Source organism: Phyllobates terribilis, unplaced genomic scaffold (genome assembly GCF_046119375.1).
Source record: "Phyllobates terribilis strain yellow unplaced genomic scaffold, ASM4611937v1 Scaffold_15__1_contigs__length_34870131, whole genome shotgun sequence".
Taxonomy (NCBI): Eukaryota; Metazoa; Chordata; class Amphibia; order Anura; family Dendrobatidae; genus Phyllobates; species Phyllobates terribilis.
In genome coordinates, this window is record NW_027362775.1 from 22,864,703 (window position 1) to 22,936,791 (window position 72,089).

A 72,089-nucleotide genomic window follows, 5' to 3' on the forward strand; every position below is an offset into this window, starting at 1 on the left:
TCCTATGCTTTATTAAATTGTGTTTATGTTGTTTCGTCATATGCTTTATTAAATTGTATTTATGTTGTTTTATCCTATGCTTTATTAAATTGTGTTTATGTTGTTTTATCCTATGCTTTATTAAATTGTATTTATCTTGTTTTAACCCATGCTTTATTAAATTGTATTTATGTTGCTTTATCCTATGCTTTATTAAATTGTATTTATGTTGTTTTAACCTATGCTTTATTAAATTGTATTTATGTTGTTTTATCCTATGCTTTATTAAATTGTATTTATGTTGTTTTAACCTATGCTTTATTAAATTGTATTTATGTTGTTTTATCCTATGCTTTAATAAATTGTATTTATGTTGTTTTATCCTATGCTTTATTAAATTGTATTTATGTTTTTTATCCTATGCTTTATTAAATTGTATTTATGTTGTTTTATCTTATGCTTTATTAAATTGTATTTATGTTGTTTCGTCCTATGCTTTATTAAATTGTATTTATGTTGTTTTAACCCATGCTTTATTAAATTGTATTTATGTTGTTTTATCCTATGCTTTATTAAATTGTATTTATGTTGTTTTATCCTATGCTTTAATAAATTGTATTTATGTTGTTTTATCCTATGCTTTATTAAATTGTATTTATGTTGCTTTATCGTATGCTTTATTAAATTGTATTTATGTTGTTTTATCCTATGCTTTATTAAATTGTATTTATGTTTTATCCTATGCTTTATTAAATTGTATTCATGTAGTTTTATCCTATGCTTTATTAAATTGTATTTATGTTGTTTTATCGTATGCTTTATTAAACTGCATTTATGTTGCTTTATCCTATGCTTTATTAAATTGTATTTATGTTGTTTTATCCTATGCTTCATTAAATTTTATTTATGTTGTTTTATCCTATGCTTTATTAAATTGTATTTATGTTGTTTTATCCTATACTTTATTAAATTGTATTTATGTTGTTTTAACCTATGCTTTATTAATTTGTATTTATGTTGTTTTATCCTATGCTTTATTAAATTGTATTTATGTTGTTTTAACCTATGCTTTATTAAATTGTATTTATGTTGATTTATCCTATGCTTTATTAAATTGTATTTATGTGGTTTTATCCTATGCTTTATTAAATTGTATTTATGTTGTTTTAACCTATGCTTCATTAAATTGTATTTATGTTGTTTTATCCTATGCTTTATTAAATTGTATTTATGTTGTTTTAACCTATGCTTTATTAAATTGCATTTATGTTGTTTTATCCTATGCTTTAATAAATTTTATTTTTGTTGTTTTATCCTATGCTTTATTAAATTGTATTTATGTTGTTTTATCCTATGCTTTAATAAATTGTATTTATGTTGTTTTATCCTATGCTTTATTAAATTGTATTTACGTTGTTTTATCGTATGCTTTATTAAATTGTATTTATGTTGTTTTAACCTATGATTTATTAAATTGTATTTGTGTTGTTTTAACCCATGCTTTATTAAATTGTATTTATGTTGTTTTATCCTATGCTTTATTAAATTTTATTGATGTTGTTTTATCCCATGCTTCATTAAATTGTATTTATGTTGTTTTAACCTATGATTTATTAAATTGTATTTATGTTGTTTTGTACTATGCTTTATTAAATTGTATTTATGTTGTTTTAACCCATGCTTAATTAAATTGTATTTATGTTGTTTTATCCTATGCTTTATTAAATTGTATTTATTTTGTTTTGTCTTATGCTTTATTAAATTGTATTTATGTTGTTTTAACCTATGATTTATTAAATTGTATTTATGTTGTTTTATCCTATGCTTTATTAAATTGTATTTATGTTGTTTTAACCTAAGATTTATTGAACTGTATTTATGTTGTTTTATCCTATGCTTTATTAAATTGTATTTATGTTGTTTTAACCTATGATTTATTAAATTGTATTTACGTTGAATTATCCTATGCTTTATTAAATTTTGTTTATGTTGTTTTTTCCCATGCTTTACTAAATTGTATTTATGTTGTTTTAACCTATGATTTATTAAATTGTATTTATGTTGTTTTGTACTATGCTTTATTAAATTGTATTTATGTTGTTTTAACCCATGCTTTATTAAATTGTATTTATGTTGTTTTATCCTATGCTTTATTAAATTGTATTTATTTTGTTTTGTCTTATGCTTTATTAAATTGTATTTATGTTGTTTTAACCTATGATTTATTAAATTGTATTTATGTTGTTTTATCCTATGCTTTATTAAATTGTATTTATGTTGTTTTAACCTAAGATTTATTAAACTGTATTTATGTTGTTTTATCCTATGCTTTATTAAATTGTATTTATGTTGTTTTAACCTATGATTTATTAAATTGTATTTATGTTGTTTTATCCTATGCTTTATTAAATTTTGTTTATGTTGTTTTATCCCATGCTTTATTAAATTGTATTTATGTTGTTTTATCCTATGCTTTATTAAATTGTATTAATGTTGCTTTCTCCTATGCTTTATTAAATTGTATTTATGTTGTTTTTTCCTATGCTTTATAAAATTGTATTTATGTTGTTTTTACCCATGCTTTATTAAATTGTATTTATATTGCTTTATCCTATGCTTTATTAAATTGTATTTATGTTGTTTTATCCTATGCTTTATTAAATTGTATGTATGTTGTTTTGTACTATGCTTTATTAAATTGTATTTTTTTTTTTTTACCCATGCTTTATTAAATTGTATTTATGTTGTTTTATCCTATGCTTTATTAAATTGTATTTATTTTGTTTTGTCCTATGCTTTATTAAATTGTATTTATGTTGTTTTAACCTATGCTTTATTAAATTGTATTTGTGTTGTTTTAACCCATGCTTTATTAAATTGTATTTATGTTGTTTTATCCTATGCTTTATTAAATTGTATTTATGTTGTTTTATCCTATGCTTTATTAAATTGTATTTATGTTGTTTTATCCTATGCTTTATTAAATTGTATTTATGTTGTTTTATCCTATGCTTTATTAAATTGTATTTATGTTGTTTTATCCTATGCTTTATTAAATTGTATTTATGTTGTTTTAACCTATGCTTTATTAAATTGTATTTATGTTGTTTTATCCTATGCTTTATTAAATTGTATTTATGTTGTTTTAACCTATGCTTTATTAAATTGTATTTATGTTGTTTTATCCTATGCTTTAATAAATTGTATTTATGTTGTTTTATCCTATACTTTATTAAATTGTATTTATGTTTTTTATCCTATGCTTTATTAAATTGTATTTATGTTGTTTTATCTTATGCTTTATTAAATTGTATTTATGTTGTTTCGTCCTATGCTTTATTAAATTGTATTTATGTTGTTTTAACCCATGCTTTATTAAATTGTATTTATGTTGTTTTATCCTATGCTTTATTAAATTGTATTTATGTTGTTTTATCCTATGCTTTAATAAATTGTATTTATGTTGTTTTATCCTATGCTTTATTAAATTGTATTTATGTTGCTTTATCGTATGCTTTATTAAATTGTATTTATGTTGTTTTATCCTATGCTTTATTAAATTGTATTTATGTTTTATCCTATGCTTTATTAAATTGTATTCATGTTGTTTTATCCTATGCTTTATTAAATTGTATTTATGTTGTTTTATCCTATGCTTTAATAAATTGTATTTATGTTGTTTTATCCTATGCTTTATTAAATTGTATTTATGTTGCTTTATCGTATGCTTTATTAAATTGTATTTATGTTGTTTTATCCTATGCTTTATTAAACTGCATTTATGTTGTTTTATCCTATGCTTTATTAAATTGTATTTATGTTGTTTTATCCTATGCTTTATTAAATTGTGTTTATGTTGTTTCGTCATATGCTTTATTAAATTGTATTTATGTTGTTTTATCCTATGCTTTATTAAATTGTGTTTATGTTGTTAAATCCTATGCTTTATTAAATTGTATTTATGTTGTTTTAACCCATGCTTTATTAAATTGTATTTATGTTGTTTTATCCTATGCTTTATTAAATTGTGTTTATGTTGTTTTTTCCTATGCTTTATAAAATTGTATTTATGTTGTTTTAACCCATGCTTTATTAAATTGTATTTATATTGCTTTATCCTATGCTTTATTAGTTTGTATTTATGTTGTTTTAACCTATGCTTTATTAAATTGTATTTATGTTGTTTTATCCTATGCTTTATTAAATTGTATTTATGTTGTTTTAACCTATGCTTTATTAAATTGTATTTATTTTGTTTTATCCTATGCTTTAATAAATTGTATTTATGTTGTTTTATCCTATGCTTTATTAAATTGTATTTATGTTTTTTATCTTATGCTTTATTAAATTGTATTTATGTTGTTTCGTCCTATGCTTTATTAAATTGTATTTATGTTGTTTTAACCCTTGCTTTATTAAATTGTATTTATGTTGTTTTATCCTATGCTTTATTAAATTGTATTTATGTTGTTTTATCCTATGCTTTAATAAATTGTATTTATGTTGTTTTATCCTATGCTTTATTAAATTGTATTTATGTTGCTTTATCGTATGCTTTATTAAATTGTATTTATGTTGTTTTATCCTATGCTTTATTAAACTGCATTTATGTTGTTTTATCCTATGCTTTATTAAATTGTATTTATGTTGTTTCGTCATATGCTTTATTAAATTGTATTTATGTTGTTTTATCCTATGCTTTATTAAATTGTGTTTATGTTGTTTTATCCTATGCTTTATTAAATTGTATTTATGTTGTTTTAACCCATGCTTTATTAAATTGTATTTATGTTGCTTTATCCTATGCTTTATTAAATTGTATTTATGTTGTTTTAACCTATGCTTTATTAAATTGTATTTATGTTGTTTTATCCTATGCTTTATTAAATTGTATTTATGTTGTTTTATCCTATGCTTTATTAAATTGTGTTTATGTTGTTTCATCATATGCTTTATTAAATTGTATTTATGTTGTTTTATCCTATGCTTTATTAAATTGTGTTTATGTTGTTTTATCCTATGCTTTATTAAATTGTATTTATGTTGTTTTAACCCATGCTTTATTAAATTGTATTTATGTTGTTTTATCCTATGCTTTATTAAATTGTGTTTATGTTGTTTTTTCCTATGCTTTATAAAATTGTATTTATGTTGTTTTAACCCATGCTTTATTAAATTGTATTTATATTGCTTTATCCTATGCTTTATTAAATTGTATTTATGTTGTTTTATCCTATGCTTTATTAAATTGTATTTATGTTGTTTTAACCTATGATTTATTAAATTGTATTTATGTTGTTTTATCCTATGCTTTATTAAATTTTGTTTATGTTGTTTTATCCCATGCTTTATTAAATTGTATTTATGTTGTTTTAACCTATGATTTATTAAATTGTATTTATGTTGTTTTGTACTATGCTTTATTAAATTGTATTTATGTTGTTTTAACCCATGCTTTATTAAATTGTATTTATGTTGTTTTATCCTATGCTTTATTAAATTGTATTTATTTTGTTTTGTCTTATGCTTTATTAAATTGTATTTATGTTGTTTTAACCTATGATTTATTAAATTGTATTTATGTTGTTTTATCCTATGCTTTATTAAATTGTATTTATGTTGTTTTAACCTAAGATTTATTAAACTGTATTTATGTTGTTTTATCCTATGCTTTATTAAATTGTATTAATGTTGCTTTCTCCTATGCTTTATTAAATTGTATTTATGTTGTTTTATCCTATGCTTCATTAAATTGTATTTATGTTATTTTATCCTATGCTTTATTAAATTGTATTTATGTTGTTTTATCCTATGCTTTATTAAATTGTATTTATGTTGTTTTATCCTATGCTTTATTAAATTGTATTCATGTTGTTTTATCCTATGCTTTATTAAATTGTATTTATGTTGTTTTATCCTATGCTTTATTAAATTGTATTTATGTTGTTTTATCCTATGCTTTATTAAATTGTATTCATGTTGTTTTATCCTATGCTTTATTAAATTGTATTTATGTTGTTTTATCGTATGCTTTATTAAACTGCATTTATGTTGCTTTATCCTATGCTTTATTAAATTGTATTTATGTTGTTTTATCCTATGCTTTATTAAATTGTATTTATGTTGTTTTAACCCATGCTTTATTAAATTGTATTTATGTTGTTTTATCCTATGCTTTATTAAATTGTGTTTATGTTGTTTTTTCCTATGCTTTATAAAATTGTATTTAGGTTGTTTTAACCCATGCTTTATTAAATTGTATTTATATTGCTTTTTCCTATGCTTTATTAAATTGTATTTATGTTGTTTTATCCTATGCTTTATTAAATTGTATGTATGTTGTTTTGTACTATGCTTTATTAAATTGTATTTATGTTTTTTTTACCCATGCTTTATTAAATTGTATTTATGTTGTTTTATCCTATGCTTTATTAAATTGTATTTATTTTGTTTTGTCCTATGCTTTATTAAATTGTATTTATGTTGTTTTAACCTATGCTTTATTAAATTGTATTTGTGTTGTTTTAACCCATGCTTTATTAAATTGTATTTATGTTGTTTTATCCTATGCTTTATTAAATTGTATTTATGTTGTTTTATCCTATGCTTTATTAAATTGTATTTATGTTGTTTTATCCTATGCTTTATTAAATTGTATTTATTTTGTTTTATCCTATGCTTTATTAAATTTTATTTATGTTGTTTTATCCTATGCTTTATTAAATTGTATTTATGTTGTTTTAACCTATGCTTTATTAAATTGTATTTATGTTGTTTTATCCTATGCTTTATTAAATTGTATTTATGTTGTTTTAACCTATGCTTTATTAAATTGTATTTATGTTGTTTTATCCTATGCTTTAACAAATTGTATTTATGTTGTTTTATACTATGCTTTATTAAATTGTATTTATGTTGTTTCGTCCTATGCTTTATTAAATTGTATTTATGTTGTTTTAACCCATGCTTTATTAAATTGTATTTATGTTGTTTTATCCTATGCTTTATTAAATTGTATTTATGTTGTTTTATCCTATTCTTTAATAAATTGTATTTATGTTGTTTTATCCTATGCTTTATTAAATTGTATTTATGTTGCTTTATCGTATGCTTTATTAAATTGTATTTATGTTGTTTTATCCTATGCTTTATTAAACTGCATTTATGTTGTTTTATCCTATGCTTTATTAAATTGTATTTATGTTGTTTTATCCTATGCTTTATTAAATTGTGTTTATGTTGTTTCGTCATATGCTTTATTAAATTGTATTTATGTTGTTTTATCCTATGCTTTATTAAATTGTGTTTATGTTGTTTTATCCTATGCTTTATTAAATTGTATTTATGTTGTTTTAACCCATGCTTTATTAAATTGTATTTATGTTGTTTTATCCTATGCTTTATTAAATTGTGTTTATGTTGTTTTTTCCTATGCTTTATAAAATTGTATTTATGTTGTTTTAACCCATGCTTTATTAAATTGTATTTATATTGCTTTATCCTATGCTTTATTAAATTGTATTTATGTTGTTTTAACCTATGCTTTATTAAATTGTATTTATGTTGTTTTATCCTATGCTTTATTAAATTGTATTTATGTTGTTTTAACCTATGCTTTATTAAATTGTATTTATGTTGTTTTATCCTATGCTTTAATAAATTGTATTTATGTTGTTTTATCCTATGCTTTATTAAATTGTATTTATGTTTTTTATCCTATGCTTTATTAAATTGTATTTATGTTGTTTTATCTTATGCTTTATTAAATTGTATTTATGTTGTTTCGTCCTATGCTTTATTAAATTGTATTTATGTTGTTTTAACCCATGCTTTATTAAATTGTATTTATGTTGTTTTATCCTATGCTTTATTAAATTGTATTTATGTTGTTTTATCCTATGCTTTAATAAATTGTATTTATGTTGTTTTATCCTATGCTTTATTAAATTGTATTTATGTTGCTTTATCGTATGCTTTATTAAATTGTATTTATGTTGTTTTATCCTATGCTTTATTAAACTGCATTTATGTTGTTTTATCCTATGCTTTATTAAATTGTATTTATGTTGTTTTATCCTATGCTTTATTAAATTGTGTTTATGTTGTTTCGTCATATGCTTTATTAAATTGTATTTATGTTGTTTTATCCTATGCTTTATTAAATTGTGTTTATGTTGTTTTATCCTATGCTTTATTAAATTGTATTTATGTTGTTTTAACCCATGCTTTATTAAATTGTATTTATGTTGCTTTATCCTATGCTTTATTAAATTGTATTTATGTTGTTTTAACCTATGCTTTATTAAATTGTATTTATGTTGTTTTATCCTATGCTTTATTAAATTGTATTTATGTTGTTTTAACCTATGCTTTATTAAATTGTATTTATGTTGTTTTATCCTATGCTTTAATAAATTGTATTTATGTTGTTTTATCCTATGCTTTATTAAATTGTATTTATGTTTTTTATCCTATGCTTTATTAAATTGTATTTATGTTGTTTTATCTTATGCTTTATTAAATTGTATTTATGTTGTTTCGTCCTATGCTTTATTAAATTGTATTTATGTTGTTTTAACCCATGCTTTATTAAATTGTATTTATGTTGTTTTATCCTATGCTTTATTAAATTGTATTTATGTTGTTTTATCCTATGCTTTAATAAATTGTATTTATGTTGTTTTATCCTATGCTTTATTAAATTGTATTTATGTTGCTTTATCGTATGCTTTATTAAATTGTATTTATGTTGTTTTATCCTATGCTTTATTAAATTGTATTTATGTTTTATCCTATGCTTTATTAAATTGTATTCATGTAGTTTTATCCTATGCTTTATTAAATTGTATTTATGTTGTTTTATCGTATGCTTTATTAAACTGCATTTATGTTGCTTTATCCTATGCTTTATTAAATTGTATTTATGTTGTTTTATCCTATGCTTCATTAAATTTTATTTATGTTGTTTTATCCTATGCTTTATTAAATTGTATTTATGTTGTTTTATCCTATACTTTATTAAATTGTATTTATGTTGTTTTAACCTATGCTTTATTAATTTGTATTTATGTTGTTTTATCCTATGCTTTATTAAATTGTATTTATGTTGTTTTAACCTATGCTTTATTAAATTGTATTTATGTTGATTTATCCTATGCTTTATTAAATTGTATTTATGTGGTTTTATCCTATGCTTTATTAAATTGTATTTATGTTGTTTTAACCTATGCTTCATTAAATTGTATTTATGTTGTTTTATCCTATGCTTTATTAAATTGTATTTATGTTGTTTTAACCTATGATTTATTAAATTGTATTTATGTTGTTTTATCCTATGCTTTATTAAATTGTATTTATGTTGTTTTAACCTAAGATTTATTAAACTGTATTTATGTTGTTTTATCCTATGCTTTATTAAATTGTATTTATGTTGTTTTAAACTATGATTTATTAAATTGTATTTATGTTGATTTATCCTATGCTTTATTAAATTTTGTTTATGTTGTTTTATCCCATGCTTTATTAAATTGTATTTATGTTGTTTTATCCTATGCTTTATTAAATTGTATTAATGTTGCTTTCTCCTATGCTTTATTAAATTGTATTTATGTTGTTTTTTCCTATGCTTTATAAAATTGTATTTATGTTGTTTTAACCCATGCTTTATTAAATTGTATTTATATTGCTTTATCCGATGCTTTATTAAATTGTATTTATGTTGTTTTATCCTATGCTTTATTAAATTGTATGTATGTTGTTTTGTACTATGCTTTATTAAATTGTATTTATGTTTTTTTTACCCATGCTTTATTAAATTGTATTTATGTTGTTTTATCCTATGCTTTATTAAATTGTATTTATTTTGTTTTGTCCTATGCTTTATTAAATTGTATTTATGTTGTTTTAACCTATGCTTTATTAAATTGTATTTGTGTTGTTTTAACCCATGCTTTATTAAATTGTATTTATGTTGTTTTATCCTATGCTTTATTAAATTGTATTTATGTTGTTTTATCCTATGCTTTATTAAATTGTATTTATGTTGTTTTATCCTATGCTTTATTAAATTGTATTTATGTTGTTTTATCCTATGCTTTATTAAATTGTATTTATGTTGTTTTATCCTATGCTTTATTAAATTGTATTTATGTTGTTTTAACCTATGCTTTATTAAATTGTATTTATGTTGTTTTATCCTATGCTTTATTAAATTGTATTTATGTTGTTTTAACCTATGCTTTATTAAATTGTATTTATGTTGTTTTATCCTATGCTTTAATAAATTGTATTTATGTTGTTTTATCCTATGCTTTATTAAATTGTATTTATGTTTTTTATCCTATGCTTTATTAAATTGTATTTATGTTGTTTTATCTTATGCTTTATTAAATTGTATTTATGTTGTTTTATCCTATGCTTTATTAAATTGTATTTATGTTGTTTTATCCTATGCTTTAATAAATTGTATTTATGTTGTTTTATCCTATGCTTTATTAAATTGTATTTATGTTGCTTTATCGTATGCTTTATTAAATTGTATTTATGTTGTTTTATCCTATGCTTTATTAAATTGTATTTATGTTTTATCCTATGCTTTATTAAATTGTATTCATGTTGTTTTATCCTATCCTTTATTAAATTGTATTTATGTTGTTTTATCCTATGCTTTATTAAATTGTATTTATGTTGTTTTATCGTATGCTTTATTAAACTGCATTTATGTTGCTTTATCCTATGCTTCATTAAATTTTATTTATGTTGTTTTATCCTATGCTTTATTAAATTGTATTTATGTTGTTTTATCCTATACTTTATTAAATTGTATTTATGTTGTTTTAACCTATGCTTTATTAAATTGTATTTATTTTGTTTTATCCTATGCTTTATTAAATTGTATTTATGTTGTTTTAACCTATGCTTTATTAAATTGTATTTATGTTGATTTATCCTATGCTTTATTAAATTGTATTTATGTGGTTTTATCCTATGCTTTATTAAATTGTATTTATGTTGTTTTAACCTATGCTTCATTAAATTGTATTTATGTTGTTTTATCCTATGCTTTATTAAATAGTATTTATGTTGTTTTAACCTATGCTTTATTAAATTGCATTTATGTTGTTTTATCCTATGCTTTAATAAATTTTATTTATGTTGTTTTATCCTATGCTTTATTAAATTGTATTTATGTTGTTTTATCCTATGCTTTATTAAATTGTATTTATGTTGTTTTAACCTATGCTTCATTAAATTGTATTTATGTTGTTTTATCCTATGCTTTATTAAATAGTATTTATGTTGTTTTAACCTATGCTTTATTAAATTGCATTTATGTTGTTTTATCCTATGCTTTAATAAATTTTATTTATGTTGTTTTATCCTATGCTTTATTAAATTGTATTTATGTTGTTTTATCCTATGCTTTATTAAATTGTATTTATGTTGTTTTATCCTATGCTTTATTAAATTGTATTTATGTTGTTTCGTCCTATGATTTATTAAATTGTATTTATGTTGTTTTAACCCATGCTTTATTAAATTGTATTTATGTTGTTTTATCCTATGCTTTATTAAATTGTATTTATTTTGTTTTGTCTTATGCTTTATTAAATTGTATTTATGTTGTTTAACCTATGATTTATTAAACTGTATTTATGTTGTTTTATCCTATGCTTTATTAAATTGTATTTATGTTGTTTTAACCTAAGATTTATTAAACTGTATTTATGTTGTTTTATCCTATGCTTTATTAAATTGTATTTATGTTGTTTTAACCTATGATTTATTAAATTGTATTTATGTTGTTTTATCCTATGCTTTATTAAATTTTGTTTATGTTGTTTTATCCCATGCTTTATTAAATTGTATTCATGTTGTTTTATCCTATGCTTTATTAAATTGTATTAATGTTGCTTTCTCCTATGCTTTATTAAATTGTATTTATGTTGTTTTATCCTATGCTTCATTAAATTGTATTTATGTTATTTTATCCTATGCTTTATTAAATTGTATTTATGTTGTTTTCTCCTATGCTTTATTAAATTGTATTTATGTTGTTTTATCCTATGCTTCATTAAATTGTATTTATGTTGTTTTATCCTATGCTTTATTAAATTGTATTTATGTTGTTTTATCCTATGCTTTATTAAATTGTATTTATGTTGTTTTAACCTATGCTTTATTAAATTGTATTTATGTTGTTTTATCCTATGCTTTATTAAATTGTATTTATGTTGTTTTAAACTATGCTTTATTAAATTGTATTTATGTTGTTTTATCCTATGCTTTATTAAATTGTATTTATGTGGTTTTATCCTATGCTTTATTAAATTGTATTTATGTTGTTTTATCCTATGCTTTATTAAATTGTATTTATGTTGTTTCGTCCTATGCTTTATTAAACTGTATTTTTGTTGTTTTATCGTATGCTTTATTAAATTGTATTTATGTTGTTTTATCCTATGCTTTATTAAATTGTATTTATGTTTTATCCTATGCTTTATTAAATTGTATTCATGTTGTTTTATCCTATGCTTTATTAAATTGTATTTATGTTGTATTATCGTATGTTTTATTAAACTGCATTTATGTTGCTTTATCCTATGCTTTATTAAATTGTATTTATGTTGTTTTATCCTATGCTTTATTAAATTGTGTTTATGTTGTTTTATCCTATGCTTTATTAAATTGTATTTATGTTGTTTTAACCCATGCTTTATTAAATTGTATTTATGTTGTTTTATCCTATGCTTTATTAAATTGTATTTATGTTGTTTTATCCTATGCTTTATTAAATTGTATTTATGTTGTTTTGTACTATACTTTATTAAATTGTATTTATGTTGTTTTAACCCATGCTTTATTAAATTGTATTTATGTTGTTTTATCCTATGCTTTATTAAATTGTATTTATTTTGTTTTGTCCTATGCTTTATTAAATTGTATTTATGTTGTTTTAACCTATGCTTTATTAAATTGTATTTGTGTTGTTTTAACCCATGCTTTATTAAATTGTATTTATGTTGTTTTATCCTATGCTTTATTAAATTGTATTTATGTTGTTTTATCCTATGCTTTATTACATTGTATTTATGTTGTTTTATCCTATGCTTTATTAAATTGTATTGATGTTGTTTTATCCCATGCTTTATTAAATTGTATTTATGTTGTTTTAACCTATGATTTATTAAATTGTATTTATGTTGTTTTGTACTATGCTTTATTAAATTGTATTTATGTTGTTTTAACCCATGCTTTATTAAATTGTATTTATGTTGTTTTATCCTATGCTTTATTAAATTGTATTTATTCTGTTTTGTCCTATGCTTTATTAAATTGTATTTATGTTGTTTTAACCTAAGATTTATTAAATTGTATTTATGTTGTTTTATCCTATGCTTTATTAAATTGTATTTATGTTGTTTTAACCTATGATTTATTAAATTGTATTTATGTTGTTTTATCCTATGCTTTATTAAATTGTATTTATGTTGTTTTAGCCTATGATTTATTAAATTGTATTTATGTTGTTTTATCCTTTGCTTTATTAAATTTTGTTTATGTTGTTTTATCCCATGCTTTATTAAATTGTATTTATGTTATTTAATCCTATGCTTTATTAAATTGTATTTATGTTGTTTTCTCCTATGATTTATTAAATTGTATTTATGTTGTTTTATCCTATGCTTTATTAAATTGTATTGATGTGATTTTATTCTATGCTTTATTAAATTGTATTTATGTTGTTTTATCCCATGCTTTATTAAATTGTATTTATGTTGTTTTGTCCTATGCTTTATTAAATTGTATTTATGTTGTTTTAACCCATGCTTCATTAAATTGCATTTATGTTGTTTTATCTTATGCTTTATTAAATTGTATTTATGTTGTTTTATCCTATGCTTTATTAAATTGTATTTATGTTGTTTTATCCTATGCTTTATTAAATTGTATTTATCTGGTTTTATCCTATGCTTTATTAAATTGTATTTATGTTGTTTTTTTCCTATGCTTTATTAAATTGTATTATGTTGTTTTATCCTATGCTTTATTAAATTGTATTTATGTTGTTTTAACCTATGCTTTATTAAATTGTGTTTAGGTTGTTTTATCCTATGCTTTATTAAATTGTATTTATGTTGTTTTAACCCATGCTTTATTAAATTGTATTTATGTTGTTTTATCCTATGCTTTATTAAATTGTATTTATGTTGTATTATCCTATGCTTTATTAAATTGTATTTATGTTGTTTTGTACTATGCTTTATTAAATTGTATTTAATTTGTTTTAACCCATGCTTTATTAAATTGTATTTATGTTGTTTATCCTATGCTTTATTAAATTTGATTTATTTCGTTTTGTCCTATGCTTTATTAAATTGTATTTATGTTGTTTTAACCTATGCTTTATTAAATTGTATTTGTGTTGTTTTAGCCCATGCTTTATTAAATTGTATTTATGTTGTTTTATCCTATGCTTTATTAAATTGTATTGATGTTGTTTTATCCCATGCTTTATTAAATTGTATTTATGTTGTTTTAACCTATGATTTATTAAATTGTATTTATGTTGTTTTGTACTATGCTTTATTAAATTGTATTTATGTTGTTTTAACCCATGCTTTATTAAATTGTATTTATGTTGTTTTATCCTATGCTTTATTAAATTGTATTTATTTTGTTTTGTCTTATGCTTTATTAAATTGTATTTATGTTGTTTTAACCTATGATTTATTAAATTGTATTTCTGTTGTTTTATCCTATGCTTTATTAAATTGTATTTATGTTGTTTTAACCTATGATTTACTAAATTGTATTTATGTTGTTTTATCCTATGCTTTATTAAATTGTATTTATGTTGTTTTAACCTATGATTTATTAAATTGTATTTATGTTGTTTTATCCTATGCTTTATTACATTTTGTTTATGTTGTTTTATCCCATGTTTTATTAAATTGTATTTATGTTGTTTTATCCTATGCTTTATTAAATTGTATTTATGTTGTTTTCTCCTATGCTTTATTAAATTGTATTTATGTTGTTCTATCCTACGCTTCATTAAATTGTATTTATGTTATTTAATCCTATGCTTTATTAAATTGTATTTATGTTGTTTTCTCCTATGCTTTATTAAATTGTATTTATGTTGTTTCATCCTATGCTTCATTAAATTGTATTTATGTTGTTTTATCCTATGCTTTATTAAATTGTATTTATGTTGTTTTATCCTATGCTTTATTAAATTGTATTTATGTTGTTTTAACCTATACTTTGTTAAATTGTATTTATGTTGTTTTATCCTATGCTTTATTAAATTGTATTTATGTTGTTTTAACCTATGCTTTATTAAATTGTATTTATGTTGTTTTATCCTATGCTTTATTAAATTGTATTTATGTTTTATCCTATGCTTTATTAAATTGTATTCATGTTGTTTTATCCTATGCTTTATTAAATTGTATTTATGTTGTATTATCGTATGTTTTATTAAACTGCATTTATGTTGCTTAATCCTATGCTTTATTAAATTGTATTTATGTTGTTTTATGTTATGCTTTATTAAGTTGTGTTTATGTTGTTTTATCCTATGCTTTATTAAATTGTATTTATGTTGTTTTAACCCATGCTTTATTAAAATGTATTTATGTTGTTTTATCCTATGCTTTATTAAATTGTATTTATGTTGTTTTATCCTATGCTTTATTAAATTGTATTTATGTTGTTTTGTACTATACTTTATTAAATTGTATTTATGTTGTTTTAACCCATGCTTTATTAAATTGTATTTATGTTGTTTTATCCTATGCTTTATTAAATTGTATTTGTTTTGTTTTGTCCTATGCTTTATTAAATTGTATTTATGTTGTTTTAACCTATGCTTTATTAAATTGTATTTGTGTTGTTTTAACCCATGCTTTATTAAATTGCATTTATGTTGTTTTATCCTATGCTTTATTAAATTGTGTTTATGTTGTTTTATCCTATGCTTTATTAAATTGTATTTATGTTGTTTTATCCTATGCTTTATTAAATTGTATTGATGTTGTTTTATCCCATGCTTTATTAAATTGTATTTATGTTGTTTTAACCTATGATTTATTAAATTGTATTTATGTTGTTTTGTACTATGCTTTATTAAATTGTATTTATTTTCTTTTAACCCATGCTTTATTAAATTGTATTTATGTTGTTTTATCCTATGCTTTATTAAATTGTATTTATTCTGTTTTGTCCTATGCTTTATTAAATTGTATTTATGTTGTTTTAACCTATGATTTATTAAATTGTATTTATGTTGTTTTATCCTATGCTTTATTAAATTGTATTTATGTTGTTTTAACCTATGATTTATTAAATTGTATTTATGTTGTTTTATCCTTTGCTTTATTAAATTTTGTTTATGTTGTTTTATCCCATGCTTTATTAAATTGTATTTATGTTGTTTTATCCTATGCTTTATTAAATTGTATTTATGTTGTTTTCTCCTATGCTTTATTAAATTGTATTTATGTTGTTTTATCCTATGCTTCAATAAATTGTATTTATGTTATTTAATCCTATGCTTTATTAAATTGTATTTATGTTGTTTTCTCCTATGCTTTATTAAATTGTATTTATGTTGTTTTATCCTATGCTTCATTAAATTGTATTAATGTTGTTTTATCCTTTGCTTTATTAAATTGTATTTATGTTGTTTTATCCTATGCTTTATTAAATTGTATTTATGTTGTTTTAACCTATGCTTTGTTAAATTGTATTTATGTTGTTTTATCCTATGCTTTATTAAATTATATTTATGTTGTTTTAACCTATGCTTTATTAAATTGTATTTATGTTGTTTTATCCTATGCTTTATTAAATTGTATTGATGTGGTTTTATCCTATGCTTTATTAAATTGTATTTATGTTGTTTTATCCTATGCTTTATTAAATTGTATTTATGTTGTTTTGTCCTATGCTTTATTAAATTGTATTTATGTTGTTTTAACCCATGCTTCATTAAATTGCATTTATGTTGTTTTATCTTATGCTTTATTAAATTGTATTTATGTTGTTTTATCCTATGCTTTATTAAATTGTATTTATGTTGTTTTATCCTATGCTTTATTAAATTGTATTTATCTGGTTTTATCCTATGCTTTATTAAATTGTATTTATGTTGTTTTATCCTATGCTTTATTAAATTGTATTTATGTTGTTTTAACCTATGCTTTAATAAATTGTGTTTAGGTTGTTTTATCCTATGCTTTATTAAATTGTATTCATGTTGTTTTAACCCATGCTTTATTAAATTGTATTTATGTTGTTTTGTCCTATGCTTTATTAAATTGTATTTACGTTGTTTTAACCTATGCTTTGTTAAATTGTATTTATGTTGTTTTATCCTATGCTTTATTAAATTATATTTATGTTGTTTTAACCTATGCTTTATTAAATTGTATTTATGTTGTTTTATCCTATGCTTTATTAAATTGTATTGATGTGGTTTTATCCTATGCTTTATTAAATTGTATTTATGTTGTTTTATCCTATGCTTTATTAAATTGTATTTATGTTGTTTTGTCCTATGCTTTATTAAATTGTATTTATGTTGTTTTAACCCATGCTTCATTAAATTGCATTTATGTTGTTTTATCTTATGCTTTATTAAATTGTATTTATCTGGTTTTATCCTATGCTTTATTAAATTGTATTTATGTTGTTTTATCCTATGCTTTATTAAATTGTATTTATCTGGTTTTATCCTATGCTTTATTAAATTGTATTTATGTTGTTTTATCCTATGCTTTATTAAATTGTATTTATGTTGCTTTAACCTATGCTTTAATAAATTGTGTTTAGGTTGTTTTATCCTATGCTTTATTAAATTGTATTTATGTTGTTTTAACCCATGCTTTATTAAATTGTATTTATGTTGTTTATCCTATGCTTTATTAAATTTTATTTATTTTGTTTTGTCCTATGCTTTATTAAATTGTATTTATGTTGTTTTAACCTATGCTTTATTAAATTGTATTTGTGTTGTTTTAGCCCATGCTTTATTAAATTGTATTTATGTTGTTTTGTCCTATGCTTTATTAAATTGTATTGATGTTGTTTTATCCCATGCTTTATTAAATTGTATTTATGTTGTTTTAACCTATGATTTATTAAATTGTATTTATGTTGTTTTGTACTATGCTTTATTAAATTGTATTTATGTTGTTTTAACCTATGATTTATTAAATTGTATTTATGTTGTTTTATCCTATGCTTTATTAAATTGTATTATGTTGTTTTAACCTATGATTTATTAAATTGTATTTATGTTGTTTTATCCTATGCTTTATTAAATTTTGTTTATGTTGTTTTATCCCATGCTTTATTAAATTGTATTTATGTTGTTTTATCCTATGCTTCATTAAATTGTATTTATGTTATTTAATCCTATGCTTTATTAAATTGTATTTATTTTGTTTTCTCCTATGCTTTATTAAATTGTATTTATGTTGTTTTATCCTATGCTTCATTAAATTGTATTTATGTTGTTTTATCCTATGCTTTATTAAATTGTATTTATGTTGTTAAATCGTATGCTTTATTAAATTGTATTTATGTTGTTTTAACCTATGCTTTATTAAATTGTATTTATGTTGTTTTATCCTATGCTTTATTAAATTGTATTTATGTGGTTTTATCCTATGCTTTATTAAATTGTATTTATGTTGTTTTATCCTATGCTTTATTAAATTGTATTTATGTTGTTTTATCCTATGCTTTATTAAATTGTATTTAATTTGTTTTAACCCATGCTTTATTAAATTGTATTTAATTTGTTTTAACCCATGCTTTATTAAATTGTATTTATGTTGTTTATCCTATGCTTTATTACATTTTATTTATTTCGTTTTGTCCTATGCTTTATTAAATTGTATTTATGTTGTTTTAACCTATGCTTTATTAAATTGTATTTGTGTTGTTTTAGCCCATGCTTTATTAAATTGTATTTATGTTGTTTTGTCCTATGCTTTATTAAATTGTATTGATGTTGTTTTATCCCATGCTTTATTAAATTGTATTTATGTTGTTTTAACCTATGATTTATTAAATTGTATTTATGTTGTTTTGTACTATGCTTTATTAAATTGTATTTATGTTGTTTTATCCCATGCTTTATTAAATTGTATTTATGTTGTTTTAACCTATGATTTATTAAATTGTATTTATGTTGTTTTGTCCTATGCTTTATTAAATTGTATTGATGTTGTTTTATCCCATGCTTTATTAAATTGTATTTATGTTGTTTTAACCTATGATTTATTAAATTGTATTTATGTTGTTTTGTACTATGCTTTATTAAATTGTATTTATGTTGTTTTAACCTATGATTTATTAAATTGTATTTATGTTGTTTTATCCTATGCTTTATTAAATTGTATTATGTTGTTTTAACCTATGATTTATTAAATTGTATTTATGTTGTTTTATCCTATGCTTTATTAAATTTTGTTTATGTTGTTTTATCCCATGCTTTATTAAATTGTATTTATGTTGTTTTATCCTATGCTTTATTAAATTGTATTTATGTTGTTTTCTCCAATGCTTTATTAAATTGTATTTATGTTGTTTTATCCTATGCTTCATTAAATTGTATTTATGTTATTTAATCCTATGCTTTATTAAATTGTATTTATTTTGTTTTCTCCTATGCTTTATTAAATTGTATTTATGTTGTTTTATCCTATGCTTCATTAAATTGTATTTATGTTGTTTTATCCTATGCTTTATTAAATTGTATTTATGTTGTTAAATCGTATGCTTTATTAAATTGTATTTATGTTGTTTTAACCTATGCTTTATTAAATTGTATTTATGTTGTTTTATCCTATGCTTTATTAAATTGTATTTATGTTGTTTTATCCTATGCTTTATTAAATTGTATTTATCTGGTTTTATCCTATGCTTTATTAAATTGTATTTATGTTGTTTTATCCTATGCTTTATTAAATTGTATTTATGTTGTTTTAACCTATGCTTTAATAAATTGTGTTTAGGTTGTTTTATCCTATGCTTTATTAAATTGTATTTATGTTGTTTTAACCCATGCTTTATTAAATTGTATTTATGTTGTTTTGTCCTATGCTTTATTAAATTGTATTTACGTTGTTTTAACCTATGCTTTGTTAAATTGTATTTATGTTGTTTTATCCTATGCTTTATTAAATTATATTTATGTTTTTTTAACCTATGCTTTATTAAATTGTATTTATGTTGTTTTATCCTATGCTTTATTAAATTGTATTGATGTGGTTTTATCCTATGCTTTATTAAATTGTATTTATGTTGTTTTATCCTATGCTTTATTAAATTGTATTTATGTTGTTTTGTCCTATGCTTTATTAAATTGTATTTATGTTGTTTTAACCCATGCTTCATTAAATTGCATTTATGTTGTTTTATCTTATGCTTTATTAAATTGTATTTATCTGGTTTTATCCTATGCTTTATTAAATTGTATTTATGTTGTTTTATCCTATGCTTTATTAAATTGTATTTATCTGGTTTTATCCTATGCTTTATTAAATTGTATTTATGTTGTTTTATCCTATGCTTTATTAAATTGTATTTATGTTGCTTTAACCTATGCTTTAATAAATTGTGTTTAGGTTGTTTTATCCTATGCTTTATTAAATTGTATTTATGTTGTTTTAACCCATGCTTTATTAAATTGTATTTATGTTGTTTATCCTATGCTTTATTAAATTTTATTTATTTTGTTTTGTCCTATGCTTTATTAAATTGTATTTATGTTGTTTTAACCTATGCTTTATTAAATTGTATTTATGTTGTTTTATCCTATGCTTTATTAAATTGTATTTATCTGGTTTTATCCTATGCTTTATTAAATTGTATTTATGTTGTTTTATCCTATGCTTTATTAAATTGTATTTATGTTGTTTTAACCTATGCTTTAATAAATTGTGTTTAGGTTGTTTTATCCTATGCTTTATTAAATTGTATTTATGTTGTTTTAACCCATGCTTTATTAAATTGTATTTATGTTGTTTTGTCCTATGCTTTATTAAATTGTATTTATGTTGTTTTAACCTATGCTTTGTTAAATTGTATTTATGTTGTTTTATCCTATGCTTTATTAAATTATATTTATGTTGTTTTAACCTATGCTTTATTAAATTGTATTTATGTTGTTTTATCCTATGCTTTATTAAATTGTATTGATGTGGTTTTATCCTATGCTTTATTAAATTGTATTTATGTTGTTTTATCCTATGCTTTATTAAATTGTATTTATGTTGTTTTGTCCTATGCTTTATTAAATTGTATTTATGTTGTTTTAACCCATGCTTCATTAAATTGCATTTATGTTGTTTTATCTTATGCTTTATTAAATTGTATTTATCTGGTTTTATCCTATGCTTTATTAAATTGTATTTATGTTGTTTTATCCTATGCTTTATTAAATTGTATTTATCTGGTTTTATCCTATGCTTTATTAAATTGTATTTATGTTGTTTTATCCTATGCTTTATTAAATTGTATTTATGTTGCTTTAACCTATGCTTTAATAAATTGTGTTTAGGTTGTTTTATCCTATGCTTTATTAAATTGTATTTATGTTGTTTTAACCCATGCTTTATTAAATTGTATTTATGTTGTTTATCCTATGCTTTATTAAATTTTATTTATTTTGTTTTGTCCTATGCTTTATTAAATTGTATTTATGTTGTTTTAACCTATGCTTTATTAAATTGTATTTGTGTTGTTTTAGCCCATGCTTTATTAAATTGTATTTATGTTGTTTTGTCCTATGCTTTATTAAATTGTATTGATGTTGTTTTATCCCATGCTTTATTAAATTGTATTTATGTTGTTTTAACCTATGATTTATTAAATTGTATTTATGTTGTTTTGTACTATGCTTTATTAAATTGTATTTATGTTGTTTTAACCTATGATTTATTAAATTGTATTTATGTTGTTTTATCCTATGCTTTATTAAATTGTATTATGTTGTTTTAACCTATGATTTATTAAATTGTATTTATGTTGTTTTATCCTATGCTTTATTAAATTTTGTTTATGTTGTTTTATCCCATGCTTTATTAAATTGTATTTATGTTGTTTTATCCTATGCTTCATTAAATTGTATTTATGTTATTTAATCCTATGCTTTATTAAATTGTATTTATTTTGTTTTCTCCTATGCTTTATTAAATTGTATTTATGTTGTTTTATCCTATGCTTCATTAAATTGTATTTATGTTGTTTTATCCTATGCTTTATTAAATTGTATTTATGTTGTTAAATCGTATGCTTTATTAAATTGTATTTATGTTGTTTTAACCTATGCTTTATTAAATTGTATTGATGTTGTTTTATCCCATGCTTTATTAAATTGTATTTATGTTGTTTTAACCTATGATTTATTAAATTGTATTTATGTTGTTTTGTACTATGCTTTATTAAATTGTATTTATGTTGTTTTAACCTATGATTTATTAAATTGTATTTATGTTGTTTTGTCCTATGCTTTATTAAATTGTATTTAATTTGTTTTAACCCATGCTTTATTAAATTGTATTTAATTTGTTTTAACCCATGCTTTATTAAATTGTATTTATGTTGTTTATCCTATGCTTTATTACATTTTATTTATTTCGTTTTGTCCTATGCTTTATTAAATTGTATTTATGTTGTTTTAACCTATGCTTTATTAAATTGTATTTGTGTTGTTTTAGCCCATGCTTTATTAAATTGTATTTATGTTGTTTTGTCCTATGCTTTATTAAACTGTATTGATGTTGTTTTATCCCATGCTTTATTAAATTGTATTTATGTTGTTTTAACCTATGATTTATTAAATTGTATTTATGTTGTTTTGTACTATGCTTTATTAAATTGTATTTATGTTGTTTTAACCTATGATTTATTAAATTGTATTTATGTTGTTTTGTCCTATGCTTTATTAAATTGTATTTAATTTGTTTTAACCCATGCTTTATTAAATTGTATTTAATTTGTTTTAACCCATGCTTTATTAAATTGTATTTATGTTGTTTATCCTATGCTTTATTACATTTTATTTATTTCGTTTTGTCCTATGCTTTATTAAATTGTATTTATGTTGTTTTAACCTATGCTTTATTAAATTGTATTTGTGTTGTTTTAGCCCATGCTTTATTAAATTGTATTTATGTTGTTTTGTCCTATGCTTTATTAAATTGTATTGATGTTGTTTTATCCCATGCTTTATTAAATTGTATTTATGTTGTTTTAACCTATGATTTATTAAATTGTATTTATGTTGTTTTGTACTATGCTTTATTAAATTGTATTTATGTTGTTTTATCCCATGCTTTATTAAATTGTATTTATGTTGTTTTAACCTATGATTTATTAAATTGTATTTATGTTGTTTTGTCCTATGCTTTATTAAATTGTATTGATGTTGTTTTATCCCATGCTTTATTAAATTGTATTTATGTTGTTTTAACCTATGATTTATTAAATTGTATTTATGTTGTTTTGTACTATGCTTTATTAAATTGTATTTATGTTGTTTTAACCTATGATTTATTAAATTGTATTTATGTTGTTTTATCCTATGCTTTATTAAATTGTATTATGTTGTTTTAACCTATGATTTATTAAATTGTATTTATGTTGTTTTATCCTATGCTTTATTAAATTTTGTTTATGTTGTTTTATCCCATGCTTTATTAAATTGTATTTATGTTGTTTTATCCTATGCTTTATTAAATTGTATTTATGTTGTTTTCTCCAATGCTTTATTAAATTGTATTTATGTTGTTTTATCCTATGCTTCATTAAATTGTATTTATGTTATTTAATCCTATGCTTTATTAAATTGTATTTATTTTGTTTTCTCCTATGCTTTATTAAATTGTATTTATGTTGTTTTATCCTATGCTTCATTAAATTGTATTTATGTTGTTTTATCCTATGCTTTATTAAATTGTATTTATGTTGTTAAATCGTATGCTTTATTAAATTGTATTTATGTTGTTTTAACCTATGCTTTATTAAATTGTATTTATGTTGTTTTATCCTATGCTTTATTAAATTGTATTTATGTTGTTTTATCCTATGCTTTATTAAATTGTATTTATCTGGTTTTATCCTATGCTTTATTAAATTGTATTTATGTTGTTTTATCCTATGCTTTATTAAATTGTATTTATGTTGTTTTAACCTATGCTTTAATAAATTGTGTTTAGGTTGTTTTATCCTATGCTTTATTAAATTGTATTTATGTTGTTTTAACCCATGCTTTATTAAATTGTATTTATGTTGTTTTGTCCTATGCTTTATTAAATTGTATTTACGTTGTTTTAACCTATGCTTTGTTAAATTGTATTTATGTTGTTTTATCCTATGCTTTATTAAATTATATTTATGTTGTTTTAACCTATGCTTTATTAAATTGTATTTATGTTGTTTTATCCTATGCTTTATTAAATTGTATTGATGTGGTTTTATCCTATGCTTTATTAAATTGTATTTATGTTGTTTTATCCTATGCTTTATTAAATTGTATTTATGTTGTTTTGTCCTATGCTTTATTAAATTGTATTTATGTTGTTTTAACCCATGCTTCATTAAATTGCATTTATGTTGTTTTATCTTATGCTTTATTAAATTGTATTTATCTGGTTTTATCCTATGCTTTATTAAATTGTATTTATGTTGTTTTATCCTATGCTTTATTAAATTGTATTTATCTGGTTTTATCCTATGCTTTATTAAATTGTATTTATGTTGTTTTATCCTATGCTTTATTAAATTGTATTTATGTTGCTTTAACCTATGCTTTAATAAATTGTGTTTAGGTTGTTTTATCCTATGCTTTATTAAATTGTATTTATGTTGTTTTAACCCATGCTTTATTAAATTGTATTTATGTTGTTTATCCTATGCTTTATTAAATTTTATTTATTTTGTTTTGTCCTATGCTTTATTAAATTGTATTTATGTTGTTTTAACCTATGCTTTATTAAATTGTATTTGTGTTGTTTTAGCCCATGCTTTATTAAATTGTATTTATGTTGTTTTGTCCTATGCTTTATTAAATTGTATTGATGTTGTTTTATCCCATGCTTTATTAAATTGTATTTATGTTGTTTTAACCTATGATTTATTAAATTGTATTTATGTTGTTTTGTACTATGCTTTATTAAATTGTATTTATGTTGTTTTAACCTATGATTTATTAAATTGTATTTATGTTGTTTTATCCTATGCTTTATTAAATTGTATTATGTTGTTTTAACCTATGATTTATTAAATTGTATTTATGTTGTTTTATCCTATGCTTTATTAAATTTTGTTTATGTTGTTTTATCCCATGCTTTATTAAATTGTATTTATGTTGTTTTATCCTATGCTTTATTAAATTGTATTTATGTTGTTTTCTCCAATGCTTTATTAAATTGTATTTATGTTGTTTTATCCTATGCTTCATTAAATTGTATTTATGTTATTTAATCCTATGCTTTATTAAATTGTATTTATTTTGTTTTCTCCTATGCTTTATTAAATTGTATTTATGTTGTTTTATCCTATGCTTCATTAAATTGTATTTATGTTGTTTTATCCTATGCTTTATTAAATTGTATTTATGTTGTTAAATCGTATGCTTTATTAAATTGTATTTATGTTGTTTTAACCTATGCTTTATTAAATTGTATTTATGTTGTTTTATCCTATGCTTTATTAAATTGTATTTATGTGGTTTTATCCTATGCTTTATTAAATTGTATTTATGTTGTTTTATCCTATGCTTTATTAAATTGTATTTATGTTGTTTTATCCTATGCTTTATTAAATTGTATTTAATTTGTTTTAACCCATGCTTTATTAAATTGTATTTAATTTGTTTTAACCCATGCTTTATTAAATTGTATTTATGTTGTTTATCCTATGCTTTATTACATTTTATTTATTTCGTTTTGTCCTATGCTTTATTAAATTGTATTTATGTTGTTTTAACCTATGCTTTATTAAATTGTATTTGTGTTGTTTTAGCCCATGCTTTATTAAATTGTATTTATGTTGTTTTGTCCTATGCTTTATTAAATTGTATTGATGTTGTTTTATCCCATGCTTTATTAAATTGTATTTATGTTGTTTTAACCTATGATTTATTAAATTGTATTTATGTTGTTTTGTACTATGCTTTATTAAATTGTATTTATGTTGTTTTATCCCATGCTTTATTAAATTGTATTTATGTTGTTTTAACCTATGATTTATTAAATTGTATTTATGTTGTTTTGTCCTATGCTTTATTAAATTGTATTGATGTTGTTTTATCCCATGCTTTATTAAATTGTATTTATGTTGTTTTAACCTATGATTTATTAAATTGTATTTATGTTGTTTTGTACTATGCTTTATTAAATTGTATTTATGTTGTTTTAACCTATGATTTATTAAATTGTATTTATGTTGTTTTATCCTATGCTTTATTAAATTGTATTATGTTGTTTTAACCTATGATTTATTAAATTGTATTTATGTTGTTTTATCCTATGCTTTATTAAATTTTGTTTATGTTGTTTTATCCCATGCTTTATTAAATTGTATTTATGTTGTTTTATCCTATGCTTTATTAAATTGTATTTATGTTGTTTTCTCCAATGCTTTATTAAATTGTATTTATGTTGTTTTATCCTATGCTTCATTAAATTGTATTTATGTTATTTAATCCTATGCTTTATTAAATTGTATTTATTTTGTTTTCTCCTATGCTTTATTAAATTGTATTTATGTTGTTTTATCCTATGCTTCATTAAATTGTATTTATGTTGTTTTATCCTATGCTTTATTAAATTGTATTTATGTTGTTAAATCGTATGCTTTATTAAATTGTATTTATGTTGTTTTAACCTATGCTTTATTAAATTGTATTTATGTTGTTTTATCCTATGCTTTATTAAATTGTATTTATGTGGTTTTATCCTATGCTTTATTAAATTGTATTTATGTTGTTTTATCCTATGCTTTATTAAATTGTATTTATGTTGTTTTATCCTATGCTTTATTAAATTGTATTTAATTTGTTTTAACCCATGCTTTATTAAATTGTATTTAATTTGTTTTAACCCATGCTTTATTAAATTGTATTTATGTTGTTTATCCTATGCTTTATTACATTTTATTTATTTCGTTTTGTCCTATGCTTTATTAAATTGTATTTATGTTGTTTTAACCTATGCTTTATTAAATTGTATTTGTGTTGTTTTAGCCCATGCTTTATTAAATTGTATTTATGTTGTTTTGTCCTATGCTTTATTAAATTGTATTGATGTTGTTTTATCCCATGCTTTATTAAATTGTATTTATGTTGTTTTAACCTATGATTTATTAAATTGTATTTATGTTGTTTTGTACTATGCTTTATTAAATTGTATTTATGTTGTTTTAACCTATGATTTATTAAATTGTATTTATGTTGTTTTATCCTATGCTTTATTAAATTGTATTATGTTGTTTTAACCTATGATTTATTAAATTGTATTTATGTTGTTTTATCCTATGCTTTATTAAATTTTGTTTATGTTGTTTTATCCCATGCTTTATTAAATTGTATTTATGTTGTTTTATCCTATGCTTTATTAAATTGTATTTATGTTGTTTTCTCCAATGCTTTATTAAATTGTATTTATGTTGTTTTATCCTATGCTTCATTAAATTGTATTTATGTTATTTAATCCTATGCTTTATTAAATTGTATTTATTTTGTTTTCTCCTATGCTTTATTAAATTGTATTTATGTTGTTTTATCCTATGCTTCATTAAATTGTATTTATGTTGTTTTATCCTATGCTTTATTAAATTGTATTTATGTTGTTAAATCGTATGCTTTATTAAATTGTATTTATGTTGTTTTAACCTATGCTTTATTAAATTGTATTTATGTTGTTTTATCCTATGCTTTATTAAATTGTATTTATGTGGTTTTATCCTATGCTTTATTAAATTGTATTTATGTTGTTTTAACCTATGCTTTATTAAATTGTGTTTAGGTTGTTTTATCCTATGCTTTATTAAATTGTATTTATGTTGTTTTAACCCATGCTTTATTAAATTGTATTTATGTTGTTTTATCCTATGCTTTATTAAATTGTATTTATGTTGTTTTATCCTATGCTTTATTAAATTGTATTTAATTTGTTTTAACCCATGCTTTATTAAATTGTATTTAATTTGTTTTAACCCATGCTTTATTAAATTGTATTTATGTTGTTTATCCTATGCTTTATTACATTTTATTTATTTCGTTTTGTCCTATGCTTTATTAAATTGTATTTATGTTGTTTTAACCTATGCTTTATTAAATTGTATTTGTGTTGTTTTAGCCCATGCTTTATTAAATTGTATTTATGTTGTTTTATCCTATGCTTTATTAAATTGTATTGATGTTGTTTTATCCCATGCTTTATTAAATTGTATTTATGTTGTTTTAACCTATGATTTATTAAATTGTATTTATGTTGTTTTGTACTATGCTTTATTAAATAGTATTTATGTTGTTTTAACCCATGCTTTATTAAATTGTATTTATGTTGTTTTATCCTATGCTTTATTAAATTGTATTTATTTTGTTTTGTCTTATGCTTTATTAAATTGTATTTATGTTGTTTTAACCTATGATTTATTAAATTGTATTTCTGTTGTTTTATCCTATGCTTTATTAAATTGTATTTATGTTGTTTTAACCTATGATTTACTAAATTGTATTTATGTTGTTTTATCCTATGCTTTATTAAATTGTATTTATGTTGTTTTAACCTATGATTTATTAAATTGTATTTATGCTGTTTTATCCTATGCTTTATACCATTTTGTTTATGTTGTTTTATCCCATGTTTTATTAAATTGTATTTATGTTGTTTTATCCTATGCTTTATTAAATTGTATTTATGTTGTTTTCTCCTATGCTTTATTAAATTGTATTTATGTTGTTCTATCCTACGCTTCATTAAATTGTCTTTATGTTATTTAATCCTATGCTTTATTAAATTGTATTTATGTTGTTTACTCCTATGCTTTACTAAATTGTATTTATGTTGTTTCATCCTATGCTTCATTAAATTGTATTTATGTTGTTTTATCCTATGCTTTATTAAATTGTATTTATGTTGTTTTATCCTATGCTTTATTAAATTGTATTTATGTTGTTTTAACCTATGCTTTATTAAATTGTATTTATGTTGTTTTATCCTATGCTTTATTAAATTGTATTTATGTTGTTTTAACCTATGCTTTATTAAATTGTATTTATGTTGTTTTATCCTATGCTTTATTAAATTGTATTTATGTTTTATCCTATGCTTTATTAAATTGTATTCATGTTGTTTTATCCTATGCTTTATTAAATTGTATTTATGTTGTATTATCGTATGTTTTATTAAACTGCATTTATGTTGCTTAATCCTATGCTTTATTAAATTGTATTTATGTTGTTTTATGTTATGCTTTATTAAATTGTGTTTATGTTGTTTTATCCTATGCTTTATTAAATTGTATTTATGTTGTTTTAACCCATGCTTTATTAAAATGTATTTATGTTGTTTTATCCTATGCTTTATTAAATTGTATTTATGTTGTTTTATCCTATGCTTTATTAAATTGTATTTATGTTGTTTTGTACTATACTTTATTAAATTGTATTTATGTTGTTTTAACCCATGCTTTATTAAATTGTATTTATGTTGTTTTATCCTATGCTTTATTAAATTGTATTTGTTTTGTTTTGTCCTATGCTTTATTAAATTGTATTTATGTTGTTTTAACCTATGCTTTATTAAATTGTATTTGTGTTGTTTTAACCCATGCTTTATTAAATTGCATTTATGTTGTTTTATCCTATGCTTTGTTAAATTGTATTTATGTTTTTTTATCCTATGCTTTATTAAATTGTATTTATGTTGTTTTATCCTATGCTTTATTAAATTGTATTGATGTTGTTTTATCCCATGCTTTATTAAATTGTATTTATGTTGTTTTAACCTATGATTTATTAAATTGTATTTATGTTGTTTTGTACTATGCTTTATTAAATTGTATTTATTTTCTTTTAACCCATGCTTTATTAAATTGTATTTATGTTGTTTTATCCTATGCTTTATTAAATTGTATTTATTCTGTTTTGTCCTATGCTTTATTAAATTGTATTTATGTTGTTTTAACCTATGATTTATTAAATTGTATTTATGTTGTTTTATCCTATGCTTTATTAAATTGTATTTATGTTGTTTTAACCTATGATTTATTAAATTGTATTTATGTTGTTTTATCCTTTGCTTTATTAAATTTTGTATATGTTGTTTTATCCCATGCTTTATTAAATTGTATTTATGTTGTTTTATCCTATGCTTTATTAAATTGTATTTATGTTGTTTTCTCCTATGCTTTATTAAATTGTATTTATGTTGTTTTATCCTATGCTTCATTAAATTGTATTTATGTTATTTAATCCTATGCTTTATTAAATTGTATTTATGTTGTTTTCTCCTATGCTTTATTAAATTGTATTTATGTTGTTTTATCCTATGCTTCATTAAATTGTATTAATGTTGTTTTATCCTATGCTTTATTAAATTGTATTTATGTTGTTTTATCCTATGCTTTATTAAATTGTATTTATGTTGTTTTAACAAATGCTTTGTTAAATTGTATTTATGTTGTTTTATCCTATGCTTTATTAAATTATATTTATGTTGTTTTAACCTATGCTTTATTAAATTGTATTTATGTTGTTTTATCCTATGCTTTATTAAATTGTATTGATGTGGTTTTATCCTATGCTTTATTAAATTGTATTTATGTTGTTTTATCCTATGCTTTATTAAATTGTATTTATGTTGTTTTGTCCTATGCTTTATTAAATTGTATTTATGTTGTTTTAACCCATGCTTCATTAAATTGCATTTATGTTGTTTTATCTTAAGCTTTATTAAATTGTATTTATGTTGTTTTATCCTATGCTTTATTAAATTGTATTTATGTTGTTTTATCCAATGCTTTATTAAATTGTATTTATCTGGTTTTATCCTATGCTTTATTAAATTGTATTTATGTTGTTTTATCCTATGCTTTATTAAATTGTATTTATGTTGTTTTAACCTATGCTTTAATAAATTGTGTTTAGGTTGTTTTATCCTATGCTTTATTAAATTGTATTTATGTTGTTTTAACCCATGCTTTATTAAATTGTATTTATGTTGTTTATCCTATGCTTTATTAAATTTTATTTATTTTGTTTTGTCCTATGCTTTATTAAATTGTATTTATGTTGTTTTAACCTATGCTTTATTAAATTGTATTTCTGTTGTTTTAGCCCATGCTTTATTAAATTGTATTTATGTTGTTTTGTCCTATGCTTTATTAAATTGTATTGATGTTGTTTTATCCCATGCTTTATTAAATTGTATTTATGTTGTTTTAACCTATGATTTATTAAATTGTATTTATGTTGTTTTGTACTATGCTTTATTAAATTGTATTTATGTTGTTTTAACCTATGATTTATTAAATTGTATTTATGTTGTTTTAACCCATGCTTTATTAAATTGTATTTATGTTGTTTTATCCTATGCTTTATTAAATTGTATTTATTTTGTTTTGTCTTATGCTTTATTAAATTGTATTTATGTTGTTTTAACCTATGATTTATTAAATTGTATTTATGTTGTTTTATCCTATGCTTTATTAAATTGTATTTTTGTGTTTTAACCTATGATTTATTAAATTGTATTTATGTTGTTTTATCCTAAGCTTTATTAAATTGTATTTATGTTGTTTTAACCTATGATTTATTAAATTGTATTTATGTTGTTTTATCCTATGCTTTATTACATTTTGTTTATGTTGTTTTATCCCATGTTTTATTAAATTGTATTTATGTTGTTTTATCCTATGCTTTATTAAATTGTATTTATGTAGTTTTCTCCTATGCTTTATTAAATTGTATTTATGTTGTTTTATCCTATGCTTCATTAAATTGTATTTATGTTATTTAATCCTATGCTTTATTAAATTGTATTTATGTTGTTTTCTCCTATGCTTTATTAAATTGTATTTATGTTTTTTTATCCTATGCTTTATTAAATTGTATTTATGTTGTTTTATCCTATGCTTTATTAAATTATATTTATGTTGTTTTAACCTATGCTTTATTAAATTGTATTTATGTTGTTTTATCCTATGCTTTATTAAATTGTATTTATGTTGTTTTAACCTATGCTTTATTAAATTGTATTTATGTTGTTTTATCCTATGCTTTATTAAATTGTATTTATGTGGTTTTATCCTATGCTTTATTAAATTGTATTTATGTTTTTTTATCCTATGCTTTATTAAATTGTATTTATGTTGTTTTAACCTATGCTTTATTAAATTGTATTTATGTTGTTTTATCCTATGCTTTATTAAATTGTATTTATGTTGTTTTAACCTATGCTTTATTAAATTGTATTTATGTTGTTTTATCCTATGCTTTATTAAATTGTATTTATGTGGTTTTATCCTATGCTTTATTAAATTGTATTTATGTTGTTTTATCCTATGCTTTATTAAATTGTATTTATGTTGTTTTGTCCTATGCTTTATTAAATTGTATTTATGTTGTTTTAACCCATGCTTCATTAAATTGCATTTATGTTGTTTTATCTTATGCTTTATTAAATTGTATTTATCTGGTTTTATCCTATGCTTTATTAAATTGTATTTATGTTGTTTTATCCTATGCTTTATTAAATTGTATTTATCTGGTTTTATCCTATGCTTTATTAAATTGTTTTTATGTTGTTTTATCCTATGCTTTATTAAATTGTGTTTATGTTGTTTTATCCTATGCTTTATTAAATTGTATTTATGTTGTTTTATCCTATGCTTTATTAAATTGTGTTTATGTTGTTTTATCCTATGCTTTATTAAATTGTATTATGTTGTTTTAACCTATGATTTATTAAATTGTATTTATGTTGTTTTATCCTATGCTTTATTAAATTTTGTTTATGTTGTTTTATCCCATGCTTTATTAAATTGTATTTATGTTGTTTTATCCTATGCTTTATTAAATTGTATTTATGTTGTTTTCTCCAATGCTTTATTAAATTGTATTTATGTTGTTTTATCCTATGCTTCATTAAATTGTATTTATGTTATTTAATCCTATGCTTTATTAAATTGTATTTATTTTGTTTTCTCCTATGCTTTATTAAATTGTATTTATGTTGTTTTATCCTATGCTTCATTAAATTGTATTTATGTTGTTTTATCCTATGCTTTATTAAATTGTATTTATGTTGTTAAATCGTATGCTTTATTAAATTGTATTTATGTTGTTTTAACCTATGCTTTATTAAATTGTATTTATGTTGTTTTATCCTATGCTTTATTAAATTGTATTTATGTGGTTTTATCCTATGCTTTATTAAATTGTATTTATGTTGTTTTATCCTATGCTTTATTAAATTGTATTTATGTTGTTTTGTCCTATGCTTTATTAAATTGTATTTATGTTGTTTTAACCCATGCTTCATTAAATTGCATTTATGTTGTTTTATCTTATGCTTTATTAAATTGTATTTATCTGGTTTTATCCTATGCTTTATTAAATAGTATTTATGTTGTTTTATCCTATGCTTTATTAAATTTTGTTTATGTTGTTTTATCCCATGCTTTATTAAATTGTATTTATCTTGTTTTATCCTATGTTTTATTAAATTGTATTTATGTTGTTTTCTCCAATGCTTTATTAAATTGTATTTATGTTGTTTTATCCTATGCTTCATTAAATTGTATTTATGTTATTTAATCCTATGCTTTATTAAATTGTATTTATTTTGTTTTCTCCTATGCTTTATTAAATTGTATTTATGTTGTTTTATCCTATGCTTCATTAAATTGTATTTATGTTGTTTTATCCTATGCTTTATTAAATTGTATTTATGTTGTTTTAACCTATGCTTTATTAAATTGTATTTATGTTGTTTTATCCTATGCTTTATTAAATTGTATTTATGTGGTTTTATCCTATGCTTTATTAAATTGTATTTATGTTGTTTTATCCTATGCTTTATTAAATTGTATTTATGTGGTTTTATCCTATGCTTTATTAAATTGTATTTATGTTGTTTTATCCTATGCTTTATTAAATTGTATTTATGTGGTTTTATCCTATGCTTTATTAAATTGTATTTATGTTGTTTTATCCTATGCTTTATTAAATTTTGTTTATGTTGTTTTATCCCATGCTTTATTAAATTGTATTTATGTTGTTTTATCCTATGCTTTATTAAATTGTATTTATGTTGTTTTCTCCAATGCTTTATTAAATTGTATTTATGTTGTTTTATCCTATGCTTCATTAAATTGTATTTATGTTATTTAATCCTATGCTTTATTAAATTGTATTTATTTTGTTTTCTCCTATGCTTTATTAAATTGTTTTTATGTTGTTTTATCCTATGCTTTATTAAATTGTGTTTAAGTTGTTTTATCCTATGCTTTATTAAATTGTATTTATGTTGTTTTATCCTATGCTTTATTAAATTGTGTTTATGTTGTTTTATCCTATGCTTTATTAAATTGTATTTATGTTGTTTTAACCCATGCTTTATTAAATTGTATTTATGTTGTTTTATCCTATGCTTTATTAAATTGTATTTATGTGGTTTTATCCTATGCTTTATTAAATTGTATTTATTTTGTTTTCTCCTATGCTTTATTAAATTGTTTTTATGTTGTTTTATCCTATGCTTTATTAAATTGTGTTTAAGTTGTTTTATCCTATGCTTTATTAAATTGTATTTATGTTGTTTTATCCTATGCTTTATTAAATTGTGTTTATGTTGTTTTATCCTATGCTTTATTAAATTGTATTTATGTTGTTTTAACCCATGCTTTATTAAATTGTATTTATGTTGTTTTATCCTATGCTTTATTAAATTGTATTTATGTTGTTTTATCCTATGCTTTATTAAAATTGTATTTATGTTGTTTTGTACTATGCTTTATTAAATTGTATTTATGTTGTTTTATCCTATGCTTTATTAAATTTTGTTTATGTTGTTTTATCCCATGCTTTATTAAATTGTATTTATGTTGTTTTATCCTATGCTTTATTAAATTGTATTTATGTTGTTTTCTCCAATGCTTTATTAAATTGTATTTATGTTGTTTTATCCTATGCTTCATTAAATTGTATTTATGTTATTTAATCCTATGCTTTATTAAATTGTATTTATTTTGTTTTCTCCTATGCTTTATTAAATTGTATTTATGTTGTTTTATCCTATGCTTCATTAAATTGTATTTATGTTGTTTTATCCTATGCTTTATTAAATTGTATTTATGTTGTTAAATCGTATGCTTTATTAAATTGTATTTATGTTGTTTTAACCTATGCTTTATTAAATTGTATTTATGTTGTTTTATCCTATGCTTTATTAAATTGTATTTATGTGGTTTTATCCTATGCTTTATTAAATTGTATTTATGTTGTTTTATCCTATGCTTTATTAAATTGTATTTATGTTGTTTTGTCCTATGCTTTATTAAATTGTATTTATGTTGTTTTAACCCATGCTTCATTAAATTGCATTTATGTTGTTTTATCTTATGCTTTATTAAATTGTATTTATCTGGTTTTATCCTATGCTTTATTAAATAGTATTTATGTTGTTTTATCCTATGCTTTATTAAATTTTGTTTATGTTGTTTTATCCCATGCTTTATTAAATTGTATTTATCTTGTTTTATCCTATGCTTTATTAAATTGTATTTATGTTGTTTTCTCCAATGCTTTATTAAATTGTATTTATGTTGTTTTATCCTATGCTTCATTAAATTGTATTTATGTTATTTAATCCTATGCTTTATTAAATTGTATTTATTTTGTTTTCTCCTATGCTTTATTAAATTGTATTTATGTTGTTTTATCCTATGCTTCATTAAATTGTATTTATGTTGTTTTATCCTATGCTTTATTAAATTGTATTTATGTTGTTTTAACCTATGCTTTATTAAATTGTATTTATGTTGTTTTATCCTATGCTTTATTAAATTGTATTTATGTGGTTTTATCCTATGCTTTATTAAATTGTATTTATGTTGTTTTATCCTATGCTTTATTAAATTGTATTTATGTGGTTTTATCCTATGCTTTATTAAATTGTATTTATGTTGTTTTATCCTATGCTTTATTAAATAGTATTTATGTTGTTTTATCCTATGCTTTATTAAATTGTATTTATCTGGTTTTATCCTATGCTTTATTAAATTGTTTTTATGTTGTTTTATCCTATGCTTTATTAAATTGTGTTTATGTTGTTTTATCCTATGCTTTATTAAATTGTATTTATGTTGTTTTATCCTATGCTTTATTAAATTGTGTTTATGTTGTTTTATCCTATGCTTTATTAAATTGTATTTATGTTGTTTTAACCCATGCTTTATTAAATTGTATTTATGTTGTTTTATCCTATGCTTTATTAAATTGTATTTATGTTGTTTTATCCTATGCTTTATTAAATTGTATTTATGTTGTTTTGTACTATGCTTTATTAAATTGTATTTATGTTGTTTTAACCCATGCTTTATTAAATTGTATTTGTGTTGTTTTAACCCATGCTTTATTAAATTATATTTATGTTGTTTTATCCTATGCTTTATTAAATTGTATTTATGTTGTTTTATCCTATGCTTTATTAAATTGTATTTATGTTGTTTTATCCTATGCTTTATAAAATTGTATTGATGTTGTTTTATCCCATGCTTTATTAAATTGTATTTATGTTGTTTTAACCTATGATTTATTAAATTGTATTTATGTTGCTTTGTACAATGCTTTATTAAATTGTATTTATGTTGTTTTAACCCATGCTTTATTAAATTGTATTTATGTTGTTTTATCCTATGCTTTATTAAATTGTATTTATTTTGTTTTGTCCTATGCTTTATTAAATTGTATTTATGTTGTTTTAACCTATGATTTATTAAATTGTATTTATGTTGTTTTATCCTATGCTTTATTAAATTGTATTTATGTTGTTTTAACCTATGATTTATTAAATTGTATTTATGCTGTTTTATCCTATGCTTTATTAAATTGTATTTATGTTGTTTTAACCTATGATTTATTAAATTGTATTTATGTTGTTTTATCCTATGCTTTATTAAATTTTGTTTATGTTGTTTTATCCCATGCTTTATTAAAATGTATTTATGTTGTTTTATCCTATGCTTTATTAAATTGTATTTATGTTGTTTTCTCCTATGCTTTATTAAATTGTATTTATGTTGTTTTATCCTATGCTTTATTAAAATGTATTTATGTTGTTTTGTACTATGCTTTAATAAATTGTATTTATGTTGTTTTAACCCCTTAAGCCCCGGAGCATTTTTCGTTTTTGCATTTTCGTTTTTGCTCCCCTTGTTCCCAGAGCCATAGCGTTTTTATTTTTTGGTCAATATGGCCATGTGAGGGCTTATTTTTTGCGGGACGAGTTGTACTTTTCAACGCCATTACTAGTTTTATCATATTCTGTACGGGAAAACGGGAAAAAAATTCCAAGTGCGGTAAAATTGCAAAAAAAGTGCAATACCACAGTTGTTTTTTATTTATTTTTTTTACCATGTTCACTGAATGCTAAAACTGACCTGCTCTTCTTATTCTACAGGTCATTACGAGTTCATAGACACCAAACATGTATAGGTTCTTTTATATTTAAGTGGTGAAAAAAAATTCCAAAATTTGGTAAAAAAAAAAAATTAAAACATAGCGCCATTTTCTAAGACCCGTAGCGTCTCCATTTTTCGGGATCTGGGGCTGGTTGAGGGCTTATTTTTTGCGTGCCGGGCTGACGTTTTTATTGATACCATTTTGGGGTAGATCCGATGTTTTGATCGCCCGTTATTGCATTTTATTGCAATTTTGCAGCGACCAAAAAACGTAATTCTGGCGTTTAGAATTTTTTTCTCGTTACGCCGTTTACCGATCGGAATAATTCTTTTTTTATATTGATAGATCGGGCGATTCTGAACGCGGCGATACCAAATATGTGTATGTGGGTTTTTTTTATATATATTTTATTTTGAATGGGGCGAAAGGGGGGTGATTTAAACTTTTATATTTTTTTATTTTTTTTTATATTTTTAAAAACTTTTTTTTTTTACTTTTTGCATGCTTCTGTAGTCTCCATAGGAGACTAGAAGCAGCAACTATCCGATCGCCTCTGCTACATACAGGGGACGAGCAGGTCCCCTGCATGCAGCAGAAATGGTCCTGTGCTATGAGCGCCGACCACTAGGTGGCGCTCATAGCGACAAGATCATGACAACCACAGGCGTCTGCTGCAGACCCTGGGTTGTCATGCACGCCCATCGGCGACCCGCGATCACGTGACGGGGTCGCCGGTGGGCGGGGCTTATGACGCGCTACCCGGAAGCGCGCGTTAAATGCTGCTGTCGGAGATTGACAGCAGCATTTAACTGGTTAACAGCCGCGGGTGGATCGCGATTCCACCCGCGGCTGTTGCGGGCACATGTCAGCTGTAAGAATCAGCTGACATGTGCTCGGTTCAGTGAGGGCTCAGCGCCGGAGCCCTCACTGAACCGGCGGTACGCAAATATGCGTACTAATACGTCCCCGGTAAGTAAGGGGTTAACCCATGCTTTATTAAATTGTATTTATTTTGTTTTATCCTATGCTTCATTAAATTGTATTTATGTTGTTTTATCCTATGCTTTATTAAATTGTATTTATGTTGTTTTAACCTATGCTTTATTAAATTGTATTTTTGTTGTTTTATCCTATGCTTTATTACATTATATTTATGTTGTTTTAACATATGCTTTATTTAATTGTATTTATGTTGTTTTATCCTATGCTTTATTAAATTGTATTTATCTGGTTTTATCCTATGCTTTATTAAATTGTATTTATGTTGTTTTATCCTATGCTTTATTAAATTGTATTTATGTTGTTTTAACCTATGCTTTAATAAATTGTGTTTAGGTTGTTTTATCCTATGCTTTATTAAATTGTATTTATGTTGTTTTAACCCATGCTTTATTAAATTGTATTTATGTTGTTTATCCTATGCTTTATTAAATTTTATTTATTTTGATTTGTCCTATGCTTTATTAAATTGTATTTATGTTGTTTTAACCTATGCTTTATTAAATTGTATTTGTGTTGTTTTAGCCCATGCTTTATTAAATTGTATTTATGTTGTTTTGTCCTATGCTTTATTAAATTGTATTGATGTTGTTTTATCCCATGCTTTATTAAATTGTATTTATGTTGTTTTAACCTATGATTTATTAAATTGTATTTATGTTGTTTTGTACTATGCTTTATTAAATTGTATTTATGTTGTTTTAACCTATGATTTATTAAATTGTATTTATGTTGTTTTAACCCATGCTTTATTAAATTGTATTTATGTTGTTTTATCCTATGCTTTATTAAATTGTATTTATTTTGTTTTGTCTTATGCTTTATTAAATTGTATTTATGTTGTTTTAACCTATGATTTATTAAATTGTATTTATGTTGTTTTATCCTATGCTTTATTAAATTGTATTTTTGTTGTTTTAACCTATGATTTATTAAATTGTATTTATGTTGTTTTATCCTAAGCTTTATTAAATTGTATTTATGTTGTTTTAACCTATGATTTATTAAATTGTATTTATGTTGTTTTATCCTATGCTTTATTACATTTTGTTTATGTTGTTTTATCCCATGTTTTATTAAATTGTATTTATGTTGTTTTATCCTATGCTTTATTAAATTGTATTTATGTAGTTTTCTCCTATGCTTTATTAAATTGTATTTATGTTGTTTTATCCTATGCTTCATTAAATAGTGTTTATGTTATTTAATCCTATGCTTTATTAAATTGTATTTATGTTGTTTTCTCCTATGCTTTATTAAATTGTATTTATGTTGTTTTATCCTATGCTTTATTAAATTGTATTTATGTTGTTTTATCCTATGCTTTATTAAATTATATTTATGTTGTTTTAACCTATGCTTTATTAAATTGTATTTATGTTGTTTTATTCTATGCTTTATTAAATTGTATTTATGTTGTTTTAACCTATGCTTTATTAAATTGTATTTATGTTGTTTTATCCTATGCTTTATTAAATTGTATTGATGTGGTTTTATCCTATGCTTTATTAAATTGTATTTATGTTTTTTTATCCTATGCTTTATTAAATTGTATTTATGTTGTTTTAACCTATGCTTTATTAAATTGTATTTATGTTGTTTTATCCTATGCTTTATTAAATTGTATTTATGTTGTTTTAACCTATGCTTTATTAAATTGTATTTATGTTGTTTTATCCTATGCTTTATTAAATTGTATTTATGTGGTTTTATCCTATGCTTTATTAAATTGTATTTATGTTGTTTTATCCTATGCTTTATTAAATTGTATTTATCTGGTTTTATCCTATGCTTTATTAAATTGTTTTTATGTTGTTTTATCCTATGCTTTATTAAATTGTGTTTATGTTGTTTTATCCTATGCTTTATTAAATTGTATTTATGTTGTTTTATCCTATGCTTTATTAAATTGTGTTTATGTTGTTTTATCCTATGCTTTATTAAATTGTATTTATGTTGTTTTAACCTATGATTTATTAAATTGTATTTATGTTGTTTTATCCTATGCTTTATTAAATTGTATTATGTTGTTTTAACCTATGATTTATTAAATTGTATTTATGTTGTTTTATCCTATGCTTTATTAAATTTTGTTTATGTTGTTTTATCCCATGCTTTATTAAATTGTATTTATGTTGTTTTATCCTATGCTTTATTAAATTGTATTTATGTTGTTTTCTCCAATGCTTTATTAAATTGTATTTATGTTGTTTTATCCTATGCTTCATTAAATTGTATTTATGTTATTTAATCCTATGCTTTATTAAATTGTATTTATTTTGTTTTCTCCTATGCTTTATTAAATTGTTTTTATGTTGTTTTATCCCATGCTTTATTAAATTGTGTTTAAGTTGTTTTATCCTATGCTTTATTAAATTGTATTTATGTTGTTTTATCCTATGCTTTATTAAATTGTGTTTATGTTGTTTTATCCTATGCTTTATTAAATTGTATTTATGTTGTTTTAACCCATGCTTTATTAAATTGTATTTATGTTGTTTTATCCTATGCTTTATTAAATTGTATTTATGTGGTTTTATCCTATGCTTTATTAAATTGTATTTATGTTGTTTTATCCTATGCTTTATTAAATTGTATTTATGTTGTTTTGTCCTATGCTTTATTAAATTGTATTTATGTTGTTTTAACCCATGCTTCATTAAATTGCATTTATGTTGTTTTATCTTATGCTTTATTAAATTGTATTTATCTGGTTTTATCCTATGCTTTATTAAATAGTATTTATGTTGTTTTATCCTATGCTTTATTAAATTTTGTTTATGTTGTTTTATCCCATGCTTTATTAAATTGTATTTATCTTGTTTTATCCTATGCTTTATTAAATTGTATTTATGTTGTTTTCTCCAATGCTTTATTAAATTGTATTTATGTTGTTTTATCCTATGCTTCATTAAATTGTATTTATGTTATTTAATCCTATGCTTTATTAAATTGTATTTATTTTGTTTTCTCCTATGCTTTATTAAATTGTATTTATGTTGTTTTATCCTATGCTTCATTAAATTGTATTTATGTTGTTTTATCCTATGCTTTATTAAATTGTATTTATGTTGTTTTAACCTATGCTTTATTAAATTGTATTTATGTTGTTTTATCCTATGCTTTATTAAATTGTATTTATGTGGTTTTATCCTATGCTTTATTAAATTGTATTTATGTTGTTTTATCCTATGCTTTATTAAATTGTATTTATGTGGTTTTATCCTATGCTTTATTAAATTGTATTTATGTTGTTTTATCCTATGCTTTATTAAATTTTGTTTATGTTGTTTTATCCCATGCTTTATTAAATTGTATTTATGTTGTTTTATCCTATGCTTTATTAAATTGTATTTATGTTGTTTTCTCCAATGCTTTATTAAATTGTATTTATGTTGTTTTATCCTATGCTTCATTAAATTGTATTTATGTTATTTAATCCTATGCTTTATTAAATTGTATTTATTTTGTTTTCTCCTATGCTTTATTAAATTGTTTTTATGTTGTTTTATCCTATGCTTTATTAAATTGTGTTTAAGTTGTTTTATCCTATGCTTTATTAAATTGTATTTATGTTGTTTTATCCTATGCTTTATTAAATTGTGTTTATGTTGTTTTATCCTATGCTTTATTAAATTGTATTTATGTTGTTTTAACCCATGCTTTATTAAATTGTATTTATGTTGTTTTATCCTATGCTTTATTAAATTGTATTTATGTTGTTTTATCCTATGCTTTATTAAAATTGTATTTATGTTGTTTTGTACTATGCTTTATTAAATTGTATTTATGTTGTTTTATCCTATGCTTTATTAAATTTTGTTTATGTTGTTTTATCCCATGCTTTATTAAATTGTATTTATGTTGTTTTATCCTATGCTTTATTAAATTGTATTTATGTTGTTTTCTCCAATGCTTTATTAAATTGTATTTATGTTGTTTTATCCTATGCTTCATTAAATTGTATTTATGTTATTTAATCCTATGCTTTATTAAATTGTATTTATTTTGTTTTCTCCTATGCTTTATTAAATTGTATTTATGTTGTTTTATCCTATGCTTCATTAAATTGTATTTATGTTGTTTTATCCTATGCTTTATTAAATTGTATTTATGTTGTTAAATCGTATGCTTTATTAAATTGTATTTATGTTGTTTTAACCTATGCTTTATTAAATTGTATTTATGTTGTTTTATCCTATGCTTTATTAAATTGTATTTATGTGGTTTTATCCTATGCTTTATTAAATTGTATTTATGTTGTTTTATCCTATGCTTTATTAAATTGTATTTATGTTGTTTTGTCCTATGCTTTATTAAATTGTATTTATGTTGTTTTAACCCATGCTTCATTAAATTGCATTTATGTTGTTTTATCTTATGCTTTATTAAATTGTATTTATCTGGTTTTATCCTATGCTTTATTAAATAGTATTTATGTTGTTTTATCCTATGCTTTATTAAATTTTGTTTATGTTGTTTTATCCCATGCTTTATTAAATTGTATTTATCTTGTTTTATCCTATGCTTTATTAAATTGTATTTATGTTGTTTTCTCCAATGCTTTATTAAATTGTATTTATGTTGTTTTATCCTATGCTTCATTAAATTGTATTTATGTTATTTAATCCTATGCTTTATTAAATTGTATTTATTTTGTTTTCTCCTATGCTTTATTAAATTGTATTTATGTTGTTTTATCCTATGCTTCATTAAATTGTATTTATGTTGTTTTATCCTATGCTTTATTAAATTGTATTTATGTTGTTTTAACCTATGCTTTATTAAATTGTATTTATGTTGTTTTATCCTATGCTTTATTAAATTGTATTTATGTGGTTTTATCCTATGCTTTATTAAATTGTATTTATGTTGTTTTATCCTATGCTTTATTAAATTGTATTTATGTGGTTTTATCCTATGCTTTATTAAATTGTATTTATGTTGTTTTATCCTATGCTTTATTAAATAGTATTTATGTTGTTTTATCCTATGCTTTATTAAATTGTATTTATCTGGTTTTATCCTATGCTTTATTAAATTGTTTTTATGTTGTTTTATCCTATGCTTTATTAAATTGTGTTTATGTTGTTTTATCCTATGCTTTATTAAATTGTATTTATGTTGTTTTATCCTATGCTTTATTAAATTGTGTTTATGTTGTTTTATCCTATGCTTTATTAAATTGTATTTATGTTGTTTTAACCCATGCTTTATTAAATTGTATTTATGTTGTTTTATCCTATGCTTTATTAAATTGTATTTATGTTGTTTTATCCTATGCTTTATTAAATTGTATTTATGTTGTTTTGTACTATGCTTTATTAAATTGTATTTATGTTGTTTTAACCCATGCTTTATTAAATTGTATTTGTGTTGTTTTAACCCATGCTTTATTAAATTATATTTATGTTGTTTTATCCTATGCTTTATTAAATTGTATTTATGTTGTTTTATCCTATGCTTTATTAAATTGTATTTATGTTGTTTTATCCTATGCTTTATAAAATTGTATTGATGTTGTTTTATCCCATGCTTTATTAAATTGTATTTATGTTGTTTTAACCTATGATTTATTAAATTGTATTTATGTTGCTTTGTACAATGCTTTATTAAATTGTATTTATGTTGTTTTAACCCATGCTTTATTAAATTGTATTTATGTTGTTTTATCCTATGCTTTATTAAATTGTATTTATTTTGTTTTGTCCTATGCTTTATTAAATTGTATTTATGTTGTTTTAACCTATGATTTATTAAATTGTATTTATGTTGTTTTATCCTATGCTTTATTAAATTGTATTTATGTTGTTTTAACCTATGATTTATTAAATTGTATTTATGCTGTTTTATCCTATGCTTTATTAAATTGTATTTATGTTGTTTTAACCTATGATTTATTAAATTGTATTTATGTTGTTTTATCCTATGCTTTATTAAATTTTGTTTATGTTGTTTTATCCCATGCTTTATTAAAATGTATTTATGTTGTTTTATCCTATGCTTTATTAAATTGTATTTATGTTGTTTTCTCCTATGCTTTATTAAATTGTATTTATGTTGTTTTATCCTATGCTTTATTAAAATGTATTTATGTTGTTTTGTACTATGCTTTAATAAATTGTATTTATGTTGTTTTAACCCCTTAAGCCCCGGAGCATTTTTCGTTTTTGCATTTTCGTTTTTGCTCCCCTTGTTCCCAGAGCCATAGCGTTTTTATTTTTTGGTCAATATGGCCATGTGAGGGCTTATTTTTTGCGGGACGAGTTGTACTTTTCAACGCCATTACTAGTTTTATCATATTCTGTACGGGAAAACGGGAAAAAAATTCCAAGTGCGGTAAAATTGCAAAAAAAGTGCAATACCACAGTTGTTTTTTATTTATTTTTTTTACCATGTTCACTGAATGCTAAAACTGACCTGCTCTTCTTATTCTACAGGTCATTACGAGTTCATAGACACCAAACATGTATAGGTTCTTTTATATTTAAGTGGTGAAAAAAAATTCCAAAATTTGGTAAAAAAAAAAAATTAAAACATAGCGCCATTTTCTAAGACCCGTAGCGTCTCCATTTTTCGGGATCTGGGGCTGGTTGAGGGCTTATTTTTTGCGTGCCGGGCTGACGTTTTTATTGATACCATTTTGGGGTAGATCCGATGTTTTGATCGCCCGTTATTGCATTTTATTGCAATTTTGCAGCGACCAAAAAACGTAATTCTGGCGTTTAGAATTTTTTTCTCGTTACGCCGTTTACCGATCGGAATAATTCTTTTTTTATATTGATAGATCGGGCGATTCTGAACGCGGCGATACCAAATATGTGTATGTGGGTTTTTTTTATATATATTTTATTTTGAATGGGGCGAAAGGGGGGTGATTTAAACTTTTATATTTTTTTATTTTTTTTTATATTTTTAAAAACTTTTTTTTTTTACTTTTTGCATGCTTCTGTAGTCTCCATAGGAGACTAGAAGCAGCAACTATCCGATCGCCTCTGCTACATACAGGGGACGAGCAGGTCCCCTGCATGCAGCAGAAATGGTCCTGTGCTATGAGCGCCGACCACTAGGTGGCGCTCATAGCGACAAGATCATGACAACCACAGGCGTCTGCTGCAGACCCTGGGTTGTCATGCACGCCCATCGGCGACCCGCGATCACGTGACGGGGTCGCCGGTGGGCGGGGCTTATGACGCGCTACCCGGAAGCGCGCGTTAAATGCTGCTGTCGGAGATTGACAGCAGCATTTAACTGGTTAACAGCCGCGGGTGGATCGCGATTCCACCCGCGGCTGTTGCGGGCACATGTCAGCTGTAAGAATCAGCTGACATGTGCTCGGTTCAGTGAGGGCTCAGCGCCGGAGCCCTCACTGAACCGGCGGTACGCAAATATGCGTACTAATACGTCCCCGGTAAGTAAGGGGTTAACCCATGCTTTATTAAATTGTATTTATTTTGTTTTATCCTATGCTTCATTAAATTGTATTTATGTTGTTTTATCCTATGCTTTATTAAATTGTATTTATGTTGTTTTAACCTATGCTTTATTAAATTGTATTTTTGTTGTTTTATCCTATGCTTTATTACATTATATTTATGTTGTTTTAACATATGCTTTATTTAATTGTATTTATGTTGTTTTATCCTATGCTTTATTAAATTGTATTTATCTGGTTTTATCCTATGCTTTATTAAATTGTATTTATGTTGTTTTATCCTATGCTTTATTAAATTGTATTTATGTTGTTTTAACCTATGCTTTAATAAATTGTGTTTAGGTTGTTTTATCCTATGCTTTATTAAATTGTATTTATGTTGTTTTAACCCATGCTTTATTAAATTGTATTTATGTTGTTTATCCTATGCTTTATTAAATTTTATTTATTTTGATTTGTCCTATGCTTTATTAAATTGTATTTATGTTGTTTTAACCTATGCTTTATTAAATTGTATTTGTGTTGTTTTAGCCCATGCTTTATTAAATTGTATTTATGTTGTTTTGTCCTATGCTTTATTAAATTGTATTGATGTTGTTTTATCCCATGCTTTATTAAATTGTATTTATGTTGTTTTAACCTATGATTTATTAAATTGTATTTATGTTGTTTTGTACTATGCTTTATTAAATTGTATTTATGTTGTTTTAACCTATGATTTATTAAATTGTATTTATGTTGTTTTAACCCATGCTTTATTAAATTGTATTTATGTTGTTTTATCCTATGCTTTATTAAATTGTATTTATTTTGTTTTGTCTTATGCTTTATTAAATTGTATTTATGTTGTTTTAACCTATGATTTATTAAATTGTATTTATGTTGTTTTATCCTATGCTTTATTAAATTGTATTTTTGTTGTTTTAACCTATGATTTATTAAATTGTATTTATGTTGTTTTATCCTAAGCTTTATTAAATTGTATTTATGTTGTTTTAACCTATGATTTATTAAATTGTATTTATGTTGTTTTATCCTATGCTTTATTACATTTTGTTTATGTTGTTTTATCCCATGTTTTATTAAATTGTATTTATGTTGTTTTATCCTATGCTTTATTAAATTGTATTTATGTAGTTTTCTCCTATGCTTTATTAAATTGTATTTATGTTGTTTTATCCTATGCTTCATTAAATAGTGTTTATGTTATTTAATCCTATGCTTTATTAAATTGTATTTATGTTGTTTTCTCCTATGCTTTATTAAATTGTATTTATGTTGTTTTATCCTATGCTTTATTAAATTGTATTTATGTTGTTTTATCCTATGCTTTATTAAATTATATTTATGTTGTTTTAACCTATGCTTTATTAAATTGTATTTATGTTGTTTTATTCTATGCTTTATTAAATTGTATTTATGTTGTTTTAACCTATGCTTTATTAAATTGTATTTATGTTGTTTTATCCTATGCTTTATTAAATTGTATTGATGTGGTTTTATCCTATGCTTTATTAAATTGTATTTATGTTTTTTTATCCTATGCTTTATTAAATTGTATTTATGTTGTTTTAACCTATGCTTTATTAAATTGTATTTATGTTGTTTTATCCTATGCTTTATTAAATTGTATTTATGTTGTTTTAACCTATGCTTTATTAAATTGTATTTATGTTGTTTTATCCTATGCTTTATTAAATTGTATTTATGTGGTTTTATCCTATGCTTTATTAAATTGTATTTATGTTGTTTTATCCTATGCTTTATTAAATTGTATTTATCTGGTTTTATCCTATGCTTTATTAAATTGTTTTTATGTTGTTTTATCCTATGCTTTATTAAATTGTGTTTATGTTGTTTTATCCTATGCTTTATTAAATTGTATTTATGTTGTTTTATCCTATGCTTTATTAAATTGTGTTTATGTTGTTTTATCCTATGCTTTATTAAATTGTATTTATGTTGTTTTAACCTATGATTTATTAAATTGTATTTATGTTGTTTTATCCTATGCTTTATTAAATTGTATTATGTTGTTTTAACCTATGATTTATTAAATTGTATTTATGTTGTTTTATCCTATGCTTTATTAAATTTTGTTTATGTTGTTTTATCCCATGCTTTATTAAATTGTATTTATGTTGTTTTATCCTATGCTTTATTAAATTGTATTTATGTTGTTAAATCGTATGCTTTATTAAATTGTATTTATGTTGTTTTAACCTATGCTTTATTAAATTGTATTTATGTTGTTTTATCCTATGCTTTATTAAATTGTATTTATGTGGTTTTATCCTATGCTTTATTAAATTGTGTTTATGTTGTTTTATCCTATGCTTTATTAAATTGTATTTATGTTGTTTTAACCTATGATTTATTAAATTGTATTTATGTTGTTTTATCCTATGCTTTATTAAATTGTATTATGTTGTTTTAACCTATGATTTATTAAATTGTATTTATGTTGTTTTATCCTATGCTTTATTAAATTTTGTTTATGTTGTTTTATCCCATGCTTTATTAAATTGTATTTATGTTGTTTTATCCTATGCTTTATTAAATTGTATTTATGTTGTTAAATCGTATGCTTTATTAAATTGTATTTATGTTGTTTTAACCTATGCTTTATTAAATTGTATTTATGTTGTTTTATCCTATGCTTTATTAAATTGTATTTATGTGGTTTTGTCCTATGCTTTATTAAATTGTATTTATGTTGTTTTAACCCATGCTTCATTAAATTGCATTTATGCTGTTTTATCTTATGCTTTATTAAATTGTATTTATCTGGTTTTATCCTATGCTTTATTAAATAGTATTTATGTTGTTTTATCCTATGCTTTATTAAATTTTGTTTATGTTGTTTTATCCCATGCTTTATTAAATTGTATTTATGTTGTTTTATCCTATGCTTTATTAAATTGTATTTATGTTGTTTTCTCCAATGCTTTATTAAATTGTATTTATGTTGTTTTATCCTATGCTTCATTAAATTGTATTTATGTTATTTAATCCTATGCTTTATTAAATTGTATTTATTTTGTTTTCTCCTATGCTTTATTAAATTGTATTTATGTTGTTTTATCCTATGCTTCATTAAATTGTATTTATGTTGTTTTATCCTATGCTTTATTAAATTGTATTTATGTTGTTTTATCCTATGCTTTATTAAATTGTATTTATGTTGTTTTAACCTATGCTTTATTAAATTGTATTTATGTTGTTTTATCCTATGCTTTATTAAATTGTATTTATGTGGTTTTATCCTATGCTTTATTAAATTGTATTTATGTTGTTTTATCCTATGCTTTATTAAATTGTATTTATGTTGTTTTGTCCTATGCTTTATTAAATTGTATTTATCTGGTTTTATCCTATGCTTTATTAAATAGTATTTATGTTGTTTTATCCTATGCTTTATTAAATTGTATTTATCTGGTTTTATCCTATGCTTTATTAAATTGTTTTTATGTTGTTTTATCCTATGCTTTATTAAATTGTGTTTATGTTGTTTTATCCTATGCTTTATTAAATTGTATTTATGTTGTTTTATCCTATGCTTTATTAAATTGTGTTTATGTTGTTTTATCCTATGCTTTATTAAATTGTATTTATGTTGTTTTAACCCATGCTTTATTAAATTGTATTTATGTTGTTTTATCCTATGCTTTATTAAATTGTATTTATGTTGTTTTATCCTATGCTTTATTAAATTGTATTTATGTTGTTTTGTACTATGCTTTATTAAATTGTATTTATGTTGTTTTAACCCATGCTTTATTAAATTGTATTTGTGTTGTTTTAACCCATGCTTTATTAAATTATATTTATGTTGTTTTATCCTATGCTTTATTAAATTGTATTTATGTTGTTTTATCCTATGCTTTATTAAATTGTATTTATGTTGTTTTATCCTATGCTTTATAAAATTGTATTGATGTTGTTTTATCCCATGCTTTATTAAATTGTATTTATGTTGTTTTAACCTATGATTTATTAAATTGTATTTATGTTGCTTTGTACTATGCTTTATTAAATTGTATTTATGTTGTTTTAACCCATGCTTTATTAAATTGTATTTATGTTGTTTTATCCTATGCTTTATTAAATTGTATTTATTTTGTTTTGTCCTATGCTTTATTAAATTGTATTTATGTTGTTTTAACCTATGATTTATTAAATTGTATTTATGTTGTTTTATCCTATGCTTTATTAAATTGTATTTATGTTGTTTTAACCTATGATTTATTAAATTGTATTTATGCTGTTTTATCCTATGCTTTATTAAATTGTATTTATGTTGTTTTAACCTATGATTTATTAAATTGTATTTATGTTGTTTTATCCTATGCTTTATTAAATTTTGTTTATGTTGTTTTATCCCATGCTTTATTAAAATGTATTTATGTTGTTTTATCCTATGCTTTATTAAATTGTATTTATGTTGTTTTCTCCTATGCTTTATTAAATTGTATTTATGTTGTTTTATCCTATGCTTTATTAAAATGTATTTATGTTGTTTTGTACTATGCTTTAATAAATTGTATTTATGTTGTTTTAACCCATGCTTTCTTAAATTGTATTTATGTTGTTTTATCCTATGCTTTATTAAATTGTATTTATTTTGTTTTGTCCTATGCTTTATTAAATTGTATTTATATTGTTTTAACCTATGCTTTATTAAATTGTATTTGTGTTGTCTTAACCCATGCTTTATTAAATTGTATTTATGTTGTTTTATCCTATGCTTTATTAAATTGTATTTATTTTGTTTTGTCCTATGCTTTATTAAATTGTATTTATGTTGTTTTAACCTATGATTTATTAAATTGTATTTATGTTGTTTTATCCTATGCTTTATTAAATTGTATTTATGTTGTTTTAACCTATGATTTATTAAATTGTATTTATGCTGTTTTATCCTATGCTTTATTAAATTGTATTTATGTTGTTTTAACCTATGATTTATTAAATTGTATTTATGTTGTTTTATCCTATGCTTTATTAAATTTTGTTTATGTTGTTTTATCCCATGCTTTATTAAAATGTATTTATGTTGTTTTATCCTATGCTTTATTAAATTGTATTTATGTTGTTTTCTCCTATGCTTTATTAAATTGTATTTATGTTGTTTTATCCTATGCTTTATTAAAATGTATTTATGTTGTTTTGTACTATGCTTTAATAAATTGTATTTATGTTGTTTTAACCCATGCTTTATTAAATTGTATTTATTTTGTTTTATCCTATGCTTCATTAAATTGTATTTATGTTGTTTTATCCTATGCTTTATTAAATTGTATTTATGTTGTTTTAACCTATGCTTTATTAAATTGTATTTTTGTTGTTTTATCCTATGCTTTATTACATTATATTTATGTTGTTTTAACCTATGCTTTATTTAATTGTATTTATGTTGTTTTATCCTATGCTTTATTAAATTGTATTTATCTGGTTTTATCCTATGCTTTATTAAATTGTATTTATGTTGTTTTATCCTATGCTTTATTAAATTGTATTTATGTTGTTTTAACCTATGCTTTAATAAATTGTGTTTAGGTTGTTTTATCCTATGCTTTATTAAATTGTATTTATGTTGTTTTAACCCATGCTTTATTAAATTGTATTTATGTTGTTTATCCTATGCTTTATTAAATTTTATTTATTTTGTTTTGTCCTATGCTTTATTAAATTGTATTTATGTTGTTTTAACCTATGCTTTATTAAATTGTATTTGTGTTGTTTTAGCCCATGCTTTATTAAATTGTATTTATGTTGTTTTGTCCTATGCTTTATTAAATTGTATTGATGTTGTTTTATCCCATGCTTTATTAAATTGTATTTATGTTGTTTTAACCTATGATTTATTAAATTGTATTTATGTTGTTTTGTACTATGCTTTATTAAATTGTATTTATGTTGTTTTAACCTATGATTTATTAAATTGTATTTATGTTGTTTTAACCCATGCTTTATTAAATTGTATTTATGTTGTTTTATCCTATGCTTTATTAAATTGTATTTATTTTGTTTTGTCTTATGCTTTATTAAATTGTATTATGTTGTTTTAACCTATGATTTATTAAATTGTATTTATGTTGTTTTATCCTATGCTTTATTAAATTGTATTTTTGTTGTTTTAACCTATGATTTATTAAATTGTATTTATGTTGTTTTATCCTAAGCTTTATTAAATTGTATTTATGTTGTTTTAACCTATGATTTATTAAATTGTATTTATGTTGTTTTATCCTATGCTTTATTACATTTTGTTTATGTTGTTTTATCCCATGTTTTATTAAATTGTATTTATGTTGTTTTATCCTATGCTTTATTAAATTGTATTTATGTAGTTTTCTCCTATGCTTTATTAAATTGTATTTATGTTGTTTTATCCTATGCTTCATTAAATAGTATTTATGTTATTTAATCCTATGCTTTATTAAATTGTATTTATGTTGTTTTCTCCTATGCTTTATTAAATTGTATTTATGTTGTTTTATCCTATGCTTTATTAAATTGTATTTATGTTGTTTTATCCTATGCTTTATTAAATTATATTTATGTTGTTTTAACCTATGCTTTATTAAATTGTATTTATGTTGTTTTATTCTATGCTTTATTAAATTGTATTTATGTTGTTTTAACCTATGCTTTATTAAATTGTATTTATGTTGTTTTATCCTATGCTTTATTAAATTGTATTGATGTGGTTTTATCCTATGCTTTATTAAATTGTATTTATGTTTTTTTATCCTATGCTTTATTAAATTGTATTTATGTTGTTTTAACCTATGCTTTATTAAATTGTATTTATGTTGTTTTATCCTATGCTTTATTAAATTGTATTTATGTTGTTTTAACCTATGCTTTATTAAATTGTATTTATGTTGTTTTATCCTACGCTTTATTAAATTGTATTTATGTGGTTTTATCCTATGCTTTATTAAATTGTATTTATGTTGTTTTATCCTATGCTTTATTAAATTGTATTTATGTTGTTTTGTCCTATGCTTTATTAAATTGTATTTATGTTGTTTTAACCCATGCTTCATTAAATTGCATTTATGTTGTTTTATCTTATGCTTTATTAAATTCTATTTATCTGGTTTTATCCTATGCTTTATTAAATTGTATTTATGTTGTTTTATCCTATGCTTTATTAAATTGTATTTATCTGGTTTTATCCTATGCTTTATTAAATTGTTTTTATGTTGTTTTATCCTATGCTTTATTAAATTGTGTTTATGTTGTTTTATCCTATGCTTTATTAAATTGTATTTATGTTGTTTTATCCTATGCTTTATTAAATTGTGTTTATGTTGTTTTATCCTATGCTTTATTAAATTGTATTTATGTTGTTTTAACCTATGATTTATTAAATTGTATTTATGTTGTTTTATCCTATGCTTTATTAAATTGTATTATGTTGTTTTAACCTATGATTTATTAAATTGTATTTATGTTGTTTTATCCTATGCTTTATTAAATTTTGTTTATGTTGTTTTATCCCATGCTTTATTAAATTGTATTTATGTTGTTTTATCCTATGCTTTATTAAATTGTATTTATGTTGTTTTCTCCAATGCTTTATTAAATTGTATTTATGTTGTTTTATCCTATGCTTCATTAAATTGTATTTATGTTATTTAATCCTATGCTTTATTAAATTGTATTTATTTTGTTTTCTCCTATGCTTTATTAAATTGTATTTATGTTGTTTTATCCTATGCTTCATTAAATTGTATTTATGTTGTTTTATCCTATGCTTTATTAAATTGTATTTATGTTGTTAAATCGTATGCTTTATTAAATTGTATTTATGTTGTTTTAACCTATGCTTTATTAAATTGTATTTATGTTGTTTTATCCTATGCTTTATTAAATTGTATTTATGTGGTTTTATCCTATGCTTTATTAAATTGTATTTATGTTGTTTTATCCTATGCTTTATTAAATTGTATTTATGTTGTTTTGTCCTATGCTTTATTAAATTGTATTTATGTTGTTTTAACCCATGCTTCATTAAATTGCATTTATGTTGTTTTATCTTATGCTTTATTAAATTGTATTTATCTGGTTTTATCCTATGCTTTATTAAATAGTATTTATGTTGTTTTATCCTATGCTTTATTAAATTGTATGTATCTGGTTTTATCCTATGCTTTATTAAATTGTTTTTATGTTGTTTTATCCTATGCTTTATTAAATTGTGTTTATGTTGTTTTATCCTATGCTTTATTAAATTGTATTTATGTTGTTTTATCCTATGCTTTATTAAATTGTGTTTATGTTGTTTTATCCTATGCTTTATTAAATTGTATTTATGTTGTTTTAACCTATGATTTATTAAATTGTATTTATGTTGTTTTATCCTATGCTTTATTAAATTGTATTATGTTGTTTTAACCTATGATTTATTAAATTGTATTTATGTTGTTTTATCCTATGCTTTATTAAATTTTGTTTATGTTGTTTTATCCCATGCTTTATTAAATTGTATTTATGTTGTTTTATCCTATGCTTTATTAAATTGTATTTATGTTGTTTTCTCCAATGCTTTATTAAATTGTATTTATGTTGTTTTATCCTATGCTTCATTAAATTGTATTTATGTTATTTAATCCTATGCTTTATTAAATTGTATTTATTTTGTTTTCTCCTATGCTTTATTAAATTGTATTTATGTTGTTTTATCCTATGCTTCATTAAATTGTATTTATGTTGTTTTATCCTATGCTTTATTAAATTGTATTTATGTTGTTAAATCGTATGCTTTATTAAATTGTATTTATGTTGTTTTAACCTATGCTTTATTAAATTGTATTTATGTTGTTTTATCCTATGCTTTATTAAATTGTATTTATGTGGTTTTATCCTATGCTTTATTAAATTGTATTTATGTTGTTTTATCCTATGCTTTATTAAATTGTATTTATGTTGTTTTGTCCTATGCTTTATTAAATTGTATTTATGTTGTTTTAACCCATGCTTCATTAAATTGCATTTATGTTGTTTTATCTTATGCTTTATTAAATTGTATTTATCTGGTTTTATCCTATGCTTTATTAAATAGTATTTATGTTGTTTTATCCTATGCTTTATTAAATTTTGTTTATGTTGTTTTATCCCATGCTTTATTAAATTGTATTTATGTTGTTTTATCCTATGCTTTATTAAATTGTATTTATGTTGTTTTCTCCAATGCTTTATTAAATTGTATTTATGTTGTTTTATCCTATGCTTCATTAAATTGTATTTATGTTATTTAATCCTATGCTTTATTAAATTGTATTTATTTTGTTTTCTCCTATGCTTTATTAAATTGTATTTATGTTGTTTTATCCTATGCTTCATTAAATTGTATTTATGTTGTTTTATCCTATGCTTTATTAAATTCTATTTATGTTGTTTTATCCTATGCTTTATTAAATTGTATTTATGTTGTTTTAACCTATGCTTTATTAAATTGTATTTATGTTGTTTTATCCTATGCTTTATTAAATTGTATTTATGTGGTTTTATCCTATGCTTTATTAAATTGTATTTATGTTGTTTTATCCTATGCTTTATTAAATTGTATTTATGTTGTTTTGTCCTATGCTTTATTAAATTGTATTTATCTGGTTTTATCCTATGCTTTATTAAATAGTATTTATGTTGTTTTATCCTATGCTTTATTAAATTGTATTTATCTGGTTTTATCCTATGCTTTATTAAATTGTTTTTATGTTGTTTTATCCTATGCTTTATTAAATTGTGTTTATGTTGTTTTATCCTATGCTTTATTAAATTGTATTTATGTTGTTTTATCCTATGCTTTATTAAATTGTGTTTATGTTGTTTTATCCTATGCTTTATTAAATTGTATTTATGTTGTTTTAACCCATGCTTTATTAAATTGTATTTATGTTGTTTTATCCTATGCTTTATTAAATTGTATTTATGTTGTTTTATCCTATGCTTTATTAAATTGTATTTATGTTGTTTTGTACTATGCTTTATTAAATTGTATTTATGTTGTTTTAACCCATGCTTTATTAAATTGTATTTGTGTTGTTTTAACCCATGCTTTATTAAATTATATTTATGTTGTTTTATCCTATGCTTTATTAAATTGTATTTATGTTGTTTTATCCTATGCTTTATTAAATTGTATTTATGTTGTTTTATCCTATGCTTTATAAAATTGTATTGATGTTGTTTTATCCCATGCTTTATTAAATTGTATTTATGTTGTTTTAACCTATGATTTATTAAATTGTATTTATGTTGCTTTGTACTATGCTTTATTAAATTGTATTTATGTTGTTTTAACCCATGCTTTATTAAATTGTATTTATGTTGTTTTATCCTATGCTTTATTAAATTGTATTTATTTTGTTTTGTCCTATGCTTTATTAAATTGTATTTATGTTGTTTTAACCTATGATTTATTAAATTGTATTTATGTTGTTTTATCCTATGCTTTATTAAATTGTATTTATGTTGTTTTAACCTATGATTTATTAAATTGTATTTATGCTGTTTTATCCTATGCTTTATTAAATTGTATTTATGTTGTTTTAACCTATGATTTATTAAATTGTATTTATGTTGTTTTATCCTATGCTTTATTAAATTTTGTTTATGTTGTTTTATCCCATGCTTTATTAAAATGTATTTATGTTGTTTTATCCTATGCTTTATTAAATTGTATTTATGTTGTTTTCTCCTATGCTTTATTAAATTGTATTTATGTTGTTTTATCCTATGCTTTATTAAAATGTATTTATGTTGTTTTGTACTATGCTTTAATAAATTGTATTTATGTTGTTTTAACCCATGCTTTCTTAAATTGTATTTATGTTGTTTTATCCTATGCTTTATTAAATTGTATTTATTTTGTTTTGTCCTATGCTTTATTAAATTGTATTTATATTGTTTTAACCTATGCTTTATTAAATTGTATTTGTGTTGTCTTAACCCATGCTTTATTAAATTGTATTTAAATTGTTTTATCCTATGCTTTATTAAATTGTATTTATGTTGTTTTATCCTATGCTTTATTAAATTTTATTGATGTTGTTTATCCCATTCTTTATTAAATTGTTTTTATGTTGTTTTAACCTATGATTTATTAAATTGTATTTATGTTGTTTTGTACTATGCTTTATTAAATTGTATTTATGTTGTTTTATCCTATGCTTTATTAAATTGTATTTATGTTGTTTTAACCTATGCTTTATTAAATTGTATTTATGTTGTTTTATCCTATGCTTTATTAAATTGTATTTATGTGGTTTTATCCTATGCTTTATTAAATTGTATTTATGTTGCTTTATCCTATGCTTTATTAAATTGTATTTATGTTGTTTTGTCCTATGCTTTATTAAATTGTATTTATGTTGTTTTAACCCATGCTTCATTAAATTGCATTTATGTTGTTTTATCTTATGCTTTATTAAATTGTATTTATCTGGTTTTATCCTATGCTTTATTAAATAGTATTTATGTTGTTTTATCCTATGCTTTATTAAATTGTTTTTATGTTGTGTTATCCTATGCTTTATTAAATTGTGTTTATGTTGTTTTATCCTATGCTTTATTAAATTGTATTTATGTTGTTTTATCCTATGCTTTATTAAATTGTGTTATGTTGTTTTATCCTATGCTTTATTAAATTGTATTTATGTTGTTTTAACCCATGCTTTATTAAATTGTATTTATGTTGTTTTATCCTATGCTTTATTAAATTGTATTTATGTTGTTTTATCCTATGCTTTATTAAATTGTATTTATGTTGTTTTGTACTATGCTTTATTAAATTGTATTTATGTTGTTTTAACCCATGCTTTATTAAATTGTATTTGTGTTGTTTTAACCCATGCTTTATTAAATTATATTTATGTTGTTTTATCCTATGCTTTATTAAATTGTATTTATGTTGTTTTATCCTATGCTTTATTAAATTGTATTTATGTTGTTTTATCCTATGCTTTATAAAATTGTATTGATGTTGTTTTATCCCAAGCTTTATTAAATTGTATTTATGTTGTTTTAACCTATGATTTATTAAATTGTATTTATGTTGCTTTGTACTATGCTTTATTAAATTGTATTTATGTTGTTTTAACCCATGCTTTATTAAATTGTATTTATGTTGTTTTATCCTATGCTTTATTAAATTGTATTGATGTTGTTTTATCCCATGCTTTATTAAATTGTATTTATGTTGTTTTAACCTATGATTTATTAAATTGTATTTATGTTGTTTTGTACTATGCTTTATTAAATTGTATTTATGTTGTTTTAACCTATGATTTATTAAATTGTATTTATGTTGTTTTAACCCATGCTTTATTAAATTGTATTTATGTTGTTTTATCCTATGCTTTATTAAATTGTATTTATTTTGTTTTGTCTTATGCTTTATTAAATTGTATTTATGTTGTTTTAACCTATGATTTATTAAATTGTATTTATGTTGTTTTATCCTATGCTTTATTAAATTGTATTTTTGTTGTTTTAACCTATGATTTATTAAATTGTATTTATGTTGTTTTATCCTAAGCTTTATTAAATTGTATTTATGTTGTTTTAACCTATGATTTATTAAATTGTATTTATGTTGTTTTATCCTATGCTTTATTACATTTTGTTTATGTTGTTTTATCCCATGTTTTATTAAACTGTATTTATGTTGTTTTATCCTATGCTTTATTAAATTGTATTTATGTAGTTTTCTCCTATGCTTTATTAAATTGTATTTATGTTGTTTTATCCTATGCTTCATTAAATAGTATTTATGTTATTTAATCCTATGCTTTATTAAATTGTATTTATGTTGTTTTCTCCTATGCTTTATTAAATTGTATTTATGTTGTTTTATCCTATGCTTTATTAAATTGTATTTATGTTGTTTTATCCTATGCTTTATTAAATTATATTTATGTTGTTTTAACCTATGCTTTATTAAATTGTATTTATGTTGTTTTATTCTATGCTTTATTAAATTGTATTTATGTTGTTTTAACCTATGCTTTATTAAATTGTATTTATGTGGTTTTATCCTATGCTTTATTAAATTGTATTTATGTTGTTTTATCCTATGCTTTATTAAATTGTATTTATGTTGTTTTGTCCTATGCTTTATTAAATTGTATTTATGTTGTTTTAACCCATGCTTCATTAAATTGCATTTATGTTGTTTTATCTTATGCTTTATTAAATTCTATTTATCTGGTTTTATCCTATGCTTTATTAAATTGTATTTATGTTGTTTTATCCTATGCTTTATTAAATTGTATTTATCTGGTTTTATCCTATGCTTTATTAAATTGTTTTTATGTTGTTTTATCCTATGCTTTATTAAATTGTGTTTATGTTGTTTTATCCTATGCTTTATTAAATTGTATTTATGTTGTTTTATCCTATGCTTTATTAAATTGTGTTTATGTTGTTTTATCCTATGCTTTATTAAATTGTATTTATGTTGTTTTAACCTATGATTTATTAAATTGTATTTATGTTGTTTTATCCTATGCTTTATTAAATTGTATTATGTTGTTTTAACCTATGATTTATTAAATTGTATTTATGTTGTTTTATCCTATGCTTTATTAAATTTTGTTTATGTTGTTTTATCCCATGCTTTATTAAATTGTATTTATGTTGTTTTATCCTATGCTTTATTAAATTGTATTTATGTTGTTTTCTCCAATGCTTTATTAAATTGTATTTATGTTGTTTTATCCTATGCTTCATTAAATTGTATTTATGTTATTTAATCCTATGCTTTATTAAATTGTATTTATTTTGTTTTCTCCTATGCTTTATTAAATTGTATTTATGTTGTTTTATCCTATGCTTCATTAAATTGTATTTATGTTGTTAAATCGTATGCTTTATTAAATTGTATTTATGTTGTTTTAACCTATGCTTTATTAAATTGTATTTATGTTGTTTTATCCTATGCTTTATTAAATTGTATTTATGTGGTTTTATCCTATGCTTTATTAAATTGTATTTATGTTGTTTTATCCTATGCTTTATTAAATTGTATTTATGTTGTTTTGTCCTATGCTTTATTAAATTGTATTTATGTTGTTTTAACCCATGCTTCATTAAATTGCATTTATGTTGTTTTATCTTATGCTTTATTAAATTGTATTTATCTGGTTTTATCCTATGCTTTATTAAATAGTATTTATGTTGTTTTATCCTATGCTTTATTAAATTGTATTTATCTGGTTTTATCCTATGCTTTATTAAATTGTTTTTATGTTGTTTTATCCTATGCTTTATTAAATTGTGTTTATGTTGTTTTATCCTATGCTTTATTAAATTGTATTTATGTTGTTTTATCCTATGCTTTATTAAATTGTGTTTATGTTGTTTTATCCTATGCTTTATTAAATTGTATTTATGTTGTTTTAACCTATGATTTATTAAATTGTATTTATGTTGTTTTATCCTATGCTTTATTAAATTGTATTATGTTGTTTTAACCTATGATTTATTAAATTGTATTTATGTTGTTTTATCCTATGCTTTAATAAATTTTGTTTATGTTGTTTTATCCCATGCTTTATTAAATTGTATTTATGTTGTTTTATCCTATGCTTTATTAAATTGTATTTATGTTGTTTTCTCCAATGCTTTATTAAATTGTATTTATGTTGTTTTATCCTATGCTTCATTAAATTGTATTTATGTTATTTAATCCTATGCTTTATTAAATTGTATTTATTTTGTTTTCTCCTATGCTTTATTAAATTGTATTTATGTTGTTTTATCCTATGCTTCATTAAATTGTATTTATGTTGTTTTATCCTATGCTTTATTAAATTGTATTTATGTTGTTAAATCGTATGCTTTATTAAATTGTATTCATGTTGTTTTAACCTATGCTTTATTAAATTGTATTTATGTTGTTTTATCCTATGCTTTATTAAATTGTATTTATGTGGTTTTATCCTATGCTTTATTAAATTGTATTTATGTTGTTTTATCCTATGCTTTATTAAATTGTATTTATGTTGTTTTGTCCTATGCTTTATTAAATTGTATTTATGTTGTTTTAACCCATGCTTCATTAAATTGCATTTATGTTGTTTTATCTTATGCTTTATTAATTTGTATTTATCTGGTTTTATCCTATGCTTTATTAAATAGTATTTATGTTGTTTTATCCTATGCTTTATTAAATTTTGTTTATGTTGTTTTATCCCATGCTTTATTAAATTGTATTTATGTTGTTTTATCCTATGCTTTATTAAATTGTATTTATGTTGTTTTCTCCAATGCTTTATTAAATTGTATTTATGTTGTTTTATCCTATGCTTCATTAAATTGTATTTATGTTATTTAATCCTATGCTTTATTAAATTGTATTTATTTTGTTTTCTCCTATGCTTTATTAAATTGTATTTATGTTGTTTTATCCTATGCTTCATTAAATTGTATTCATGTTGTTTTATCCTATGCTTTATTAAATTGTATTTATGTTGTTTTATCCTATGCTTTATTAAATTGTATTTATGTTGTTTTAACCTATGCTTTATTAAATTGTATTTATGTTGTTTTATCCTATGCTTTATTAAATTGTATTTATGTGGTTTTATCCTATGCTTTATTAAATTGTATTTATGTTGTTTTATCCTATGCTTTATTAAATTGTATTTATGTTGTTTTGTCCTATGCTTTATTAAATTGTATTTATCTGGTTTTATCCTATGCTTTATTAAATAGTATTTATGTTGTTTTATCCTATGCTTTATTAAATTGTATTTATCTGGTTTTATCCTATGCTTTATTAAATTGTTTTTATGTTGTTTTATCCTATGCTTTATTAAATTGTGTTTATGTTGTTTTATCCTATGCTTTATTAAATTGTATTTATGTTGTTTTATCCTATGCTTTATTAAATTGTGTTTATGTTGTTTTATCCTATGCTTTATTAAATTGTATTTATGTTGTTTTAACCCATGCTTTATTAAATTGTATTTATGTTGTTTTATCCTATGCTTTATTAAATTGTATTTATGTTGTTTTATCCTATGCTTTATTAAATTGTATTTATGTTGTTTTGTACTATGCTTTATTAAATTGTATTTATGTTGTTTTAACCCATGCTTTATTAAATTGTATTTGTGTTGTTTTAACCCATGCTTTATTAAATTATATTTATGTTGTTTTATCCTATGCTTTATTAAATTGTATTTATGTTGTTTTATCCTATGCTTTATTAAATTGTATTTATGTTGTTTTATCCTATGCTTTATAAAATTGTATTGATGTTGTTTTATCCCATGCTTTATTAAATTGTATTTATGTTGTTTTAACCTATGATTTATTAAATTGTATTTATGTTGCTTTGTACTATGCTTTATTAAATTGTATTTATGTTGTTTTAACCCATGCTTTATTAAATTGTATTTATGTTGTTTTATCCTATGCTTTATTAAATTGTATTTATTTTGTTTTGTCCTATGCTTTATTAAATTGTATTTATGTTGTTTTAACCTATGATTTATTAAATTGTATTTATGTTGTTTTATCCTATGCTTTATTAAATTGTATTTATGTTGTTTTAACCTATGATTTATTAAATTGTATTTATGCTGTTTTATCCTATGCTTTATTAAATTGTATTTATGTTGTTTTAACCTATGATTTATTAAATTGTATTTATGTTGTTTTATCCTATGCTTTATTAAATTTTGTTTATGTTGTTTTATCCCATGCTTTATTAAAATGTATTTATGTTGTTTTATCCTATGCTTTATTAAATTGTATTTATGTTGTTTTCTCCTATGCTTTATTAAATTGTATTTATGTTGTTTTATCCTATGCTTTATTAAAATGTATTTATGTTGTTTTGTACTATGCTTTAATAAATTGTATTTATGTTGTTTTAACCCATGCTTTCATAAATTGTATTTATGTTGTTTTATCCTATGCTTTATTAAATTGTATTTATTTTGTTTTGTCCTATGCTTTATTAAATTGTATTTATATTGTTTTAACCTATGCTTTATTAAATTGTATTTGTGTTGTCTTAACCCATGCTTTATTAAATTGTATTTAAATTGTTTTATCCTATGCTTTATTAAATTGTATTTATGTTGTTTTATCCTATGCTTTATTAAATTTTATTGATGTTGTTTATCCCATTCTTTATTAAATTGTTTTTATGTTGTTTTAACCTATGCTTTATTAAATCGTATTTATGTTGTTTTATCCTATGCTTTATTAAATTGTATTTATGTGGTTTTATCCTATGCTTTATTAAATTGTATTTATGTTGCTTTATCCTATGCTTTATTAAATTGTATTTATGTTGTTTTGTCCTATGCTTTATTAAATTGTATTTATGTTGTTTTAACCCATGCTTCATTAAATTGCATTTATGTTGTTTTATCTTATGCTTTATTAAATTGTATTTATCTGGTTTTATCCTATGCTTTATTAAATAGTATTTATGTTGTTTTATCCTATGCTTTATTAAATTGTTTTTATGTTGTGTTATCCTATGCTTTATTAAATTGTGTTTATGTTGTTTTATCCTATGCTTTATTAAATTGTATTTATGTTGTTTTATCCTATGCTTTATTAAATTGTGTTATGTTGTTTTATCCTATGCTTTATTAAATTGTATTTATGTTGTTTTAACCCATGCTTTATTAAATTGTATTTATGTTGTTTTATCCTATGCTTTATTAAATTGTATTTATGTTGTTTTATCCTATGCTTTATTAAATTGTATTTATGTTGTTTTGTACTATGCTTTATTAAATTGTATTTATGTTGTTTTAACCCATGCTTTATTAAATTGTATTTGTGTTGTTTTAACCCATGCTTTATTAAATTATATTTATGTTGTTTTATCCTATGCTTTATTAAATTGTATTTATGTTGTTTTATCCTATGCTTTATTAAATTGTATTTATGTTGTTTTATCCTATGCTTTATAAAATTGTATTGATGTTGTTTTATCCCAAGCTTTATTAAATTGTATTTATGTTGTTTTAACCTATGATTTATTAAATTGTATTTATGTTGCTTTGTACTATGCTTTATTAAATTGTATTTATGTTGTTTTAACCCATGCTTTATTAAATTGTATTTATGTTGTTTTATCCTATGCTTTATTAAATTGTATTTATTTTGTTTTGTCCTATGCTTTATTAAATTGTATTTATGTTGTTTTAACCTATGATTTATTAAATTGTATTTATGTTGTTTTATCCTATGCTTTATTAAATTGTATTTATGTTGTTTTAACCTATGATTTATTAAATTGTATTTATGCTGTTTTATCCTATGCTTTATTAAATTGTATTTATGTTGTTTTAACCTATGATTTATTAAATTGTATTTATGTTGTTTTATCCTATGCTTTATTAAATTTTGTTTATGTTGTTTTATCCCATGCTTTATTAAAATGTATTTATGTTGTTTTATCCTATGCTTTATTAAATTGTATTTATGTTGTTTTCTCCTATGCTTTATTAAATTGTATTTATGTTGTTTTATCCTATGCTTTATTAAAATGTATTTATGTTGTTTTGTACTATGCTTTAATAAATTGTATTTATGTTGTTTTAACCCATGCTTTCTTAAATTGTATTTATGTTGTTTTATCCTAGGCTTTATTAAATTGTATTTATTTTGTTTTGTCCTATGCTTTATTAAATTGTATTTATATTGTTTTAACCTATGCTTTATTAAATTGTATTTGTGTTGTCTTAACCCATGCTTTATTAAATTGTATTTAAATTGTTTTATCCTATGCTTTATTAAATTGTATTTATGTTGTTTTATCCTATGCTTTATTAAATTGTATTTATGTTGTTTTATCCTATGCTTTATTAAATTTTATTGATGTTGTTTATCCCATTCTTTATTAAATTGTTTTTATGTTGTTTTAACCTATGATTTATTAAATTGTATTTATGTTGCTTTGTACTATGCTTTATTAAATTGTATTTATGTTGTTTTAACCCATGCTTTATTAAATTGTATTTATGTTGTTTTATCCTATGCTTTATTAAATTGTATTTATGTTTTTTAATCCTATGCTTTATTAAATTTTATTGATGTTGTTTTATCCCATGCTTTATTAAATTGTATTTATGTTGTTTTAACCTATGATTTATTAAATTGTATTTATGTTGTTTTGTACTATGCTTTATTAAATTGTATTTATGTTGTTTTAACCCATGCTTTATTAAATTGTATTTATGTTGTTTTATCCTATGCTTTATTAAATTGTATTTATTTTGTTTTGTCTTATGCTTTATTAAATTGTATTTATGTTGTTTTAAGCTATGATTTATTAAATTGTATTTATGTTGTTTAATCCTATGCTTTATTAAATTGTATTTATGTTGTTTTAACCTAAGATTTATTAAATTGTATTTATGTTGTTTTATCCTATGCTTTATTAAATTGTATTTATGTTGTTTTAACCTATGATTTATTAAATTTTATTTATGTTGTTTTATCCTATGCTTTATTAAATTTTGTTTATGTTGTTTTATCCCATGCTTTATTAAATTGTATTTATGTTGTTTTATCCTATGCTTTATTAAATTGTATTAATGTTGTTTTCTCCTATGCTTTATTAAATTGCATTTATGTTGTTTTATCCTATGCTTCATTAAATTGTATTTATGTTATTTTATCCTTTGCTTTATTAAATTGTATTTATGTTGTTTTCTCCTATGCTTTATTAAATTGTATTTATGTTGTTTTATCCTATGCTTCATTAAATTGTATTTATGTTGTTTTATCCTATGCTTTATTAAATTGTATTTATGTTGTTTTAACCTATGCTTTATTAAATTGTATTTTTGTTGTTTTATCCTATGCTTTATTACATTGTATTTATGTTGTTTTAACCTATGCTTTATTAAATTGTATTTATGTTGTTTTATCCTATGCTTTATTAAATTGTATTTATGTGGTTTTATCCTATGCTTTATTAAATTGTATTTATGTTGTTTTATCCTATGCTTTATTAAATTGTATTTATGTAGTTTCGTCCTATGCTTTATTAAATTGTATTTATGTTGTTTTAACCCATGCTTCATTAAATTGTATTTATGTTGTTTTATCCTATGCTTTATTAAATTGTATTTATGTTGTTTTATCCTATGCTTTAATAAATTGTATTTATGTTGTTTTATCCTATGCTTTATTTAATTGTATTTATGTTGTTTTATCTTATGCTTTATTAAATTGTATTTATGTTGTTTTATCCTATACTTTATTAAATTGTATTTATGTTTTATCCTATGCTTTATTAAATTGTATTCATGTCGTTTTATCCTATGCTTTATTAAATTGTATTTATGTTGTTTTATCGTATGCTTTATTAAACTGCATTTATGTTGCTTTATCCTATGCTTTATTAAATTGTATTTATGTTGTTTTATCCTATGCTTTATTAAATTGTGTTTATTTTGTTTTATCCTATGCTTTATTAAATTGTATTTATGTTGTTTTAACCCATGCTTTATTAAATTGTATTTATGTTGTTTTATCCTATGCTTTATTAAATTGTATTTATGTTGTTTTATCCTATGCTTTATTAAATTGTATTTATGTTGTTTTGTACTATGCTTTATTAAATTGTATTTATGTTGTTTTAACCCATGCTTTATTAAATTGTATTTATGTTGTTTTATCCTATGCTTTATTAAATTGTATTTATTTTGTTTTGTCCTATGCTTTATTAAATTGTATTTATGTTGTTTTAACCTATGCTTTATTAAATTGTATTTATGTTGTTTTATCCTATGCTTTATTAAATTGTATTTATATTGTTTTAAACTATGATTTATTAAATTGTATTTATGTTGTTTTATCCTATGCATTATTAAATTTTGTTTATGTTGTTTTATCCCATGCTTTATTAAATTGTATTTATGTTGTTTTATCCTATGCTTTATTAAATTGTATTTATGTTGTTTTCTCCTATGCTTTATTAAATTGTATTTATGTTGTTTTAACCCATGCTTTATTAAATTGTATTTATGTTGTTTTATCCTATGCTTTATTAAATTGTATTTATGTTGTTTTAACCTATGATTTATTAAATTGTATTTATGTTGTTTTATCCTATGCTTTATTAAATTTTGTTTATGTTGTTTTATCCCATGCTTTATTAAATTGTATTTATGTTGTTTTATCCTATGCTTTATTAAATTGTATTTATGTTGTTTTCTCCTATGCTTTATTAAATTGTATTTATGTTGTTTTATCCTATGCTTCATTAAATTGTATTTATGTTATTTAATCCTATGCTTTATTAAATTGTATTTATGTTGTTTTCTCCTATGCTTTATAAATTGTATTTATGTTGTTTTATCCTATGCTTCATTAATTGTATTTATGTTGTTTTATCCTATGCTTTATTAAATTGTATTTATGTTGTTTTATCCTATGCTTTATTAAATTGTATTTATGTTGTTTTAACCTATGCTTAATTAAATTGTATTTATGTTGTTTTGTCCTATGCTTTATTAAATTGTATTTAAGTTGTTTTAACCTATGCTTTATTAAAATGTATTTATGTTGTTTTATCCTATGCTTTATTAAATTGTATTTATGTGGTTTTATCCTATGCTTTATTAAATTGTATTTATGTTGTTTTATCCTATGCTTTATTAAATTGTATTTATGTTGTTTTGTCCTATGCTTTATTAAATTGTATTTATGTTGTTTTAACCCATGCTTCATTAAATTGCATTTATGTTGTTTTATCTTATGCTTTATTAAATTGTATTTATGTTGTTTTATCCTATGCTTTATTAAATTGTATTTATGTTGTTTTATCCTATGCTTTATTAAATTGTATTTGTCTGGTTTTATCCTATGCTTTATTAAATTGTTTTTATGTTGTTTTATCCTATGCTTTATTAAATTGTATTATGTTATTTTATCCTATGCTTTATTAAATTGTATTATGTTGTTTTATCCTATGCTTTATTAAATTGTATTTATGTTGTTTTATCCTATGCTTTATTAAATTGTATTTATGTTGTTTTATCCTATGCTTTATTAAATTGTATTTATGTTGTTTTGTACTATGCTTTATTAAATTGTATTTATGTTGTTTTAACCTATGATTTATTAAATTGTATTTATGTTGTTTTATCCTATGCTTTATTAAATTGTATTTATGTTGTTTTAACCTATGATTTATTAAATTGTATTTATGTTGTTTTATCCTATGCTTTATTAAATTGTATTTATGTTGTTTTAACCTATGATTTATTAAATTGTATTTATGTTGTTTTATCCTATGCTTTATTAAATTTTGTTTATGTTGTTTTATCCCATGCTTTATTAAATTGTATTTATGTTGTTTTATCCTATGCTTTATTAAATTGTATTTATGTTGTTTTCTCCTATGCTTTATTAAATTGTATTTATGTTGTATTTTCCTATGCTTCATTAAATTGTATTTATGTTATTTAATCCTATGCTTTAATAAATTGTATTTATGTTGTTTTATCCTATGCTTTATTAAATTGTATTTATGTTGTTTTAACCTATGCTTTATTAAATTGTATTTATATTGTTTTATCCTATGCTTTATTAAATTGTATTTATGTTGTTTTAACCTATGCTTAATTAAATTGTATTTATGTTGTTTTGTCCTATGCTTTATTAATTTGTATTTATGTTGTTTTAACCTATGCTTTATTAAAATGTATTTATGTTGTTTTATCCTATGCTTTATTAAATTGTATTTATGTGGTTTTATCCTATGCTTTATAAAATTGTATTTATGTTGTTTTATCCTATGCTTTATTAAATTGTATTTATGTTGTTTTATCCTATGCTTTATTAAATTTTATTTATCTGGTTTTATCCTATGCTTTATTAAATTGTTTTTATGTTGTTTTATCCTATGCTTTATTAAATTGTATTATGTTGTTTTATCCTATGCTTTATTAAATTGTATTATGTTGTTTTATCCTATGCTTTATTAAATTGTATTTATGTTGTTTTATCCTATGCTTTATTAAATTGTGTTTATGTTGTTTTATCCTATGCTTTATTAAATTGTATTTATGTTGTTTTAACCCATGCTTTATTAAATTGTATTTATGTTGTTTTATCCTATGCTTTATTAAATTGTATTTATGTTGTTTTATCCTATGCTTTATTAAATTGTATTTATGTTGTTTTAACCCATGCTTTATTAAATTGTATTTGTGTTGTTTTAACCCATGCTTTATTAAATTGTATTTATGTTGTTTTATCCTATGCTTTATTAAATTGTATTTATGTTGTTTTATCCTATGCTTTATTAAATTGTATTTATGTTGTTTTATCCTATGCTTTTTAAAATTGTATTGATGTTGTTTTATCCCATGCTTTATTATATTGTATTTAGGTTGTTTTAACCTATGATTTATTAAATTGTATTTATGTTGTTTTGTACTATGCTTTATTAAATTGTATTTATGTTGTTTTAACCCATGCTTTATTAAATTGTATTTATGTTGTTTTATCCTATGCTTTATTAAATTGTATTTATTTTGTTTTGTCCTATGCTTTATTAAATTTTGTTTATGTTGTTTTATCCCATGCTTTATTAAATTGTATTTATGTTGTTTTATCCTATGCTTTATTAAATTGTATTTATGTTGTTTTCTCCTATGCTTTATTAAATTGTATTTATGTTGTATTATCCTATGCTTCATTAAATTGTATTTATGTTATTTAATCCTATGCTTTAATAAATTGTATTTATGTTGTTTTCTCCTATGCTTTATTAAATTGTATTTATGTTGTTTTATCCTATGCTTCATTAAATTGTATTTATGTTGTTTTATCCTATGCTTTATTAAATTGTATTTATGTTGTTTTATCCTATGCTTTATTAAATTGTATTTATGTTGTTTTATCCTATGCTTTTTTTAAATTGTATTTATGTTGTTTTAACCTATGCTTTATTACATCCTGTTTATGTTGTTTTATCCTATGCTTTATTAAATTGTATTTATGTTGTTTTATCCTATGTTATATTAAATTGTATTTACATGGTTTCATCCTATGCTGTATTAAATTGTATTTATGTTGTTTTGTCCTATGCTTTATTACATCGTGTTTATGTTGTTTTATCCTATGCTTTATTAAATCGTATTTATGTTGTTTTATCCTATGCTTTATTAAATTGTATTTATGTTGTTTTATCCTATGCTTTATTAAATTGTATTTATGTTGTTTTATCCTATGCTTTATTAAATTGTATTTATGTTGTTTTGTCCTATGCTTTATTAAATTGTATTTATGTTGTTTTAACCCATACTTCATTAAATTGTATTTATGTTGTTTTATCCTATGCTTCATTAAATTGTATATATGTTGTTTTATCCTATGCTTTATTAAATTGTATTTATGTTGTTTTATCCTATGCTTTATTAAATTGTATTTATGTTGTTTTAACCTATGTTTTATTAAATTGTATTTATGTTGTTTTATCCTATGCTTTATTAAATTGTATTTATGTTGTTTTATCCTATGCATTATTAAATTGTATTTATGTTGTTTTAACCTATGTTTTATTAAATTGTATTTATGTTGTTTTATCCTATGCTTTATTAAATTGTATTTATGTTGTTTTAACCCATGCTTTATTAAATTGTATTTATGTTGTTTTATCCTATGCTTTATTAAATTGTATTTATGTTGTTTTAACCTATGCTTTATTAAATTGTATTTATGTTGTTTTAACCTATGCTTTGTTAAATTGTATTTATGTTGTTTTATCCTATGCTTTACTAAATTGTATTTATGTTGTTTTATCCTATGCTTTATTAAATTGTATTTATGTTGTTTTAACCTATGCTTTATCAAATTGTATTTATGTTGTTTTATCCTATGCTTTATTAAATTGTATTTATGTTGTTTTAACCTATGCTTTATTAAATTGTATTTATGTTGTTTTATCCTATGCTGTATTAAATTGTATTTATGTTGTTTTGTCCTATGCTTTATTACATCGTGTTTATGTTGTTTTATCCTATGCTTTATTAAATTGTATTTATGTTGTTTTGTCCTATGCTTTATTACATCGTGTTTATGTTGTTTTATCCTATGCTTTATTTAATTGTATTTATGTTGTTTTAACCTATGCTTTATTAAATTGTATTTATGTTGTTTTATCCTATACTTTATTAAATTGTATTTATGTTGTTTTATCCTATGCTTTATTAAATTGTATTTATGTTCTTTTATCCTATGCTTTATTAAATTGTATTTATGTTGTTTTATCCTATACTTTATTAAATTGTATTTATGTTGTTTTATCCTATGCTTTATTAAATTGTATTTATGTTGTTTTAACCTATGCTTTATTAAATTGTATTTATGTTGTTTTATCCTATACTTTATTAAATTGTATTTATGTTGTTTTATCCTATGCTTTATTAAATTGTATTTATGTTGTTTTATCCTATGCTTTATTAAATTGTATTTATGTTGTTTTATCCTATACTTTATTAAATTGTATTTATGTTGTTTTAACCTATGTTTTATTAAATTGTATTTATGTTGTTTTATCCTATGCTTTATTAAATTGTATTTATGTTGTTTTAACCCATGCTTTATTAAATTGTATTTATGTTGTTTTATCCTATGCTTTATTAAATTGTATTTATGTTGTTTTATCCTATGCTTTATTAAATTGTATTTATGTTGTTTTAACCCATGCTTTATTAAATTGTATTTGTGTTGTTTTAACCCATGCTTTATTAAATTGTATTTATGTTGTTTTATCCTATGCTTTATTAAATTGTATTTATGTTGTTTTATCCTATGCTTTATTAAATTGTATTTATGTTGTTTTATCCTATGGTTTATAAAATTGTATTGATGTTGTTTTATCCCATGCTTTATTATATTGTATTTAGGTTGTTTTAACCTATGATTTATTAAATTGTATTTATGTTGTTTTAT